This window comes from Plecotus auritus (genome assembly GCF_963455305.1).
Source record: "Plecotus auritus genome assembly, chromosome: 3".
NCBI lineage: Eukaryota > Metazoa > Chordata > Mammalia > Chiroptera > Vespertilionidae > Plecotus > Plecotus auritus.
The window spans coordinates 220,423,505-220,491,822 of record NC_137772.1 but is presented as its reverse complement, the minus strand read 5'-3'; the positions used below and the strand labels follow the sequence as shown (position 1 = coordinate 220,491,822).

At 57.7% G+C, this 68,318-nt stretch overlaps 4 protein-coding genes across 7 annotated transcripts; 2 read left to right on the top strand and 2 right to left on the bottom strand.

Annotated features, from left to right (window-relative positions):
• Window positions 1-7,899: 7,899 nt before the first annotated feature.
• SOX10 (SRY-box transcription factor 10) lies at window positions 7,900-19,413 on the top strand. Its single transcript, XM_080661101.1, has 4 exons — window positions 7,900-8,068; window positions 8,543-9,048; window positions 13,728-13,996; window positions 16,161-19,413. The coding sequence occupies exons 2-4, from the start codon at window positions 8,621-8,623 to the stop codon at window positions 16,862-16,864; spliced, it is 1,401 nt and encodes a 466-aa protein (XP_080517227.1). The 5' UTR covers window positions 7,900-8,068; window positions 8,543-8,620; the 3' UTR covers window positions 16,865-19,413.
• A 2,099-nt stretch (window positions 19,414-21,512) lies between these two features.
• On the bottom strand, window positions 21,513-32,644 carry POLR2F (RNA polymerase II, I and III subunit F). Of its 2 annotated transcripts, none has more exons than XM_080661089.1 (5): window positions 32,506-32,644; window positions 30,417-30,486; window positions 26,462-26,592; window positions 22,198-22,269; window positions 21,513-21,697 (listed from the first exon to the last, which is right to left on the bottom strand). In XM_080661089.1, exons 1-5 carry the CDS (start codon window positions 32,523-32,525, stop codon window positions 21,607-21,609), a joined length of 384 nt encoding a protein of 127 aa, XP_080517215.1. In that variant the 5' UTR covers window positions 32,526-32,644; the 3' UTR covers window positions 21,513-21,606. The 2 variants fall into 2 exon arrangements, with proteins under 2 accessions (XP_080517215.1, XP_080517214.1); XM_080661088.1 differs by having other exon boundaries at window positions 21,516-21,697; window positions 22,198-22,299; window positions 32,506-32,627.
• Window positions 32,645-32,695: 51 nt separating this feature from the next.
• On the top strand, window positions 32,696-40,818 carry LOC308245356 (UPF0193 protein EVG1; the record flags this gene model as incomplete). 2 transcript variants are annotated; one of them, XM_080662489.1, is made up of 7 exons in its annotated part: window positions 32,696-32,912; window positions 33,230-33,341; window positions 34,166-34,228; window positions 38,474-38,656; window positions 39,339-39,470; window positions 39,687-39,787; window positions 39,963-40,818. In XM_080662489.1, the coding sequence occupies exons 2-7, from the start codon at window positions 33,239-33,241 to the stop codon at window positions 40,032-40,034; spliced, it is 654 nt and encodes a 217-aa protein (XP_080518615.1). In that variant the 5' UTR covers window positions 32,696-32,912; window positions 33,230-33,238. The 2 variants fall into 2 exon arrangements, with proteins under 2 accessions (XP_080518615.1, XP_080518614.1); XM_080662488.1 differs by having other exon boundaries at window positions 32,740-32,912; window positions 39,687-40,057.
• Window positions 37,814-66,940, bottom strand: MICALL1 (MICAL like 1). 2 transcript variants are annotated; one of them, XM_080662487.1, is made up of 16 exons: window positions 66,492-66,940; window positions 62,081-62,129; window positions 61,585-61,726; window positions 57,244-57,323; window positions 56,118-56,260; window positions 54,207-54,679; window positions 52,981-53,038; window positions 51,770-52,152; window positions 49,985-50,400; window positions 47,738-47,872; window positions 47,025-47,151; window positions 46,824-46,914; window positions 46,614-46,687; window positions 44,320-44,434; window positions 44,085-44,131; window positions 37,814-43,115 (listed from the first exon to the last, which is right to left on the bottom strand). In XM_080662487.1, the coding sequence occupies exons 1-16, from the start codon at window positions 66,635-66,637 to the stop codon at window positions 42,991-42,993; spliced, it is 2,604 nt and encodes an 867-aa protein (XP_080518613.1). In that variant the 5' UTR covers window positions 66,638-66,940; the 3' UTR covers window positions 37,814-42,990. The 2 variants fall into 2 exon arrangements, 1 of the variants encoding a protein (XP_080518613.1); XR_013960274.1 differs by having other exon boundaries at window positions 43,090-43,115; window positions 44,307-44,434.
• Between the last annotated feature and the right edge of the window lie 1,378 nt (window positions 66,941-68,318).

Below are 68,318 nucleotides of genomic sequence, written 5' to 3'. Positions count from 1 at the left end.
CTTACTATTCCTTGGGGTTGGGAGGAATGGGCAGGGGTTTCCATCTTTGTGACATTCCTACGAGATAGTATTGTTATCCCCGTTTTAAAAACGAGGAAATTGAAGCACAGGAAAATTACACGCTGGCCCAATCCCAGCCCTGGCGACTGGGGTGGAGGCTGGGTTTGAACCCTAGTCTCTCTGGCTCCAGATTTCAGGCTGGTCATGACGCCTCTCCCTTTTTCATTATATAGTGATGTCCATCAAAGGATAACCTTATTATGGGGAGGCCCCTCCGAGCTTGGAGAACACTAAAATCCCACAGGGTCACCCACTTTCACTTGGAGGGGCAGAGGTAGCCTTGAGACAGCAGGGATGCACCCACAACGCCAACTTCAAACGGGCATCTGGCCATGTCCAGCCAGGCAGGCCCCTGCCCAGCCCCAGGCTGCTCAGCTTCCTTCTCGTGACGGAAGGACACAGGCCTCTCATTAGCTACACACAGCCCACCCTGCGCCCACAGGAGCAGCCCACGCGGGTCCCCCCTGATAAAGGCCACTTCAGCCCTTCCCATCCTTCCTTTCCTCCCCCTGCCCCCCTCTCTTCATCCTCACACATGTCTGTACCATGTTGCCTATGAAGTGTGTGGGAATGTATGAGTGAATGAATGAATGAATGAATGAACGAACGAACGAACCAGCTCCCAGCTGGTGGACAAGCTTCCTGAAGACACGGTGAGTCTTCACCCCTCTTCTTTAACCCTCAGACAGCAGCACCTTGCCTACGGCGGGTCCTCAAAACACCTAGGTGCAAGCAGCTATGGCAGAGAGCTCCGGTCCTGCCCCAGCTCTGCCGGCCCCAGGGACCCTGAGGGCCACTGGGAGAGCATCCATGACAGCACTTGGGCAGGATCAGACCAATGACTCCTATCAACCCCACGGTCAGCCGACAGCCACCCTCTGCAGGCAGGTCCCCGAGATGCTAACAACAATAGCTGCCACTACGGAGCCCCGTTCTGTGCGGAGCGCTGCCGTGTTTACACACATCGTCTGTCTGGGCCTCACCACAACCTGGGAGGAAACTGAGACTCGGCGACATTGAGTCACTTGCCAGGAACACGCAGCTAGTAAGTGGGGTGCCAGGATTCAGACCTGAAGCTGCCTCACTTGCGAGCACCACCCTCGCGGCCTGTGTACGTGGATTCATTCATTCGCGTCACTGTGCACCCGTGTGTTAGACAACATGGTGGAAGTGGCACAGACCCAGTTCACAGGTACGAACCCCAGTGGGAGGATGTCCGGCTGGGAAGGTGAGCAAGGCCGGGGGCAGGGAGGGCTCCCGGCCTTGGCCAACAGGCAAGGTGTCCTGTGGACGGGGCTGGGCCTGCAGGGCTTGGCCACACCTCAGCCGTGGGGACAGCCACGCGGCTGCAGCTTAGGTCAAGGGTGGGTGTGGGGGGTGGAGCTCCGTGCTGGGATTGTGGGGACGAGGAATTGAGGACAGTGTCCTAAGCGACTCCCAGGCCCTCCTGGGGTCAGAGCTCCTCAAGGGAACACCCCATCTTCTTGACTCTTGGAAGAGAGGAAGGGGGAGACAAAGGGACCAGAATGGGGGGAGGAAGAAGAGGGAGAGGAGGAGGAAGAGAAGGGGAGGAAGAGAAGCAGGAGGAGGAGGGCGAGGGGGAGGAGGGGATAAGGATTTTAAACACAGATCCATTTCGTAACTGCAGCCCTAGAGCCTTTAACACCGTAGCAGGCCCTGCATCTCTAAAAAGAGGAAGGGAAAGCAGTTTCCTACACGTATTTGCCCATAACTGTCTTCTCAAGAGAAGCGATCCAGGCCTGGGGAGCCCAGCCGGGCATTGGCCTCCTGCTGGGAAATGCCCATGGGCTACCATGGACCCGCCTCTGGAGATAACCTAGTCCAGCCGTGGGCAAACTACGGCCCGCGGGCCGAATCCGGCCCGTTCGGCTGTTCTATCCGGCCCGCGGAGCCGAAAGAGCGGAGGGTTCTCTTGCTCTCCCCTCCGCTCCTTTACTTTGAATTTATATTAGTTCACACAAACACTCCATCCATGCTTTTGTTCCGGCCCTCCGGTCCAGTTTAAGAACCCATTGTGGCCCTCGAGTCAAAAAGTTTGCCCACCCCTGGTCTAGGCTGTTCCTCATTTTCAGATGGAAACTGAGGCCTCGAGAGGGAAGAAGGTAGCCCGGGCAACACAGGCCCTCCGGAGTCCAGCTGGACTTGGCCCCAGCCCGTGGGCTCCAGTCACCCTTCAGCCGGGAGGGCCTCGGCTGCGCCCGGGTTCTGGGCTTTCACGCAGGCGTCTCCCCTGGTACAGCTCCAGGCCAGGCTCTGGCCTCCGTCAGCCCCACCCCAGCTCCTGGCCCAGAGCTCTGCACAGACGGTGCGTTCACAAAAGTTCGTCACCGCTTGAGCGATCCAGGGGAGATGCCAGGAAGGACTTTCCGGCAGCGGGTCCGGGTGACAGGAACCAGCAGTGCCCTTCTCTGAGGGCTTCTAAGAAGAGGGCAGAGGCCGGCCGCCCCAGGCAGCTCTGGGCACCAGCCCCAGCTCCCTGTTCCTGGAAAGGGCGGGGCGGGAGGGGAAGGAAGACTCAGGCCCCAGGAGCTGCCTTCGTGGCCCAGGTCCAGGACCCTCAGCTTGGACCAGAAACAGGGACAGGCGAGAGTCCCTGTCGGGACAGGCCCTAGAATGCCGTCCTCCCTGAGCGCTGGGCCCTCCACCTCCAGGAAGCCACGCCCGCCTGCTGCAGCCTCTCAGATCTTTTCATCCTGGGAACTCTGACAATAACTCAGCTCAGGGAAGACTCCCTGAGGGCATGCTGGGCCGGAGAGGCTGACCCAGAGGAAGGCATGGCCCTGCCCTCAGGGGGCGCCCAGCAAGTGGAGACCCAGCCTGGACGCCAGGCCGTGCGGCCGGCCGGCCAGCGTGAGGCTCCTACCTCACCCCCGTGGGAAGGCTGGGAAGGCGATACAGGGAAAGAATTCCAGCCCTAGCCGGTGTGGCTCAATGGATAGAGCGTCAGCCTGTGGACTGAAGGGTCCTGGTTTCAATTCTGGTCAAGGGCACATTCCAGGGTTGCAGGCTTGATCCCCAGTGGGGGGGGTGCAGGAGGCAGCCAATCCATGATTGTCTCATCATTGATGTTTCTCCCTCTCTCCCTCTCCCTTCCTCTCTGAAATCAATAAAAAAATATATTTTTTTAAAGAATTCCAACCACCGTGTCCAGGAGTGCATCCCTGAAGGGAGGGCCTCCAAGCTGGGCGGTAAGCAGTGACCGGGGAGGAAGTGGTGGGCAGAGCAGGTGGGAAGGCCTGGGGACAGGGAGGAGGAGAGGACGCGCCCTCAGTCTAGTGGCTGTGGAGCTCAGTGGTCAGAGCCGGGGAGGTACCGCGGGTGCAGGTCCACACTCTCCCATCACGAGCTGGGTGAGCTCAGGCCTGTCCTGAACCTCTCTGTGCCTCAGTTTCCCTCCTAGAAGGAATCTGATAGCAGCACCTACTCACAGGGCTGTTGAGAAGACCAAATGAGTCAGTGACAGGAGTGCTCAGAGCGGGGCCCGTTCACGGGGAGGCCCTAGAAGGAAGGGTGCAGGCCGGGAGGCCCACCCACGAGGAACGTGTCACACACCACCAGGTCTGACGTTGGAGCAACAGGCAGATGAGAAACGCCTGAAGGCAGGCCCACGTGGCCGCTCAGACAACACGTGTGCACTCGAAGGGCCTCGGCCCCTCTCAGAACTAAACTGCGACCACGTGTTGAGTACTTAATGCACCAAGCACTAAGCTAGGAGCATATGTGTGCCTTCTTATTTAGGGCTCCCACGTGTATAATGTATCACATACAAAATGCCAGCAATCCACACGCAAAAGCCCAGTCCTGCGGGTTAACAGCATAACCTGCCCGGGGCCCTGTGCACGCTAACAGCCACGTTTCCTCCTCCAGCTGCAGCTTCCCTGCACCCAAACCAAGAAGAACACGGCCTGCGAAGAGGGGTGGAGGTGGCCTAGCCCAGTGGTCGGCAAACTCATTAGTCAACAGAGCCAAATATCAATAGCACAATGATTGAAATTTCTTTTGAGAGCCAAATTTTTTAAACTTAAACTTCTTCTAACGCCACTTCTTCAAAATAGCCTCGCCCAGGCCGTGGTATTTTGTGGAAGAGCCACACTCAAGGGGCCAAAGAGCCGCATGTGGCTCGCGAGCCGCAGTTTGCCGACCACGGGCCTAGGCAACATCCAGAGCCCCCCATGCTCCCGTACTCTCACCCGGACTGTTTCTGTCCTAGTTACTGCTGTACCCTGACCTGGGTCCTCAGCCCTCCCTCCCCAGTGCACAGCCTCCCTGCCACACCCAGGGTAACTGCACGTGGCGCCTCCAGCCCTGGGGTCCAGAGCCCCAGCCCCTCCCCTGTCCGTGGTGACTTGATTTGGGGTCCTCAGGGCTCAGAGAGCCAAGTGAGGGTGAGCAAGGCCCCACGGGAGCTTCGCGAAGTAACCAGGCCTGGACCCCGTCTCCAGTCCGTCAGAATTCGCCAGTTAACCATGGGACCCAGGTTTCAGGATTTTTTAAAAACTCCACCCGATTCTAAAGTGCGACTAGTGTTAGGACCAGTGCTCTAGGCAGCTGCACAGAAGTTGGTCACAAACGCGAAACCTCAGGCCCCACCTGGACCCAAAGAATGGGAGCCGGCGACACCGTGACAGGGAGAGGCGCTGCCACAGCCAGCGTGGGGTGAGTGTCCCTCGGGGGCCAGAGGGGCTGGGTGCGTTTGAGGTGCTGGGAGGGCCACAGGCCTGCGGGAACCAGGGAGAGGACAGCCTGGGCCCCTGGCCTGGAGATGGAGAGCGCTCTCCCCGTGTCCCCCATCTGGCCCTCAGCCCTGCCCTCTGAGGGGCTGGGGAGGGTGTCAGCCCACCTGGGAAACAGGCAGGAGCAGAGACACCCCCAGGCCTGCACAGCCCTGGCTCTGCAAACAGATTTCCGTTTCCTCTGTGTCCTGGGAGGCAGCAGGCAGGAGGGTGAGCACTGCCCCAGGTGACAGAGGAGGGGCCGGGCCCAGGCAGGGAAGGAGGACGAGGGCGGAGCCTTCCCCAGGCATGACCAGGGCCCTGGGAAGAGGGCTCAGGGAGCGAAGGGGTTAAGGGTCACTGCTGACCGAAGCAGCTCTGCCAGGTGGGGCCATCAGCGGGTTGACCTTTGATTGACAGAACTTCATTCCTCCCCTCCTCTCAGGGCTGACTGAGGGAATCTGGGACCAGGATCAGTAGCACCCAGGCCGGACTCCCGGCGAACACTGCCGCCCCCGAAAGGCCTCTCCACCAGGGAGGGATGCCTGAGTCCCCACCTCTCTGCTGGGGAGAGAGGGCAGGCCAGAGCCACCTCTCCCCACAGCTCACCCAGGATGGGCAGAGTGGACGTGGTGCTGAGGGAAGGGTCCTGGCAAGCATCCTGGGGGAAGGGTCAGGAATGAGGGAGAAGGGACCCCTCCCATCGGTGCAGGGAAGGGAGCAGGAGGTGGAGCTGGCCCACCTGGTGGTTCTGCCAAGGGCAGAGGCCCGGGGTCTTAATCCAGGACCCTGGCGCCCTCTCCAAACCCCCTGCTCTCCACGGGCCTTTACCCTCCCCCTGCTGGAGAAAGCTGGGTCCCGGGGCCTGGGGTGGGAAGGAGGGGATCACAGTTGCCAGCATGGTGGGTGGATGGAGAAAAGTGTTCACAGCAGGGGGTCCCCGCCCCCACAGCCCTGGGCATCTGACAGTCCTTCCCCCACACCCCCTTCAGGCCCACGGCCTCAGCCAGCACCTCTCAGCAGAAAGCTCAGCACGGAGGACCAGGAGGAGAGAGGGAGAGACAGAGGGAAGGGAAAAGAGAGGCCCCCTCTGTCCACCATGGCTTCTCTGCAGAACCAGAGCGTGCACTGCCACCCCCACCCCCATCCTGGCACAGCTGGGAGGAGGAGGGGGGAGGCGCAGAGGGAGCCGTGGGACCCCACACCCAGCTTCCGACCCTGGGCCCTCGCCCTCCACAGCCACCCCTCCCTGCCCTGGGGGGGTCTCAGGACCGGATCACAGACACCGCAGGGGCAGGGAGGCCCTTCCCTCGAAGAGGAGGAACCAAGGGTGGAAGGGTGAATGGGGACCCACCGGGAGGATCAAGAGATGCCAGGCGGGCGGGCAGCGGACAGGCAGCCGCAGCTTCGGAGACTGCTGGGCAGCGGGACGGCCAGCTGGATGCTCGGCCCTCGGCCCTCTGTCCATCCAGGGCGGCTCCTCTCTGGGCGGTTCTGAGGCCGGGCGGGCGCTGTTAAAAAGCTTTTTATGTGTGTGTGTGTTAATCACATGATTGCCGTTCACCTGTATTTCGAACAAAGACAGCTCACTGTTTCAAGGCCCCGAACAAGAGTCTGGGCACAGGGAAGAGAAGGGAGGCGGGGGGAGGAGGGTTGGCAGCGCCGGGGGTGGCGTCGAGGAAAACTGGGGGGAGATTGTCCAAGGCCGGCAAGCGAGAGAAAGAGAAAACCCTTATCAAACTCCTAATTCACTGGGCTCCGAGGCCCCAGACACACTGGCCCGATTGTCTGGCTGGTTGTGTGTGCGAGCATGTGTGTGTGTGTGTGTGTGTTCCAATGTCCGCTCCCCCCACCCCCAACATGCCTTCGCCTCGTGTGACTGCCTCATTGTGTCCCACTGCCCACCCCCTCCACCCCCTTGGCCTTTCCCAAGCAGGAGGCCTTGCCTAGACCCCCTTTCCAGACCCACTCCAGACAGGACTCCCTTGGGGTGGCCTGGGCCCCTGCCCAGCTGCTGAGGAGCTCCGAACCATACCTGGTCGCCAGTGCGGCCCGCTCCATCGGCCCCTCCACGCACACCCAGACCTCGGCCTCCACACCCACCCATGGACAAGAGACAGGGATGTGCTTCGGAAGGGAGGCCTAGGAAAGAGGAGAGAAAAAGAGGTGGTGGGCAAGACAGGAAAATGGAGGGTCACCCAGCTGGGCTGAGGGGAGCAGTGGGCAAAGAGGAGAAGAGGGGCTGGGAGTGGGAGGGGGGACTCATGATAACCAGGGACTCCCGCACTGCGAGAGGGTGAGCCCAGGGTGAAGGGATTGGGGCCCAGGACGTGGGGCCCAGAAGCCTTTCAGACCTGCTTGGAGAGGCCCCACAGCCGGAGCCCAGCCCACTGGGAACTTTAGTCCTCCTGTCCACCTTGACCCCACGGTTACATGCCTGGGTGTCCGATGAGAAGGGCCCAGGGGTCAAGCCGGGCCATCTGCCCTGGCAGGTGTGGAGCTGCCCACGGCCTACTAAGTACAGACCTGGATCTCTAGAAGTTGAGGCAGGGAGGGTGGCCAGGTGGGGCTGAGGCAGAGAGACAGCTGGGAAGCAGGCCTGCCCACAGGTGCTCCAGCAGAGTCCTCACGGAAGCAGCACCCGCCAGCCACCCTCACATAGCAGCAGATCCTCCCCTGCCTTCTCATCCCTCCCCAATTTTTTGCTACTTGCCCATCCTACCACCTGAGGCCCAGAGACTGGGGGGGGGGGGGGGGGTCATAGTCTGGGCCCACTTTTCCTCCAAGCAACAGGTTCCGACGCCGCCCATGAGCATCCCTTGACTTTCCTGGCCTGACTACCCCCACACCTACACCTCCCCACCCCAGCTCAGACCCCACGGTGGGCCTGGGGTAGCAGCGCAGGGAGCTGGGGTGGGGGGGCCTGGCGGAGGAGCCCTGAGTGTTGGGGATGAAGGAAAGCGCTGGAGGCTCCACCTTCTGCCCTTCCCTCCCTCCCCTCCCCCTCCCCCCTCCCCCTCTCCCCCCTCCTTCCTTCCCCAGCCCTCGGCAGCAGCTCAGTGCTCAGTCAGTCTCAGGCTGTCCGGCCAGGGTGGTTGGTGGTGAGGATTCAGGCTCCGTCCCGACGAGGCCGTGGCCTGAGGCTCAGGGCCCCCCAGCCCCTCCCTCCCAGCCCACCAGCGTCAACCCCCAGCTCCGAGCTGGACCGCACACCTTGGGACACGGTTTTCCACTTCCTAAGGACGAGCCCCAGGCTGGAGGACAGGTCCGAGGAGGTGAGTGAGTGCGCAGCCCGCTCCTCCCTCCCGCGGCCCAGGCCTGGGACCCTGCAGTGAGGTCTGGGGGAGAGAGGCTGCCACCCACCTGCCCCCCACCCTGCTCCTCTGGACTCCATCGGGGCGGGCGGAAGGGAAGAAGGAAAGGTGAGAGAAAAGGTGGGAAATTCCAGGAGCCAGGATTAGAGCCGAATAAAGAGTCCGTTTTTCTTCCTTTCCATCAACAAACCTCCACCCAAAAGGAGGTTTTAAAAAATCCCAAACCCACCCACACCAAGAGACGGTTGGGACCAGGTGGCGGGGAGACGTGGAGGCAGGAGCGAGGAGGCCGAGCGGGTCTGGCATGTGCGCGCGTGCGGGGGTGCAGTTGGTTTAGGGGAGCAGGGCGGGCGCCACCTCGGGCTGTGCGCGTCGCGTCCCGGCCGCCGTCGGGGCTGCGCGCGGCCGCTCCATCGCGCACTCCCTCCCGTCCAGGTGAGCGTGGGACTCTTCGCGAGGACGCCGGCGGCGGGCCCCGGGGAGGCGGCCGAGGCGGCGGCGGCCGGGGGCGACATGGCGGAGGAGCAGGACCTCTCCGAGGTGGAGCTGAGCCCCGTGGGCTCCGAGGAGACCCGCTGCCTGTCCCCGGGCAGCGCGCCCTCGCTGGGGCCCGACGGCGGCGGCGGGGGATCGGGCCTGCGAGCCAGCCCGGGGCCGGGAGAGCTGGGCAAGGTCAAGAAGGAGCAGCAGGACGGCGAGGCGGACGACGACAAGTTCCCCGTGTGCATCCGCGAGGCCGTCAGCCAGGTGCTGAGCGGCTACGACTGGACGCTGGTGCCCATGCCCGTGCGCGTCAACGGCGCCAGCAAGAGCAAGCCGCACGTCAAGCGGCCCATGAACGCCTTCATGGTGTGGGCGCAGGCGGCGCGCAGGAAGCTGGCCGACCAGTACCCGCACCTGCACAACGCGGAGCTCAGCAAGACGCTGGGCAAGCTCTGGAGGTGAGCGCCCGCTGCCCGTCGGGACTGCCCGCGGGCCCTCCAAGCTGCGGGTGGGTTCAGGCCCCACGGAGCTCCTCGGACCCCGCTCCGGAGGTAGCCATCTCCTGGTGGGGCTGGGCGGCCCCCCACAACTGCCCCCTTGGGGTGGTGCTGGCTCCCCAGCCGGGGCAGCGGGCAGAAAGGCGCCCCCTCGTGGTTGGAATTCTGTCGGTGGCAGGCGGTAGGGCCTAGGCTTCTTCCTGGGGGTGGGGGCCAGGGAAGGCTGGAGGGAGGGAGAATGGCGGAGGGCTCCCACCGAGGCCGAAGGCCGTCACTAACCGCTTCCCCATGGGCAACACTCTCAGGGGGGCCACTGCTACCGGTTTGGTGGCGGGGATGCTGGGGAAACGTTTGGCAAAGGATTGAGGGCCTGGCTGGAGAGGTAGGGAAACTGAGGCAGCCATGCAGAAGAGGTGAAAGTTCGGGGAAGCAAGGGGTCGGACAGGAGCCTTTGGAAGAGGGAGGAATGGAGAAACCTATGGCCCAGGATCCTGGCCCATCCCAGCTGCCCTCACTGTGCCTTCCTGACCCCCCCACTCCCGCTTCAGTCCGGGGGCTTCTTCCCCGGGGAAGGGGACACGCAGGACGAAGCGCCTCCCACCCGTCCCAAAGCTGCCAGGCTTGTCTCCCTCCCTCTCCCAGTTCGGCGCCATCTTCCTTTCCAGGGCCCCACCCAGCGTTGAGTAACCTCCTACCCCTCCACCCCAAGCTGGAGCTGAGAGCCTGGCCGGGAGGAAACCTTGGCCCCTTCCTACCCAAGCCCCTCAGACTCCCAGGCTCCCAGGGATCAACCAAACCTCTGCGGAGACAGCATCCCCCCAAGGAGGAAGTCCCCAACCCCCTACTCAGCCTGGCCTCCTTGGGGACATGTTGAGAAAGGCAACCGACACCCCAGTCCTGGGCAGCTCACAGGGAAAACAGGGGCTCCCCGAGGTGCGAGCCTGCGGAGGTCACCTGATCCCCCACTAGACTGCCCACGAGACAGCCCCGAAAGGCAAAGGACCGCAAAGGCCACCTCACGGCCAGGGGCAGAGCCCGGGAGCCAGCGCCGGAACCCGGGCTCCTGACGCTTCGCCCAGTGGTTCCCCACACCGACCCTGGTGACAGTGGGGGTCACCCTGACACTCGAAGGTGTGCTCGGGAGGGTGTGGGGAGGGGGCAGAGGAGAGCTGTGGTTTGGGCTTGGTCGGAGGAGCTGCTGCCCTCCTGCTGCTGTGCCCCCTTGCCTGCCCCAGCCCAGTGGGGACTAGGTCCCAAAGCCAAAGGCTTAGGTGGGGGAAGAAGCAGGAGGGCCTCCGAGAGGGATTGACATCTGGCCCCGGCCTTGTCCTTGGCTGTGTGTTTGCTGATGGCCTGGTGCTCCCTTACCCCTCTCAGCCCTCAGGTCAGACCCTCTGCCCAAGGTCCACCCACACCCATGTAGGGCTCAGCCCAGGCCAGTACCGTCGGTGCCAGGGGACAGAAAAGAGCCAGTGAGAGACAGACAAGCAGGAGGGAGACAGACTGGCAGACGGAGCAGGTTGCGGGGACGGTGAACAGACCACAGGGAGAGCATTGGAGCCAGAATGGCCCCCACTTCTCCAAGCACTCCATCACCAAGGATTTAAGACTGGGCCTCCATTGCCCCGTTCCTGTTCCCCAGCCCACAACCCTGGGCTTAGGCTCCCCTCAAGAGGACTCATTCCCGGCCACCACTCACAGTGTGAGCACAGGGGCCCAGGGTGCCCCCCCCCCCCCGAGAGCCAACCAGGGGTGGGGCAATCAGGAAAACAGGCGCTGCTTGCTCAGGACCCAGGCCCAGGGGTAGGAGGGTGGCAGGACAGCGGCAAAGATAAAGACTCTGCCAACATGTGCGCGGGCTACCTGGATCCTGGGTGGGATCTTGGGGGACGTCCTGGAATCCTGGGACTTGGACTAGGCTGGCTCTTGCCACGGGCTCCTCCTGAGGTCCCTGCCCCAGGTTCATGATTCCCAGGCCAGCAGGCAGCAAGAAGGGGAGTGGTTAGGGAGGCAAAACTGGGAAACAGGGGCCCCAACCCTGAAGAAAGACAGACAGACAGGCGACTATATAGGGTGCTGGAAGGGAGTGGGGTAGACACACCAGCACCCAGGTCCTGGCTCCTAAGTGGCTCCGGCAGTCATGCTGACCCGTGCCCACCTGGGAAAGGACGTGAGATGCGGTCACGTGGTGCTGGCTGTATGTAGCTGATCTGCCCAGAGAGAATAACTAGAGCCAAGAGACTAAAGGGGGGGGGGTCACAGGCTTGCCCCCCAGGCCCTTCCCCTGCCCGGAGGAGCAAATGGAGCAGCAGCCAATGTCCCACCTTGGGAGCCCCCCAGGTTGGGGGTTCCGGTTTGGGTTGGGAAGCAGCCTCCCCATTCCCTGCCTTATCCTGACCTTGGAGACCCAGAGGACAGAGGTGAAGTGAAGGTGCAGAGGAGACTGGGTTCACGGTTAAGAGCTGTGGGCGATGGGGGAGGGCAGGGAGGGTTTTCTGTGGGGGGCAGGAGGGGTTTGGGGTCAGGAGAGAGCCTATAAACAGAGTGAGGTCTGAGTGAGGCTGGGGTTGGGGCTGGAGGTGGTGACAGAATGGGCTGGTGTCTGGGTGGGCTCAAGGTTAGGTTTCCATGAAGGTTAGGGTGCTGGGAGGAACTAGGGAGGGAGGCTGGATGCAGTGCTGGAATCTTCCCTCTCTTCTGGCCCGTGCCCTCCCTCCGCACCCCTGCCATTTTCTCACTGATTCACACCCCATTGAGGGCTGGGCAGAGGGCACAGGGAAGGTTTGAGCTCAGTGTCCCCAACCATCCAGGGAGCCTCCGTGCTAGCTAAGCCTGCTCTTCTCCTCAAAAGCAGTTCTATCCCCACCCCAACCCACACACACCTTCAGGGCCCGCCCGCCCACTCCCCTGGCCCAGCCTTCCAGAGACCTGGCTGCGGGGAAGAAGGCACCCACTCCCTGAACCCCGAGGCCCTGATCTAGAGTCCCTGTCCCATCACTCAGCCAGAGGGACCCTTGGAGCAAGCTGGGCTAGGGCTGGGCTAGGGCTGGGCTCAGGGCCTCGCGAGTGGAGGGGGGTGCGGGGGGACAGCGGGCTAAGCTGCAGAGGAATGCTGCTGCCGGCTGGAGGCGCCTGGTATGACCACCCCCTCCCATCCCTGGTGGGAGGGCCCAGCCTTCTGCTGACTAGGGGAAGAGGGTGCCCACTGGGGGTGGGGTGGGGGCTGAGAGAGCGCCTTTGGGCAGAGAACAGAGCTGCTCCCGCAGAGTCCCTTATGTCTAGGACTCCCCTCAGCATCCTCTGCAAGTACCCCATCCTGCCCTCCTCACTCTGGGGCAGCCGAGCCCTGAGCACCTCCCCACCCCACCCGAGCTCCGGCCTGAGGCTGAAGTCGGTGGGCAGGGGCAGTGCCTTCGGGGCCTGCACTGGTTGGTCTGGGACTACAGGGAGGGTCTGTCTGCCCCTGTCCCAGGTCTGGGAAGAGCACTAGCTCCCTCTACCCTCTGTCAGCCCTGGCTGAGGAGATATGCACCCCCCCACACACCCCCCCACAGGAGGCACACATCCTGCCCTCGCCCAGCCACTGAAATGAGCAGAATCAGAGTTCCAGAGCTGAGCCAGCCCAACCCCAGGGCCTGTCTGGCCTTCCCCCAAGCAGCATCAGAGCACCTATTTCTCAGGCGCCAGCCCCCACCCCAGGCCTGCTGCCAAGCACTTCACATCCCTCATCTTGGCCAGCTCCACACCTGGTGAAGTGGGCACTGTCACCTGGTTTTGTTGGTGAAGAAACTAAGGCTCAGAGGAGTGACTTGCCCACGGTCACATAGCTAGTAAGTAGCAGAGACTGGGCTCTTCCCCCTCACCACGCTGCTTCTCGGTTTGTGCACCTCTAGTCCCAGGGAACTCACCCCTGACGAAGTAGCAAACCCCACTTAGACAGCTTTGTAAATACATATATATTTCTTTTTTATGTTAGAGAGGAAGGGAGAGGGAGAGATAGAAACATCAATGATGAGAGAGAATCATTGATCGGCTGCCTCCTGCACGCTCCCCACTGGGGATTGAGCCTGCAATCTGGGCATGTGCCCTGACCGGGAATCGAACCATGACTCCCTGGTTCATAGGTCGACGCTCAACCACTGAGCCACACACACTGGCCTGGCCAGTTAGAAACATCGATGAGAGAGAAACATCGATCAGCTGCCTCCTGCACACCCCCTACTGGGGATGTGCCCGCAACCAAGGTATATGCCCTTGACCGAATCGAACCTGGGACCCTTCAGTCTGCAGGCCGACGCTCTATCCACTGAGCCAAACCAGTTAGGGCCAGACAGCTTTTATGGGAGAAAGTCTCCTCTCCTTGAACTGATGTCTGCCCCTCCTAAGCTCTATTCCTACTTCTGACTCCATCCCAAGGGCTGCCAGGAGCAGCAGGCTGACCGCTCTTATACCCCAGACCCCTTGAGAGATTTGGGGGTGAGATCACAGCCCTCTGAGCCTGGGGTCCCTTGGGCCTCACATCTTCCAGTCTGTAAATCAAAGGGCAAGCTCCCACGCTGGGCGCCCATCCTCGGGCCTCAGTTCTTCCAGGGAAGACACTCATAGTGGCCCCTCTGCTGTCTCCCCACTGCCCACCCCAGGCTGCTGAACGAGAGTGACAAGCGCCCCTTCATCGAGGAGGCCGAGCGGCTCCGGATGCAGCACAAGAAGGACCACCCGGACTACAAGTACCAGCCGAGGCGACGGAAGAACGGGAAGGCGGCCCAGGGCGAGTCAGAATGCCCCGGCGGGGAGGCCGAGCAGGGCGGGGCCGCCGCCATCCAGGCCCACTACAAGAGCGCCCACTTGGACCACCGGCACCCGGGAGAGGGCTCTCCGATGTCAGACGGGAACCCTGAGCACCCCTCAGGTGAACACTGGGCTGGGGGCTAGGGTGGGGTGATGATGAGCTGTGGGTGGGGAGCTGGGTGTGGGGAGAGGTGAAGGCTGCACGGATGGCGTGAGCCCCTGACACTCCACGATAGCCCTGTGCCCTGGGATGGGCTTGCCACGCTGTGTGGTCACTCCAGCAGGGACCCAGGTGCCAGGGGAGGCAGTGGGTAAGATGGCTCTGGCTGATGGAGGGGGCACTGCTGCTGAGGAAGGGCCAGTTAAGGGGCCCTGGGGTGAGCTACAGTAAGGAAGGGCGGGACCAGGTGGTTTGAGAAATGGGAGAGCAGATGGAAAAGAGCGTTGCCTCTCCCACCTCCCGGTCTGATTGTGACGTTGAGCGCATGCCATGCGAGGGCCAGTCAGGCCATCTTGTTTCACTCTCGTTAATGATGATAACAGCTAACATTAACTGAGCACCTACGTTGCCAGGCACTGTGCCAACTGCCTTGTGTGTCCGCTCATTCAATCATTCTAAACTGGGAGGAGGCAGCTGCCCTGCCTGGGCTCAGACCTCAGCTGAGGCTCCTTATGCTCACTGCAAGGTGACAAAACCGAGGTGATGTGCCACACGGCTGAGGTCTGAGCCCAGGCTCTCTGGCTCCGGGGCCTCTGCCGGCACCACGGCTGCCTCGCTTGGGCTCGCAATGTATAGAGCGCCGTGCGTGGGCCGGGTGCACGGGAAGTCAGAGCTCGGCCTTTAGAAGATATGTCCCGAGTCCCCATTTGATCCAGGCCCGGGAGCAGACACTCAGGAACCAGGGTGTGGGAGGAGCAGGAACACACGTGCCTTAGGTATAGGAAGAAGCAAGTGCACGCAAAGCCGCCCAAGACCCAGCGGGGCATGATCTCTAGGGAGGGGTCGCCCACCATCCATCCAGTCAGGTCTCCAAAAGCATCCAGCCCCGCCCGACTCGGGGCCAGGAAGGCTTCAGGATGGAGGCCGGGCCTTGCTCTTGGTACTGTCTCTGCTTTACTGATAAGGAAACTGGTTAGGAGAAGACAGGGGTCTGCCAGGGTCACACGGTAAGTGACAGTCCAGAACGCTTGGCCAGGGCAGGACCCGGCCCTTCCTCTGGTCTGATGGAGGGGCACAGGCCTGCCTGCAGGAGCTCTGATCTCTCTCTGATGGGCTCTCCCGTCCAGTCATGCACACACACACACACACACACACCCAGAAGACCTGGGCCGTGAGAATATAACTGAGGGCTTGGGCTTTTTCTCAGCCTTCAGGGCCCAGCTCAGCTCCTTCCCCTCAGCGAGACCTTCACCAGATCCCCAGGGCAGGGTGAGTGGCTTCCTCTGGCCTGAGCCCCTGCGTGCCCGTCATCACGGCACTTCTGAAGCTGCCACGTGTGGGTCTTGGGATCTCCCCAAGCCCCTGAGCTTGTGAAGACAGCAACCCGTTTTATTGATGCTTGTGTCCCCTCTACGTGGCACAGTGCCCCCTACGTGTTTGCCGAAAGAACATGTGAATGTGAAATGGACAAAGGAGCAGGGTGGAGAAGTCAGGTATCTCAGTGCCTCCTGAACAAGCGGGAAAAGCCGCTGGAGGAACACTGGGCAGCGTGGTGTGCGTGTGTGTGTGGGCGGGGGGCGCGGTGGGGGGGGCAGCAAGGCATTGCCAGGGGGACTGGCTCAGCGGGAAGGTTTCCTGGAGGAAGGGGTTGGAGGGATACTGCTGTCTGGGGAGGAGGTACAGGCAAGCCAGCAAACCTGAAAGGGAGTCAGGAGTGAGGCAGGCGGAGGTCAGTGAGGACAGCAGCCAGCAGGCGGCTGAATGGAGGGCAGGGCCCCACTGGGCTCAGCAGCTAAGGAGCCAAGGGCGCAGGAAGGCAGCGACCTCAGCTGATGGGAGGAACACTTTCCAACGAGAAAGGCTTTTCAAAAGGAGGCAGTCTTTCCAGGAGGGTGACAGGGAGGCAGGACCCATCCGTAAGGCTGGGGAATGTCAAAAACCACTAGAGATCAATCCAAGACGGTTACATAAATCAATGCCAACCCAGACTGCCCAGGCATGTAAAACATACAAGGCACGCAGGGGTCAGCCCTCAGCTCCTGGAGACCCCTTCTCTGAAGGTGAACCATCAGCATCTAGAAGCCTCTGACCTGCTTTCCTGCTTCTCTGTCTTCCTCCCACCCAGGCCAGAGCCATGGCCCCCCCACCCCTCCAACCACCCCAAAGACAGAGCTGCAGTCGGGCAAGGCAGACCCCAAGCGGGACGGGCGCTCCATGGGGGAGGGCGGAAAGCCTCACATCGACTTCGGCAACGTAGACATCGGGGAGATCAGCCACGAGGTAATGTCCAACATGGAAACCTTCGATGTGGCTGAGTTGGACCAGTATCTGCCACCCAACGGGCACCCGGGCCACGTGGGCAGCTACTCAGCAGCTGGCTATGGGCTGGGCAGCGCCCTGGCTGTGGCCAGTGGACACTCCGCCTGGATCTCCAAGCCGCCAGGCGTGGCTCTGCCCACGGTCTCACCACCTGGTGTGGATACCAAAGCCCAGGTGAAGACGGAGACCGCAGGGCCCCAGGGGCCCCCGCACTACAGCGACCAGCCGTCCACCTCGCAGATCGCCTACACCTCCCTCAGTCTGCCCCACTACGGCTCCGCCTTCCCCTCCATCTCCCGCCCCCAGTTTGACTACTCTGACCACCAGCCCTCAGGACCCTACTACGGCCATTCAGGCCAGGCCTCTGGCCTCTACTCGGCCTTCTCCTACATGGGGCCCTCACAGCGGCCCCTCTACACGGCCATCTCTGATCCCAGCCCCTCAGGGCCCCAATCCCACAGCCCCACACACTGGGAGCAGCCAGTATATACGACGCTGTCCCGACCTTAAAGGGGGCCCTGTCACATCCCCTCCCAGCCGCTGGGTAGTATGCCCTTCCCCAAGCCCTCGCACCCAGTTCCTCGCCCATCTCCGTCCTGGTGGTGGCTGGGGAGGAGGCGGCAGAGGCTGACAGCTGAGGGGAGGCTTTCTGTCTGGCTCACTGCCTTTGATGACCCCACCCCATCCTATCCAGGCTCCAGCCCAGGCAAAGCCCTAGACTTCTAGGCTGGGCGGAGGAGGAGGAGGTTGATTTTTGCCCCTAGACTGGACCATGAGGGGCTGCACCTTCCCCCAGGATGACCCTCCATCCCAGGACCTGAGAAGGACCTGCTCACCCTCCTCTGGGAGGGGGAAGCATCCAGGGTCGGATGGGAATCGGAGGCCTTGCCATTCCTGTGACTGTGTTTCCTCTTTCGTGGAGAACGAGGGGTCGGACATAACCCATGCCACCTGTGCCACGTGCCTAAGTTCAAGGCCAACCCCGCATCAGTGCCTGGAGTGGGCTATGTCTGCCCCTTGGGGGCTGAGGACAGCTTTGAGCAGCCTCCGAGAGCGTGGAGGTGGGTGGGGGCTCAGAGGGAGGTATCCTCATCCCCCCAGTGCCCCCTTCCCTCCTGAACACAGAAAGGCATCAACTTAGAGACCCCAATTCAATGCCAACAGCCTGGTTCTTCGTCTAATTGGAAAGAGGCCCCAGGTCCTCCTCCACTATAGCCTCCCAGACCTCGAGGAGGTGAGGAAAGGATTCGGAGACAATTCACAGAGCCTTCCTCCTGGCTCTCCGCCAGCTCCCTCTCCCCTCACCAGGCTCTGTGGCCCATGCTCTCAGCCCCACTCCTGGGCTCCCTGAGAGCTACGCTGCTCATGCCCAAACCCTTGGCTCCAGGAGGAGAAGGGGCCCAGCACCAGGTTGCTAGCAGCAGCTGAAGACACTAAACTCCTGGCATGTACATTCTGCCCTGGCCTTCTGCCCTTTGCTTCCCAGTGGTATCTGAATAAAGTATGTAGCTCTGTCTGCCCCTATTTTCCTGTTCTGCAGCCCCCACAATCCACATGTAACTCATTACTACCCCCTCTTATTTATCTCAGTAGCTCCCTCCCCCCTCCCCCTGCTCCTAGGCTCTCCAGCTCCTATTAACTCTGCATTAAGCATTCCCCGTAATAAAATGAAAGGTTCCAGCTACCTGCTTGGTGGGCCTGACCTGGCCTGTCTCTTGGTCTCTTCTCCCTGTACCTGTGCTTCCTCAGACACTTCCTGGAAGTAGCTAGGGGTGGAATGCAAAGGATAGCTAACCCAAAGGTCTCCTCTCTGCCTAGGAAGGTGGGGGCCTCGCAGTGGGTCAGTGTGCTCAGGGGCTGGGGCCTCAGATGGAGCTCTTCCCCTAGCCCAGCTGTACCCACACTATAGATGGGCCCCGCCCTGGCTCAAGCTGGAACTCAGCCTGAGCGGCTTCCCAGCAGCCCCTTTGCTTGCCCAGCAGAGGAGAGGGAGTTTGCAAAGAATTCAAGAGACAGGTACTTGAGAGAGGTGGGTCAGGCCTGACTTCTTGGTGTCTGGCCAGCCGGCTCAGTCCTTCAGGATGTGATGCTGGGCCTTCTCTCTCTGCCCCCTCCACCCCCCCCCCCCCACACACACACATAAACACACACTGGTCCAATCTAGGATCTAGCCGATCTTCTCAGCAGCTGCCTGTGTCTGAGTGTAAACCCAAGATGGCAGACGTGCAATCTAACCCTTCAGTGCTTACTCCCTCGGAGCTCTTTCCTCAGCTGAATTCCAAGCTGTGCTGGGGGGCAGAGCCACTCCACCTCAGGAAAAGGGGAAATCTTTTTACCACATGCTCCACTGATGGATGGCACTGATGGTTGGAAGTCTTCCTTATCCCCAGCTAATAGTAACGGTAATAGCTGCCACTTATGGAGTGCCTCCTAGCCAAGTGCTTTATGTCATTCAAGCCTATGAGGGAGTAGATCCAGTCTTTGTCCCCATTTTCCAGATGGACAAACTGAAGCTTCGAGGTTCATGCTAAGAAGTGCTGATGCTCTGACTCCATTGAGCTCTTAACCATCATCTCTTTCATCTGCCCATCATCTGCAGGCCCTACTTCCGCTTTTAATCTGAAATGTTTTTTCCACTGCTCCAGACCAGCAACCTCAGCTCCCTTATCCACCTCTCACCTCCTAGTCAGGACCCGGGGTGGGGTGGGGTTGGGAAGGGTGGGGTAGAGCGTCCCAAGACCTAGCCCAGTCCTCCAGGGTGGCCAGACTCCCATCTGGAAACTGCATCATGTGAGCTCTTAGGCAACCTCACCAAAACTGCTGGCTCCGTGAAGCTTAGTGGTAGCTGCGAACCCGTTCTCATGAACAGTATCTGCTGCCAAGTCAAATGGCCCCAAACTGTATGTAAGATGTCTTCCGGTGTTTCATTTTGTTGTAGATAAATGCAGGATTTTATACTGATCTTTAACAGCGTTCATCGTGTTGGAATTGACCATTTCCTATCTACATTAAACCTTTTGGAATCCTGAATACAACTTACTAGCTCTCCTTCTGTATCTGCAAACCTGAATATCCTATTCAAGTCACTAATAAAAAAGGTTGAAATGAAGAGAAGCAGGCCCTGTGAATCCCCTCAATCCTCCATCATTAGTTCTGTTACTACACTCTTAAGGAAAGACTGGCAATCCATTCTGAATCACAGCACCACGAAGTCCACACTTCATCACAGTACAGACTGCCTGATGCCTTGCCAAGATTTGCTGTAGCCTCCGACCTTCCAGACCAGTCACCACTGAAAAAAACATTTGGTAATATTCTGAGAAACCCTACGCTAGCCCCTGGATCTCCTCATGATCTAAGTGTTTTCCAATATGCAATAACTGATTCTAGGTATGTGTCAGGGATCAATCGGTGCTAACCTTACGTGCTCGTAATTTTTACAACCTGCCCTTTCACCTCTACTGGAAAACAGGGTATTAGTCCGTTTCCAGTCTGTTCACTGCTCCTGCTCTCGGCGGGACTCTGCATCTCATGAGATTTACTAGGACGTCAATGGGGACTCGGGAAGAGGGAAAATGGGCCTGGCTTGTGTTCATCCCTTAGACTCAAGGTTCCGGATGTGCTGGGGCCTCCGTCAGGGAGTGACCACATGTAAAGAGAGAAGGAGCCAGGTGAGGAGACTATGCCCAGGCCTGGCCAGCTGAGTAGCCAGGGACTGACTCCCTGAAAGAGGAACAGAGTGGAAAAGGGGAGGTGGGAGGAAAAACACCCCCTTCTCCCTCTCTCCTACACCCTATTCCCTAAGGGTTAACCCCCCACTCCCTCTGCCAGCCCCTTCTCTCCTCCCCCACCCAAACCCCATCTCCCTTTAATCACATCTGATACTGAGTGGCCCAGCAGGAACAAAGAGACCATTTAGAGAAACGGGGCCGAGAAAGTGACCCCCGCACTCTGGGGCTGCCGCCTGGATGCCAGCACAAAGGCGGCATTTCAGAGCTGAAATTTCAGCACCCAGCTTGATTAAAGGATTCCACAGGCTTGGAGGAGGGTGGGAGGGGGTGCGAAGTCCACTGCTCCCTGAATTAACCCTCTTCCAAGGCAGCAAACACCCCTCCTGGGACTGACCGCTCATCACTCCCACCCTGTCCAGCCAGGGTGCACCCACCCTGGGGCCATGCCTCTTGTGGAAGTCAGGCTGGCCCACTCCTCCTCTTCCTGGAAGGGGAGCTGACAGTAGAATGGAGGTTAAGGCTGGTATATTCAGGAAGCCAATTTTCCTTTCTATCTCTGTTGGTGTCAATAGAAACCCTCTCCTTGGCCCCCGCCCCCCAGGGAGGGAGGCTCCAACGTGATTGGTCTTACCGCACGTCGGGTAAGCAGGGTGAAGAGAACAGGACCCATTAGAACCTAGGACAGAGGGTGTGCTCCAGTCCTGATTTAAAGCCACGCCTTGAACCCAGGAGTCCTGCTTCCTTGCCTACTATGACCCCAGCACCCATCCCAGTCAAGGCCTCAGAGGGTCATGGGCCCACACAGAACAGGAAGGACATCTTCCAGAGGCTGGGGAGGAGAGGGTATGGGTGTGGCAGACCAGGGAGGTGGGCCATAGAGGACAGACACTGTGTGGGCAGTGGCCTGAGGAGTGGGAACAAGGGGGCAGGTGGGCAGGTGCTGGGTCCTTGCTCCAGCTGACTTGCCCAGCAGGGCTCTGCCTGGGGAGGGCGGAGATCACTGCGTCCCCAAGCTTCCTGCTGGGCCACTGCTCCTGAAAGGGGATCCGAGCCCATGATAAGAGGCTCGAGGCAGGTCCTTAGGAAACAATGGGTGGTTTGATGAGACCTGCTCTGTGATACTCCTGAGAAGGGAGAAGCCCCTGCAGCCAGTCCCCACTGGAAAGGAAATTGGGAGTTTCCATGGCAACCAGCTCCCTGGGCACAAAGGCTGGTCTGTCTGCTGGGAAGGCAGCTGAGGTGTCTCCCTGCAGCAGCCTTTGCTCTGGTGAAGGGGAGATGGAGGGAAGGATGCGGGGTATCTACAGGGGTAAAGGCCCCCGGTGCTTCTTACTAGTAAAGAGCTGACAGTCACAGGGCCACCGGAATGGGTGCAGCTCTAGACAGCGGGGCAGAAGCTGGTGGGCATCGCAGACAGCTGGAGGCAGAGGGGTGGAAAGGTTGAATAGTTTATTATTTACACGTGTAAAGAGTGTGGGAACAGGAGGTGGGGTGAGGCGAAGTTGGGAAGATGACTCCAGCTCAGTCTGTGATGATGAGCTCGTCTACCCCCCAGTCTTCATAGCTCCCGTCAGGCAGGTAGCGCCGAATGATGATGGGGATCTTTCGGGCCCTGTGGCGGGGAGAAGGCACACACATGTACATGAGGGCTGGAGACCCCAGCTCTACAGCAGGAGGCGCAGACTGCAGAATGCGAGGAAAGAGAAGTCTTATGGAGCATCTTCCTGGGGCTGAGTGTACTTTGTAGGAAAAGAACTGCAATAAAAAGAAGGTTCCTGCATCCGCGAGTGTGGGACAGGGGTCTGGAAGGGCTCTGCCAGCCATGTCTGAAGGGAGGAGGAAGAGGAGTGGGGGGCTGGGAAGGCAGACTGCAGCAGGAACAGGGAACTCTGACAGCCAGGAGAGGTGCTGTCTCCTCAGTGGCCTCCCCTTTGCCTGCCCCCCCTCCCTCTCCCTCCTTCTTCCGGGTGCGCGGACTCCTAAACACGCTAAGATCCACAGGAACCATCACCACTTCCCCAGGCAGGGAAGTGGGGTCAGGGTGTGCAGCGGAGAATCCAGGGGATGCCTGCCAGGGCTCTGGAGCAGCAAACCGTGATCTGGGCAACTTACTTGAGCTCTTTCATGGCGATAAGCAAGGGATCTGTCTCCCCCTCCAGCTCCACCATCACGGGGGCACACATCCTGTAGGTATAGGGACAGGTGTTGGGGAGACTGTAAAAGCAGGGAGAAAGGTGCAACAGGAAATTGGGAATGGGGGTGGGGCTTACTTCCCAAACAGGATTGGATGGGCACCCCAGTCCTCACCTAAAAGGTCACCATCTAGGCAGATAGGCATGGCAGGTGGGGAGCAGTGGTTCAGGGGCACTGACAGTGAGGGTATGCGAGTGGAGCCAGTAGACCGGGCTTAATTTCTCTCTAATGAAGACAAAAAGCCTGCCTCGCCTACAATGACGCTAGGACACTACTGGCTAACAGGCAGCGACTCACTGAGCTCCACACCCTGCTCTCAGTTCTTGGCATAGACCATTTTATTTGAGGTGAGTATTCTGTTTTACTGATGAGGAAACTGAGGCACAGAGAGGTCCGTAACTTACCCAAGGTCACACGGCCAGTAAGTGGCAGAACCAAGATGTGAACCCCACATGCTCCTATCCACTGTGCTATAACACCCCCCATTTATAAGCTGAAGATCCACAAACTAAAAAAAGGGTATTGTTGCGCCAAAACCGGTTTGGCTCAGTGGATAGAGCGTCAGCCTGCGGACTGAAGGGTCCCAGGTTCGATTCCGGTCAAGGGCACGTACCTTGGTTGCGGGCACATCCCCAGTAGGAGGTGTGCAGGAGGCAGCTGATCGATGTTTCTCTCTCATCGATGTTTCTAACTCTCTATCCCTCTCCCTTCCTCTCTGTAAAATACCAATAAAATATATTTTTTTAAAAAAAGGTATTGTGCATGGGACAAGAGTAAGCTTTAATCACAAGGCCATTCCGTGTCAGCTCCCCTCTCAGGATCTTCCCCAGGGCCTAGGGCAGAGTTTCCCAGCACAGAGAACTGGCATGAGCAAAGGTTCCCCTCCTGATGGCTCTAACCCACCGCCCCCCACAGGCCCTGCCTCGGGGCCCAGCTCCCATTTTCCTTCTCTCTCTTGGCAACACCCCTCAGAAGTTCCGCGCTTCCAGCCTCCACACAGGGCCCAAGTCGCCTGCTTACTGGCCCCTGCTCACCTTTCCGCACGTCTCCTGCTACTTGCCTATATTCACGCCATGTTCCCACCACACCACACTCCGGAGGCTCCCTGACAGACACTGTTGTTACCTTTCTGTGTCCTCTTACAGCTCTTCCTCTCCCTCTAGGCCTGGGAGAGACTCACATGCCTCCACTCTGGGGATCACGTGCTGGATCCTCAGTGCCCGGCTCGTTTACATAGGCTTCTCTTGGCACCAACCTCCCTGGACTCTAACTACTTGTCTGAAGTTTCCCACATTAGACCACGATGAGCACCTGTGGCCCAGGACATGCCCTGGCACAATGCCTGACGCACAGCAGAGGCTGGCAACACAAATGGGAGGGGTGCCAGATCTCAGCCCGCCTCCTCCAGGAAGCCACCTAATGATTCCAGCTCAGGTTTGCACTGATAGATCCCAAACCTGGTCATCAGAGTTACTGGGAGAGTACACTAAAGTCAGGGTCCCAGGACCCTTTTCCAGACCCTCGGAATAGACTCTCTAGTGAAGGGGCCTGAGAACCTGCATTTACAAAGCTCCCTGCTTATCCTGTGAATCAGCCAATGGGAGAGCCCCCAGTTTATGCCGGATAATTTACTAACTTTATTACTAAATACTTTGATTTATTACTCCCAAAAGCCTGAACATTTCCCAAGGGGAGAGACCGTGTTTAACTTGCCCTACATCCTCTCGCAGTAAGGGTTAAAGCTTTAAAGAATATGGCAAAAATGTCTTTCATGATCTGCATATGCCTTCTTTATTTTCATGATATGAATAATTAAAGAGCATTCAGCCCTAACCAGTTTAGCTCAGTGGATAGACCGCCGGCCTGTGGACTGAAAGGTCCCAGGTTCGATTCTGGTCAAGGGCATGTACCTTGGTTGCGGGCACATCCGCAGTAGTAGGTGTGCAGGAGGCAGCTGATCAATGTTTCTCTCTCATCAATGTTTCTAACTCTCTATCCCTCTCCCTTCCTCTCTGTAAAAAAGCAATAAAATATATATATATATATATATATATATATATATATATATATATATATATATATTTTGAAAAGAGCATTCATTCATCCAGCCCTACTGGGTGCATGCAATGTGCTAAGCGTGAGAGTGTGTCCTTAGGTAATTTGTCTGCACCAGAGCCACCATAAAAGAACACGGCAATGATTCTTAGGAAGTGGCTGTAGTACACGTCACCACTAGGTGGTGCTAAGGAAAGGAGTGAGACTTCATCCGAAACTATCCAAGAAATGTCTGTTCAGCACCTAACTGCAGCGTTGCATGCCTGGTGAGAGGGATAAGCTACAGCCCTGGTGTCCACACTCACAGCAGGCAGGGAACCGCCAGACAGCGGCCTACCGCTTCGTCGGAAGGAGCACTGCAGACCCAGCTGAGTAGGACCATGCCTTGTTCCCAGAGGAAAGCAGGTCCTGGGACTCAGCAGTGCTCTGAATGTCTGTCCCCACACTTTTTAGTCTGCACACTGCCCACCAAATGCCACCAATCTTCTGAACTTGTCCCTCGGGCACCGTGACATCTTTTCCAGTCCTGTGCCCCAAGCCACTTGCCATTCCCCACCACAAGCCAAACCTGCCCGCCTCCACTTGGCCTTGCCTCGTGCTGTTTCTGTTCCCAGGTTACCCTCAAAACCTCCGCCCTTTCCTGTCCCCGCCTGAACTCTAACCTCCTCAAGCAATTACTCTCTTCTCCCCTTTTTTGTGCCTCTTACAAAGCACCACACCTGCCTGCCTTGGGTTCTGGGTATTTGTGAAGGGGTCCACCTCCCCACCAGGCTATAAACACCTGGAAGACAGGAGGATTGTGTCTAACTATCTTCACATCCCCAACAGGTACAAGCGCAGTATCTTATTCAATGTTTGAAAGACTTAACTTACTTGAAACATAATTTATGATTTATTCTTCCTGCCGGTCATTTTTAGCGGAGATGAGCACTAGTCCACCAATAAATTGCTTTGCAACAATGGAAATGTCTTCTATCTGCACTATCCTTATGGAAACCACAGCCACAGGTGACTACGGAATATATAAAATGTGGCTGATGAAACCAAACGACTGAACTTTTCATTTTACTTAATTTAAAATTAAATGGCTACATGTAGATAGCAGTTACCATAACGGATGGTGGCCTAGAGGATCCGGACCCAAAGATACCAAAATGCTCACATGGCCTGCGGCTCCAATTTCTCCCAGACCAGCAGAGTGCGCCCAGGCCGGCAAGAGGTCTACTCCTGCGGAACGGATGAGGAGCAATGTTGACCGACCATAAAGCCCTTAATCGAGGTGGGCACGGTGGCCATCTTCACCACTGGAGGAAGCCAAGTCCCAGCTGATTGAAAACTAAGAAGGGGGCCACGTGCTCCTCCAGCACGCCCAACTCCACAACAGCTGGCCCCAGCTTCCTTTCTACCCTAGTCTCCAATACTCCCTACTTGAAGCAACCCAACTGCCAGAAATACTTCCACACCAGCTCGTAAGAAGTCTGGGTAGGGGTCCTATAGGTGACCTTCAATGAGAGCAACAGTTCCAACCTGCTCTCTGTCCCTCAACGTACTCCTCCCCAGGAAGGAGGAGGGACTTATCTGACAGGGGGAAAACAGGCATCTGTGGCCTAGCTTTGGGGGGAGTCCCTGCTCTCTGAAAGCCACCTGCCTGCAGAGAGGGGGCCTTGCAACCTTCGAAGGCAGACTTGCCCGTGCAGACACAGCCTCGATGCCTGCACGGTCTGAGCATGCACTCATCAGACATTTGCATCTCCGCCTATCCAGTGGCTATCTCCTGAATCTTGCTATTCTTCAACTGGTTTCAGACTTGGAAGATAAAGGAAAGGTTGCTAATTTCAAATCCCCAGAACCCCATCATTGTTCTGTTTTCACATCTCGAGCATGGCCTCTACATGGAGGGCTCTCCTACTCCTCTGGGCTGGCCATGGACAAGAACCACCACAAGCCCAATGGGGCTGCCACAGCACATCCAACTAACTGGCCCACAGTGGTCTAGGGTTCTCTAAATCCACACTTTGAGCATGTGAAAGCAGGGAGTCTGTTTTTAGGTGCCAGGCTGCCACATCAACAGCTCAGAGGCTCACTGCGGCCTGACGGATGGAAAAGCAGTAACGGGGCACACACTCACGCGATCTGGAGGGCTCGGGTGCCCAGCACGCGGGCTCGCTCATACTTGGTCATATATGGTGTGGTGATCCGCTTCTGGTTGGCCTGCGGTCGCTCTCCAGAGGGGAGGATCTCAACATTCTCCTGGCCCTCCTGGAAACCAAGGAAGAAAGAGGGAAACTCTCAGGGCACCTTACTGAGTGAGGGGGTGATGACGATGCCAATGATGATAACCACCACCACCACTACTGCTTATCACTCCCCAGCAACCTTGCAGGTGCCTTACTGACACCTTATTTAATCCTCACAATAACCTCATGAGGTAGGGATTACAGTTCCATTTTAGAGGCTTGGAGAGTTAGCGAACTGGCCAAAGTCTCAGACCTAGTAAGAGAGAAGAATCATGATCAGGATCCAAGCCAGCTGCCTCATCCAGAAGAGAGAAGCGGAGGGTCCAGAGATGGGGCTGTCCCCGATCAGTGGCCCCATACAAAGAAGCCCTGAGTACAGACAACAAATCACGCTAAGCAGGAAGCGAGGAGCAAACATCCCATCTTCAGACAAGATAACTGAGTCAATGGGTCAAGTAGCTAAAAAGTCAGTGAAGGCAGAAACTAGCAAACATTTTTCGATTGTTAAGTATATTCTCTATATATCTAACAATTACTTATTAAGCATTTGTCACATGCCAGACATCGCAATAGGTGCTGAGACAGAAAGCTAAAAGTTTCTGCTCTCAAAGAATTCCGAGTCTGGGAAGGAGAAAGAGTAAACAGAACAGCAGTGCTTTGAAGGTATGCAAGTGTGCAACCAAGTTCACAAGAAGGTGAGGGTCACCTGACTCATGCAGGGGGTTAGGAAGACAGGCCAGAGATGAGACGTGAACTAGTGTAGAAGAATTAGTTGGCATTCCCAAGCTAATGGGAAGGGAAGGACATGGAGACAGGCTGAACTGCATGTCCAAAGGACAGAGGAGGAAGAGAATGTACTAGGTTTAGACAACTAATTGTGGAGTATGATTTAGAGCCAAGGTGCACATTGGGTCATAGGCAGGAGAATAAATCCTATAATAAAGAATTAAGTCAACAAATATTTATTGAGTGTTAACTACATACATATCAGGTAGTGTTCTAAGTTTTGGGACAGAGCAGGAAGACATAAAATTCTTCCCCTCCATACGGTAGAGATTAAAAATGGCAGCAGTTGCCCTGGCCGGTTTGGCTCAGTGGATAGAGCGTCGGCCTGCGGACTGAGGGGTCCCAGGTTCGATGCTGGTCAAGGGCACATGCCTGGGTTGCAGACTCGATCCCCAGTGGGGGGCATGCAGGATCGATGCTTCTCTCTCATTATTGATGTTTCTGTCTCTCTCCCGCTCTCTCCCTCTCTGAAATCAATAAAAATATTTTTTTTAAAAATGGCAGCAGAGTGAGTGGATGCTGCACTGACATGCTCCCAGGAACAAACCGGAAATACAACTAAAATACAGAAAAACTTCCTGAGTAATCAACAGAAGACTCACTGGAGAGAACTCTGATACCCTGGGACTAAAAGTGGAGAACACTTGGAGCTGTGTAGACATTTTTTTTTTTTAATATTTTATTGATTTCTTACAGAGAGGAAAGGGAGAGGATAGATAGTTAGAAACATCGATGAGAGAGAAACATCGATCAGCTGCCTCCTGCACACCCCCCACTGGGGATGTGCCCGCAACCCAGGTACATGCCCTTAACCGGAATCGAACCCGGGACCCCCCAGTCCGCAGGCCGACGCTCTATCCACTGAGCCAAACCGGTCAGGGCTGTGTAGACATTTTAACAGTCAAAAGATCTTGGACATCCTTTAGCTCAAACGGCCCATTTTCCAGACATAACAGAGACAGAAAGCTATCTGCTCAAAGATATGAAGCTGTCGGCGACAGAGCAAACATAAACACCAGCTCTTGATGTGGCACGAAATGGAAGAGAGAATCATTTCACCTCGCATGATTTATATGTCTGGTTAAATCCATACTGAAATTTCTCAAATAAAATGTCATAAATGAAAACATTGATGAAAGTATTTGACCAGAAATTTACTGACAGGTGTTTCTACAAAATAAAATGTGTTATGATTTTTAAAAAAATTCTTCCCCTATAGAGCTTATATTATAATGAGAAGATATAAACAATAAAAGTAGTAAGTAAAGTGTACAGTATGACAACAGAGAAAAAAGACAGAAAGTGCCAGGGCAGTGATGTGGGAGAAAGGGGAGAATGCGGCCGTTTCCATAGGATGGTCACAGAAGGCCTCAGTGACGTGACCTGGACAGACCTGAAGGAGGTGAGAAGCAGGTCATGTGGGTATCTTAGGGAAAAGTGTTCCTGGAAGAGGGAACAGCATGATCAAAGGTCCTACGCAGGAATCTGCCTGGCATGACAGGGACAGCAAGAAGAGATAAGGTCACAGAGGGAGCCAGCGGCCCAGCCATGGAGAATCTTATACATCTTTTTGGCATTTACTGAGAATAGGATGGGAAACCACTGGATGAGGGTTCTGAGCAGAAGAGAGACACAATCTGACTTAACGTTTAGAATGATCACTCTGGGTATTCTGTTGAGAATATTCTGTAGGGGCAAGGGCAGAAGCAACGAGACCATTTTAAGGAAGACCAATAGTAACCAATCACGTGGGCAGGTAAGAAAGGTGACTGGCAGCAGAAAGGCAATCAGGGCAGAACGAAGGCAGGAAAACCAGGAACACAATTTCTGTAGTAATGTTAGTGAAAAGCAATACAGATCTAAACCAGGCTGAGCACTAGGTATGCAGAAAGGGACCAGAGCTGAACCACATGTCGGAGTCAAAGCTGACAGGACAGGAATGGAAGGGGACCAGAAGGGTGGGGAGGAGGTTTCTGACACAGCGAATAGGTACCTGAGAGAGAAATTCAAAAAGAGGGGCTGCAGCTTCCAAGCCTAAAAACGTCAAGAGATCACTCTGTCCAGGCGACAAAAAGCACTTCTTCCTCCATCAGTCACACAAGAGGGAGAGCCCTCTCTTATTCATGAAGCTAGTAACCCATCCACCTAGCCCAGGGGTGGGCAAACTTTTTGACTCGAGGGTCACAATGGGTTCTTAAACTGGACCGGAGGGCCGGAACAAAAGCATGGATGGAGTGTTTGTGTGAACTAATATAAATTCAAAGTAAAGGAGCGGAGGGGAGAGCAAGAGAACCCTCCGCTCTTGTGGCTCCGCGGGCCTGATAGAACAGCCGAATGGGCCGGATCCGGCCCGCGGGCCGTAGTTTGCCCACGGCTGACCGCTCAAGCCAGAAACCTAGAAGTCCTCCTTGTCATCTCCCACTCTCTCAGCCCCATAGCCAACCCACCAAAATATCTTTCATCCGTTTCTCATCACTGACACTAGCAGTGCCCAAGTCCAAGCTACTGGCCTCTCACCTGGAGGTCTATGAGAGTTCCCTAGTCAGTCTCTCTCTTTATTCTTGTTCCTCCAATTCGCTCCTTATTCACAGGCCAGAATGCTCTTTTTAAAGTGCAAACTGGATCATGCCACTCCCTTGCTCAAAACTCCTCAGTGGCTTCCCGCTACCTTTAGGCTATGAAATCTGCCTTATCTGGGCCCTTATCTTTCCAGCTTTATCCCAGGTCACTCTCCCCCTTGCTCCTATGTACCCCCACCCCGCAGAGCACCTGGCACATAATAAACACTCAACACAATTGTTGAATGGATGAAGGTAACATTTCACCTATCAGTGAATTAACTGTCCCAGAAGCCATGGGCTGTGATCCAAATGGACAAAAGCCTTCGGACCCACCCTGTACAGCTTCTCCACCACCTAGGACCGGAACTCTGCTCACTCTAACTGGGGGTGCTTGTGGCAGGGGCACAAACAGGAGGCAGATGCATTCGAGGAATTATCACTGGCCAGGCTATTTGGCAGCCTCGGCTGCAGAAGAGAGAGCCCAGGGTTAAATACTGACCTCCTCAGCATTCTCCAAGTCATCTAGTCCTTCATCCTCCTCCACATCATCAAAGTCGTCACCATCAAAACTGTACAAGAAGAGACCGGTTAGTTAGAGCATCACTTAATAGCATCAAAGAGGGCAAAGGAGCCGAAACCGGTTTGGCTCAGTGGATAGAGCGTTGGCCTGCGGACTGAGGGGACCCGGGTTCGATTCCGGTCAAGGGCATGTGCCTTGGTTGCGGGCACATCCTCAGTGGGAGGTGTGCAGGAGGCAGCTGATCGATGTTTCTCTCTCATCGATGTTTCTAGCTCTCTATCCCTCTCCCTTCCTCTCTGTGAAATATCAATAAAATATATTTAAAAAAAAAAAAAAAAAAAAAGAGGGCAAAGGGTGTCTCAGCCAATATTGAGGGGGTGCTCGATAAATATCTACTTAATGAGTGAATCAAACTTGTGTCCAAACTTACTCCCATCAGCCCCCCAAATTGTGCTAGGACTCATGCATCCTCACTGTTTCTTTTCTCTCTCTACTGGATCATTCCCATCCTATATAATAAAAGGCTAATATGCAAATTGTCCCCTTGACTGGGAGTTCAACCAGGGAGTGGGGCTGGCCAACCACCCACGGCCCCTCCACCCAGCGGCCTGGCCCAATCGGCCCTGATCAGGGCGGGCTGGCCGGACCTCACTGTGCACAAATTCGTGCACCAGGCCTCTAGTCAGCATATAAACATGTAGCTACTGCTCCACCTTAAAAAACAAACAAAACTTCCCTATTCTCTCCCCATGGAGACCTATTTCCATGCTCCCCTTGGGAGCAAAATTCATGGAAGAGTTTTCCAACGTCATGGATTCCCAGTCTTCTCTTCTTATTCTGTCATAATTTCACTCCAAGAAGATACCCACCTCCATAACTCCCTCAAAACCACTCCTTCTTTAGAGAGTGTTAATGATTTCCGTGTTGCTAAATCCAATGGGGTACTCATGTTCTCATTGAGCTTGGCCTACCAGTTGGCACTCTAGGCCACGCCCTCTCCCTCAGTACACTCTCCTCATGGGACTGCAAGGACACCTCACTCTCGTGGTGTTTCCCCACCTCACTGGCTGCTCCTTCTCAGTGTCCTCAGCAGGTTTCTCCTCTCTCCCCACCCCACCCCCCACCCCAAGCACTCCTGTTGGGATGCTCTAACTGCTGATGGAGCCCAGCGAGCAGGAAGGGCAGGGAGCCAAAAGCATCGCCCGAGGTTGGGCACAGAAAGGCTCAGGTCCCAGGGTGCAGCAGTCACCTCCTCTTCTCCACTGACACCCCCCTGATGATCTCACCTGCTTCTTCCTTTGGAATAATGTACTTATGCTGACCAAGCCCCTATTTTTATCTTCAGAACAGACCTCTCCTTGGACCCCACACACACATCAGAACATCATTGTGGCCCTAGCTTCAAAATAACTCCAGAACTCAAAACCACTTCTCACCACCTCTACTACTATCACCCTAATGCAAGCCACTTCCTTCTTTCACCCAGGTTACCGCAACCCTTCCAGGCCCTCCTCACTTCTGGAGTGCTTCTGTAGCGTAAGCCCTCACTTAACATCGCAGATAGCTTCTGCGACTTTAAGCAAAACAACGCAGGACGAAACCAATTTTACCATCGGCTGATACAAACAGGAGTTACGTTCCTACAGCATCTCATCAACGTTGAAACAAAACGACTTTATTCGAGGACCGGCCTAATCTCACAGGATGCTGTATTATCTGTTCATGGGCCTGTCCTCTCTTCTAGAAAGGGAGCACGTGGAGATCGGGGACTATGCCTAATACACCTCAATGGTCCCAAAACAAGCCACAGAGCCCGGCTCAGTGGAACTTTGCTGGAAGGCACTTTTGCACTGATCCTCTCTGGACCCTCGAGCCTGAGCCTTTCTGTGCCCAACCTCGGGCTATGCTCTTGGCGCCTGCCGGCTCCAGCACCGCGGGCCCCCTCAGCAGCCCAGTTCCCTCCGATTCTGTTCCTCGACTCCTGGCTCCTCAGCCTCCTTCGACCCAGGTTCCCGCTTCACCCGCCCCTTCCGAGGATCCCCAAAGGCCACTTCGCTCCCGCACTCACTTGTCCTCGTTGTCTGACATGACGCCCGCGCCGCAGCGACCCGGCTCCGCGCCCCACACCCGTGCGCCGAGACCCACAAATTGCGCGCCTCCACCTCGCACAGCACCACCGTCCTCTGCGCCTGCGCGGTAACCCGGAAGCAATCACTTCCGGAAGGCAGGCCAGTGCTGTAGGTATGCGCGCATGCGCTGAATAGCTCGCGCGCTTGTTACCATGGTAGCCAGAGCGTCTACAGCTGCTCTGTACACCAAGATCTCAGAGTATTGCTGCTGGGCCTCCGCGCGGTGCCGCGGTAGAACCGTGATTACGGTCTTCGGAGCCCAGCCACCGCTCTCCGCTGGGGGCGGGGTGGGGTCCCAGCCGCCGCTGTCTGCGTGGGGCCCACCCAACCGGTGTCTTAATTTAGGGTGAGGTTTCAATGTGGACGTAACACCCAAGGCACTGTCGTGACCACGGCTAAGGCCCCCTCCCTGGGGCTTTTCCTGCCACAGACACCGGGTCAAGATGAGGTCTCTGTTCACGTGTGTGCATCTGCCTGCGTATCTGCTCGGGGTGGAAGGATAGGGCACTGTCGCAATAGTGAAGGGCGGCGTCACAATTCTAATGGGACTGGACTGCTCCCAGACTTTCCTGGGGTTGGGCTGGGGGCGGGGGTGGGGGGAGAGGCTGGAGTAGAGATTGGACCTGGGAGACGGGTGTGTCATTGCGTTTTTATCCTCCGCAGAGCCCTCCCATGGCTTCCCAGGATAGGGTAAAGGCAGTGACCAAAGGAACGGGGTTCTGTCGCAGCCCCAAGCAGACCACTTACACCCCTGGAACCTGCGAGCTCCTCAGAGGTTAGTACGCTTAAAGGACAGGGTAAGAGCGGTGGTAGCAGTTATCCTCTGAAACTCAGGTCTCCCCGATGTGACCTGTGGCTTAGTAATTGCTATTTTCATTTTACAGAGGAGAAGCCTTGGGTTCAGGAAGGTTCAGGTCCTACAACTTACTTGCAAGTGGCTGAAAGTCAAAGAACAAAGGATTTCAGAGTAGATCATTCTTGTGCATCCCTTAGGTCGCACTTTCCCTTTCCTCCCAGGGAAGCCTTATCTCCGCCCCACCCACCACCACATGGAACCAACTGTTAAGTGCCCTCACCTTACCAAATACCTTTTCTTCATTGGACTCAGCATAACCTGTGGTCAGATATTTAGTGTGTCCAATGGATCAAGCATCCTTCTACACCTCTAGCCGGTGAACTCCATCAGGGTACGATTGTTCCTGTTTTGGCTCCCTATTGTAGCTCCAGTGTCTGACACATGCTTAATGAATACTTGCTCATTCATTCATTTATGCATTCCTTCACTCAATGAAAAACATGTAAAAGCCCACTATGTGCTTTGTTCTAGGTGGTAAAGGATACAGCATAAAAAAGGAAGAAGCAAAAACGGCAAAAATGTTTGCTCTCATGGAGCAAATATTTTAGTGGGAGGGTAACAATTAAAATTATGGAGCTTAGATGGTGATGAGTGCTATAGGAAGAAATAAAGCAGGAGAGTAAGAGCGGGAGAACTTGGGTGCAGAATGGTGGGAGGAGGTGGCAATTTTGCATTTCAGCGGTGTGAGATGAAGGCTCCTGCCCGCAGCCCAGGTGGCCTTACTGAAGGGCTTTCTCTTGCAGTGATGATGAAGGAATCCAAACTGACTAAGTTCCAACAGCGACACATCATGGACACCATGAAAAGTAAGAGTCATTCCACAGAGGCTTGCTGGGCAGAGGGGTTCTGGGCCACATTCTTAATGCTCCTCTGTCTTAAGGAGCAGTGGGCATCATTTTCAAAGACCAGAATGGTACAGTATCGTATTTTTAATCTTGCCCCTGGGGAATTGACCTTGAGGGGCCTTTGTTACTCCCTCCTGACATGCGTCCGGGGACAACAAGCTTCCTGCAGTCCCCCTCTAGCCGACCTTCCCAAGAGGTCACAGAGCCATTGGAACTTCTCGCCCAGCCAAAATCGTCTCAAAACTGTCATGTCTGCAATCTGTTCCTCCCTGTTACACACATACTATATGAGCTCTCCAGAGGAGAGAACTGTGCACATACACTGAGTGGCCAGATTATTATGATCTCTGAACGCATAATAATCTGGCCACTCAGTGTGTGTGTGTGTGTGTGTGTGTGTGTGTGTGTGTGTATACACACTAGAGGCCCAATGCACAAAGATTCGTGCAAGAATGGGACTTCCGCCCTAACCGATTTGGCTCAGTGGATAGAGCATTGGCCTGCAGACTGAAAGGTCCCAGGTTCGATTCCGGTCAAGGGCATGTACCTTGGTTGTGGGCACATCCCCAGTAGGTGGTGTGCAAGAGGCAGCTAATCGATGTTTCTCTCTCATCGATGTTTCTAACTCTCCCTTCCTCTCTGTAAAAAATCAATAAAATATTAAAAAAAAAAAAAAAAAGAATGGGCCTTCCTTCCCCTGGTGGCCGGCACCGCCTTTGCTCTGGCTGGAGCCACCTTTCTGCTTTCCCACCTGCCCAGAGGCCCAGAGCACCTGGGGTGGTGCAGAATGCCTGTGCCGTCACCATGGCGACGACTCAAGCATCCCACCCTGCCCCCAGCCGCTTGGCGCCTGCATATGCAAATTAACCCACCATCTTTGTTGGGTTAATTTGCATACTCACTCCTGATTGGCTGGTGGGCGTCGCGAAGGTATGGTCAATTAGCATGTTACTCTTTTCTTAGGTAGATTAGAGGCCCGGTGCGCGAATTCGTGCATGGGTGGGGTTGGCCAGCCTGGCCAGGGGGAGGGGACATGGGCGGTTGGCCAGCCTACCTGCTGGTCGAACTCCTGGTCGAGGGGACAATTTGCATATTAGCCTTTTATTCTATAGGATATACACTGAGTGGCCAGATTATTATGCGTTCAGAGATCATAGTAATCTGGCCACTCAGTGTATGTGCCTTGTTGTTTTATCCATTCATGGCTTAGCTAGCAGAAACAAGAAAATTGGCAGAATTCCAACTTAGGAAGACTATGCAAAGCCTTTGCATGGCTCACCTCTGACCACAAATTGTAGTATTTATTTTTGGGCACTAAGATCTTGTAAGCAACCTTACTTTCTGAGATTCAACTGAATCAACATTTAATGGATCAGAACAGAGACCTGGAAAGTTGCCTTTAAGAGACAGAATGCCGCCCTAACCGGTTTGGCTCAGTGGATAGAGCGTCAGCCTGCAAACTGAAGGGTCCCGGGTTCAATTCCAGTAGTGCATGTACCGTGGTTGTGGGCACATCCCCAGTAGGGGGTGTGCAGGAGGCAGCTGATCGATGTTTCTGGCTCTCTATCCCTCTCCCTTCCTCTCTGTAAAAAATCAATAAAATATATATATATTTTTAAAGAGACAGAATGCCAGTCCCAGCTGGTGTGGCTCACTTGGTTGGAATGTCATTTAGTACACCAAAAGGTGGCAGGTTCGATCCCCAGTTGGGAGGCATCCATTGATGGTTCTCTCTCCCTTTCTCTCAAATCAGTACGATTGAGAGAGAGAGAGAGAGAGAGAGAGAGAGAGAGAGAGAGAGGATGCAGTGTTGATAAAACAACAAGACACATACACTGAGTGGCCAGATTATGATGATCTCTGAACGCATAATAATCTGGCCACTCAGTGTATATCCTATAGAATAAAAGGCTAATATGCAAATTGTCCCCTCGACCAGGAGTTCGACCAGCAGGCAGGCTGGCCAACCGCCCGTGTCCCCTCCCCCTAGCCAGGCTGGCCGACCCCACCACCCATGCACGAATTCATGCACCGGGCCTCTAATCTACCTAAGAAAAGAGTAACATGCTAATTGACCATACCTTCGCAACACCCACCAGCCAATCAGGAGTGTGTATGCAAATTAACCCAACAAAGATGGTGGGTTAATTTGCATACACAGGTGCCGAGCAGCCAGGGGCAGGGCGGGATGCTTGAGTCATCATCATGGCAATGGCGCAGGCATTCTGCACCACCCCAGGCGCTCTGGGCCTCTGGGCAGCGTGGGAAGGCAGAAAGGCTGCTCAGGCCAGAGCAAAGGCAGTGCCGGCCGCCAGGGGAAGGAAGGCTTAGAGGTTTGGGGTTTTTAATTGCCTCCAAGCATTGCTATTGAATCTGCTTTCTTCTAGACTCTCTTTACTTCTCTCCTCTTATCCAGGTCCTACTGTTGTTTTGAGCCTTGGTTCAAATTCTGTTGCAAGCCACAAATTTCTCTCCTTTACCTGAATTCCCAGAATTACTTGGGCCATAACTATTTGCTGAGAATGGACCAAAGGAAGAGGTAGCATCTGGCACTGGACAGGCAGAAATAGGGAGCGGAGGGAGTAGGGGGACATTCTAGGAAGCACAGCATCACTTTAGAGGAGAGAGGCATAGTGCTGTGTGAAGAGACAGTCGATGGGAAACACTGGCAGCTCCATCCTTTCAGGTCCTCAGGTGGACACCTCAGCCATCCTTCCTCCTCATCCCCCAGACCCCACATCTGACCATCAGCCAGCCCATTGCTTGACCTTCAAACCATACCCTGACCGCCTCTGCCCTTGGCCCCCAACACTGTATTATATTTTCAACAACAAGCAAGAGGATCATGTCATTCCTCTGCTCAGAACCCTCTGATGGCTTCCAACCTCACACAAACTAAGAGCCAGTCTTTCCAGAGGCTTACAAAGCCCTGTCCTTCTCGTCTTCCATGACCTCTGACCCCTACTCCCACTACACCCCCCTTGCTCACTGCTTTCCTGGCACCCTAGCCTCCTGGCTGTCCCTCAGACATTCCAGGCACATTCCCACCTCAGGGCCTCTGCTCTAGCTGCTCCCTCTGCCTCCACTGCTCTTCCCTGAAATATCTGCAGAGCTGGCCCCTCACCACTGTTGGGTCTTTTCACGAGGGCATCCCTGGCCACCCTATTTAAATTTTGAATCCTGCTGTCACACATTCGATGTTCCACCACCTAACATACTCTATGTTTTATTTTATCTTATTCCACACCCCAAATGCTGGCGCCATGAAGGCAGGACTTGGTCTTTCTTACCACTTTACCCCCAGTGGTCTGGGCCTGGCACAGAGTAGATGCTCATTACGTATTTGCTGGGTGGATGATAGAAGAAGGTGGGATAGACAGACAGGGCCAGATCCGAACAGGCGTGGCCTAACGGAGGAGCCCCAGGTCTGGGCCGGGGCCATGAGGCAGATTTGTGTCTTTTACCATCCAAACCATCCCTCCTTCCCTGTGGACCAAGCAGGTTTTAGGAATCCATCTATAGAAATAAAAGCACCAATACGAAGGCTTGATGTGCGAGAATGTTTATTGCAGCATTGTGTGAAGTGGTAAAAATAAAATAAAAACAGCCTGAATTTCTGAAATGCAGAGACTAGTTGCATATATGATGTAGCCATCATAAGGACTAGTATGCAGCTGTAAAAAATAAGTTACATGTAAATGGAGTGATCTGGAAAGAGATCCGCGATACACTGTTAACTGAAGAGTCTATTATGGAATGTAGCACAGTGTGGTCCATTGTATGAGCTTGTTTGTATAGTATCATAAAGAATGGACCAAGCCCAGCTGGGTGTGGCTCAGCGGTTGAGTTTCGACCCAGGAACCAAGAACCAAGAGGTCACCAGTCCGATTCCTGGTCAGGGCATATGCCCAGGTTGTGAGCTCGATCCCCAGTGGGGGGCATGCAGGAGGCAGCCAATCAATGATTCTCTCTCATCATTGATGTTTCTATCTCTCTCCCTCTCTCCCTTCCTCTCTGAAATCAATAAAAATATACATTTTAAAAAAAAGAATGGACCGAGACCACCAAATTGCTACCATTGCAGAGGGGGATGGGGAGGAGAGGAGGGAAGACTCTTCTGCACTGTTAGCCTCATTATAAAAGGTGCCACTTTTATAAATTGCTAAGAATCCAGTGGATCCCCCACCTCAACCTTTTCCTCCCCAGGAGGAGACAGTCTGCCCCTGTACTGCAGCCCAACATCCAGCCAGAGGGTCTTGCCTTCCAAGCAGCCGGCCTCAGCCGTCTACCTGCCTCCCATCCTGGCGGCCCGGTCCCAGCTCCGACCTGCCAGCATGTGCCAGGCCAATGGGGCCTACAGCCGGGAGCAGTTCAAACCTCGAGCCACCAGTAAGTTAGAGGACCTGGACCAGAGCCCCTCTTTACCCCCGTCCACGAGGGGCAGGGGGTGCGGGGAGATGAGCAGGGCAGGTGAGCACGAATCTAATCAAATTCTCCCGCTGTTTATGCCAGTGCTCTTGAGCCTTGGCACGTTAGCTGGGGAGCGTTCAGGGTGCAGCAGAAAACAGCTTGTCCTTTTTCAAAATTTTTCCAGAATGCTCTTTAACCATTAACTGGATTCTATCAGTCTCTGATGAGTGGCTGACCGGCAGACCTCATGGCCACGGCTCTCAAGCTTACACGGTGCCTCAAATCCAGAGCTCTCTGCACCCCAGCCTACTTCAGGGAGCCCTTCATCCCTTCCTCCATGGCACTTCACATAACTCTTGGCCCAGTCCCTCCTACACTGCACACAGGCTGCCACGTGGCGACCACTGAGTTTTCTTAGCCTTGCTCTGCACCAGAGCAGTGTGTGGGTTTTGACAAAGCTCTCTTCTTGGTTCTTTCAATCCCTTTTCCTGCCTATCTTGACAAGACAGGCTCAGGAGCGCGTGGCTAGAAGGTGCTGGGATTGCAGAAGCCCCCTCCATGTTACCCAGGCACCTTGGAGCAAGCATGCCCAGTTGGGAACACCGGCCATGAACCGGGTGCCCTTCGCGCCTTAACTAGGCCTTTTCTGGGCCTTTTACAGGAGATCTGGAGAAGGAGAAGCGAAGACTCCAAAACATCTTTGCCACGGGGAAGGGGAAGGAGGAACGGAAAAAGAAACCCCGTGCTGTGCAACGGAAGGACCCAGCCCCCGAGCTGGACCGGTTTGAAGAACGTAAGCCGTAAGCCGGGATGGGCCAGTTAGCACTGGGGAGAGGAGTGTGAGGGGCCCAGAATCGGGGAAGGGTTGATCCCTGAGGGTGAACTAGCGAGACAATGCCTGACCACAGAACTGCTTCCTCCCCAAGAGACAGTCCCTCCCCGCGCCCCCTCCCCACCAGGAGCCTGAGGGCCCCATTGCCCTGTGCGATGACGACCCTTCTCTGTCCAGTGGTCAAGGAAATCCAGGAGAGGAAAGAATTCCTGGCTGAGATGGAGGCCCTGGGACGGGCCAGACAGTACCGAGGGATCATCCTCACGGAAATCTCCCAGGTAGGGGCAGCAGCAGGCCGGGGGAGGGGGCGTGGCCACCATGAGAAGGATGAGATCCGAGTAGAAATGAAGGGCCAGCTGTGGCTGAGGCTTGCGGAGTCCAGCTCTGGCCTCATCTGTGTTGGCTCCTGGAGTTCCTGCCCTGATCCCCAGCTTTCCCTGGTGCCCTTTGCAGAAACTACGGGAAATGGAAGACATCGACCACCAGAGGAGCAAGGAACTGAGGAAGGCTCTGGCCACCGCCTAATCGGTCTGCAGGGGGCGGAGTAGCCCAACCTTGACCGCGGGAGCCCACCCCATTGCCAAGCAGGGTCATCCCAGGTCAGCCCACCCACTCAGGCCTCCAGCCATGTCAAATGGTCATACAGCACTGCCCTGGCCTAGGGTACAGGGTACCCAGGCATACACAGCACCCTATAAAATGGACATCAGAGAATGAGTTGATTCTTCCCGAGACTGCACCCAGGGGCCCTGGGTCAGCTGTGCCTCTTGAGACCCAGTCTCTCTCTCTCTCTCTCTCTCTCTCTCTCTCTCTCTCTCTCTCTCTCTCTCTCTCTCTCTCTCAGACACACACACACACACACACACACACACACACACACACACACGGCTTTGAATCTTTCCTTGGGGAAAGAGCCCCATTCAGAGTGAAGGCAAGGCCGGTCTCCCCATTGTGGGCGGATGTCTCAGGGCCGCCAACAGGCCCGCGTCCCACCACGGCAGCGCTGGGGTCCCCACAGTTAGTGTTCTGAACTCAGGAATGAGCATGGCTCCTTCCGTCCCACCTGCCTTAGAGCCTACTGCTTTGACTTCTTACAGCCTGAGGCAGATGTTTAACCACTGCGCCTAATTGGCCAATAAAACACATTTAACGCAGGTCATTACACATTACACACACCGTTTTGTTTCCAGAGGGATAAGGCTTATTTGTTCAAGGAGTTAGCCTTTTTCAAGCATGTTTCTAGCTGTTTGCATATTTCAAGTGGAAATGGGAATGAACCTCTTGAGCGCCCCATAGCGGGCACTGTGGCAGGTACTGAATTCCTCTCACAGTCATTCTCTCCATAACCCCCGCGCCCCCCCCAACACCCCCCCTTCCCTGCCCCCGTGGTTCGTCATCCTGCGTGAAAACGGAGGCTCACCACGCTGTGATAACCAAGGTCACATCGCTAGCAAGCAGCCGACTTGGGGTTAAGTCAGCTTTGCGTCTTTCCACTGAACCCACGGCCATAGGAAGAAACGAAGGGCTGGGAAGGATCCAGAACCGGCCCTGGCTTTGCTTCCCACCCCAGCCTCTGCTGTGTGAACCTGGGCACCCCAGCCTCAGCTCCGACTCTCATCTGCGAGGCCCAGCCTTAACGGAGGCCCAGCCTTAACGGAGGCGTCTGCCCACGAGAGCAGCCCCACACACTGCAGGCCCCCATGGCTTTGGCAATCACGAGCCCTCTGTTCCCCGTATCCTGTTATTTTCCCGTCTCCATAAATCACAATATTTTGGAAATTTCAAGCAGCCCACCCACCTGGGAGTCATTAAATCCTGTAGGCCACATGACCCAAGTTTTAGTTTGTTGGGTAAACTCTACCTGCAGCCTCAAACAGATAAGGGAGTGGGGCCAGATCAAGGGCTGGTTCAGGAACAGTCCATGGGAGGCCTGTGTCCACACGCCCTCCGGAACCTGAGGCCAGGGGGCGCAACACGACGAGGCCAGCCGTCCTCCCCTGTCCTCCACCGCAGCGGCCCCCCCGCACGGCCCCGAGGCAGCCAACTGGAGAACCCAGGATACGTTCAGCCTACCCTCGATTTAATTTCAGATTAGTCGCCAACATTTACAAATTACACACACACACACACAATCTGGATTTCTAGCTTCTTTTGAAAAATGGAAAGATCTGACGACTCGGCACATTCCCACAGTAGTCCCCACCACCCGAGTCTCCTGACACCAAGGCAGCCCAACGGAGCCACCCCTCTGGTACCCCAGCCCGGCTCGTGCATCCTGGCCCCTGAAAGGCCCTGGAGTCGGTGACCCGGCCCCAGGGCAACAGGCACATGAGGAAGGGGACTGCCAGGGGCTACACAGGCAGGAGCCACCTCTCCCTCCAGAGCAAGGGAGTCCCGCCCGAGGGCAGGGAGTGAGGGCCAAAGCCCCTACACGCCTCCTGGGCCACCAGCGAGGCCAGGCACCTGGAGGCGGGAAAGAAGGCAGACCTGGCCAAGGCACAGCACCCGGGGCTGCAGGGCACTGCGATGAGGTGGTCTCCGTTTATTGTTGGCGTAATACAGTGCGACCTGTCCCCAGAGGTGTGCTGAGGGAAGGGGCCTGGAGGTCCCAGACTAGCTTATAGCAACAGTGCTTCGACCAAGAGCTGCTGGCACAGTCCCTGGGAAAAGGCCGGGTCCCCCATCGCTCCTCCCAGTGGGGAGAGTGGCCATCAGTCCTTTGGTGGGAATAAGTCGGGGAAGAACAAGCAACAGGAGTGTGAGGAGACAGACTGGGGATGACCACACGCAGGAATGAGTCCCCCACCCCCCTGGGGGGCGGGGTGAGCCTCAATGGGGACTCAGACTACAGTATGTTAGAGAACCGGGATTAGCACCTACACGAAGCAGACCCCTCCGTCGATCAGGGAGCTGCCACCGAGCCTGCCTCCAGAGACCCTTGTGGGGAGACTCAGCTTAGGGCCCCCAGCTCCCCAGTGCGGCCAGCACAGCCCCTGTCCTGTGAGGTCCCTACAGAGCAAGGAACGAGGGAAGCACCTCCTAGAACTTAAGAGACAGAGGGAGGGTTTCGTCCATCAGCCCCCACTCATGGCTGAGGACACAGTCACTGAGCAACACGGAGACTTCATAAATAGAGGTCCCTAGGGAGGAGAAGCAGACTCGGGCCACCTGCCCCGGCGAGGAAGACGGGAACTGAGCCGGGCCCGGCCGGCAGGAAGCAGCCAGCGCCGCCAAGCCCTGCTCTCTGCCTGCCGAGCAGGACCCTAGAGGCAGGAGGCCGTGCGCACACCTCAGGGGAAGGACCAAGGAGCGGCCGTCACAGCAGGGCTGGGTGGGACGAGGGGCAAGTGTGCGCAGCAGCTGCCGCTCCCCGGACCCAGGAGCCTGGACCCTGCTTGCTCCTTGGGTCTGTCACAGCATCTGAGTCATCAGAACCAGACCGGACAGGGCTGAGCCAGCAGGGGGGGAAGTCCCCTCGCTGTTAACTCTTGTCCCCGGGGGACTTGCTCTTGGTGTCCCGCTTATTTGGTGTCAGCAGCTTCAGCACCTTCACCTTCTTGAACTTCCCCTTCTTGCTGCCCTCGGATTCAGCCTCCTTCTGGAACTCTGCAGGAGAGAAAGGGGAGCCTGAACAACATGGGGGAGGGGAGGGTTGTGACAGAGGCCGGCACCTCCTCCCGGGAGCCCTGGGCCCAGTCACTTCGCCCTCAGCCTCTGGTTCTTTGCCTACAGGATGGGAACCATATGCTCTCCCAAGGTTTGGCAAGGATCCGAGATACAGGAATGTGAGAACACTCAAGTCCGGCATACGTCTATCTTTGAAAGGCTGGTTCCCTGGGCCGGTGCTCACAGCTCTGTGGGCTGCCAAACAAACACTGACTCAGAGCTGGAAGAAACCTCAGAAATCATCGCTCCTGGCCCCCGACTTTATAGACGAGAAAATGTGGGTTTGCAAAGGACTAGCGCCGACTGAGCTCTTTGTAGGTGCCAGGCCCTGGCGAAGTGCTTCCCACACGTGTCCCAGTATCCTCAGCACACGCCTGGGAGGCGGGGCCTCCGCCACCCCTTCTGCAGGCCAGGAGAGTCAGGTCAAGTCCCCCACTAATACGCACCAGAGCGGGAATGGAAGCCCACCAGCCTGACTGGAGTCTAGACGCAGCCGCAAGGCCACAACATGAGTCACGGTGGAACTAAGATTAAACCCAGGTCTCCCTCCTCCCCGCTCAGTGCTCCCTTCATCGCGGCAGGCCCTGCCTTATTGCTGGAAGTGCTGCCATTGGAGCCCACAGACTTCTAAGACCAGCCGCAGCTCCCCGGGAGGAATGCAGAGTTCAGGCAAACCACGCTGGAAAAATGCTCACTGCACACTGGTGCTCCCTGTGGGCACCGGGCAGCCCACACCCACCCTCCAAGCCCAGGCCACGGCCTTCCTGGCCACAGGCCGCCTGCCTCGCCACTCACGGCCTTCTCAACAAGACCAAACTGGGCGTTGGCACACGCCATCCCTGTAGCGCCCACTCCACCCCTCTGTTCAACCTGGAGTTCAAAGGGGCCAGCGCCGAGGAGGGGCCTCACCTTTCTTCTTAATCATGGCTTCCAACATCTTATCTTCCTCTTCCTCCCTGAAACGAGAAAGGGAAGCTGAATGTCCCACAGGAGGAAGGGCCAGAAAGTCTCAGTCCCTTCCAGCCTCTGGCTCCACCAGGTGAACAAGGGTGCAATGGGGTCGCTGCAGTGAGGGCAGGGCTGGCCCGCCTGCTCGGAGCCCTTCCCCAGGAGCTCCAGGGGAGCCCTGACCCAGCCTGGTCACCTCTGCCGGTCCTCATCCAGGCAGTTGACAATGGCATTGCGCTGCTCAATGAGGGTCACCATCTCCTGCATCAGCACCTTCTCCCGGCCCCGGTCCTCCTCTGTCCAGTCCTTTTCTGCCCAAGGAGAAAGTTGGGGGTGTGAGTGGTAGGAAACCCTCCCGCCTTCCCAGGAAGCCAGGCAGCAACCCCTAAGTGCTGAGTTCGGGCCAGCCCTGTGCTAGCGGCCAGGACAGAGGAGCGGATGGGTGGGAATTCACGTGTTGGGAAAGATGAAGGTTATTACAGACGAGACCAAGGTTACTGGGCTGCCTTCCAAAAACACCACCCATGGGGGCTCAGGAGGGCCAGCACAGCACCTGCTCTAAGAACAGAGACCAGCACAGGCCAGGTGGCTTCCTGCTTCTGTGCATTCATTCATTCATAAATGCTCACGGTGGTTTCTTGGAGGGGGCAGGATTGGGCTGGGCCTCCTGAGAACCTCCCGAGGCGGCTGGCCAGAGGGAGCAGGGTGGAGAAAGAACAGGGAATCCCAGGGGTCCTCGTGCAGGAAAAGCCAGGTGACCCACGTGGCTTATTGGAACATTAATGCCATGAAGGAGGGCAGACTAGAGGGGACCCTGGGGCAGGGAGCCCAGCCATGCACCTGCTGTTCCTCCAGCCTCCTCTCAAGAATCCTCAAGGACCACCTCAGGGCCCACCCGCCCCTTAGGATTCCTCCCACCCAGCCCACAGGCCCCGGGGGTGGGTGCCCACCCTTGGCCTGCCCCCCACATCTGCCACCACAGGACTCCCTGTTTGAAATAAGCATCTAGGCCCCCCAGCCATGCCCCAGCATCCCTCCACTTCACCTCGCACAAGGCAGGAGCAGAGGCCGCATCACACAGCAAGGATGGAGCCCGTATTTGAACCTGGGCAACCGGACACTCACCATCTGCAGCCCTTATGGTATCTATGGGTCTCCAACCCTCTTGGGGCCTTATAAACCAGTCGCATCCCGCCAATGCAACCTCTGGGACAGGGTGACAAAGCCAGGATGTGCTGTCACCATGCAGAGGGCTGGACAAGCAACACAGTAAGGCCAGAGCCAGGCTGGCGGGCATACAGGTGCTGTGCCCACTCTGGCCACAGGGTGTCACTGTGGCTCCCTCCAGAGTGGACACTCAGCCTTCCCTGAGATTTGGGAGGGACTACTCTCCCAGGCCTTCCCAGGGACACTCCGGCCTCCTCCGGGTCTCATCCCACCTCCCAACTTCCCCAGTCAATGGAGAGGCAGGGCCACCGACCCCGCTGGCAGGAAGGGCTGTGTCTACAGGGTCGGGCCCAGGTCAGAGACACAGGTAGAAGCCCAGGTCCACCGTCCATGGGCAAGACTCCACCTCTCTGGCTCTGCATCACCTCACCTGTTTGTGGAAATGACGGTGCCACACCTGGGCCCCAGGAAGTGATCAGAGCACTGGCTCCCACTCTAAACACTCCCCAGTCCCTGGGCCTCTGGGCCTGCAGCTGCGGCTCGCATGTCACAGCCACAGACCCCAGCTCAGCCACTTAATAACTATCACTGTCCGCCCCTCAGGGGCCACAGAATATTTCCACATCCACTGTCACCTGGTCCCAAGAACACCCTATGAGGTAGGTACCCTCATCCTGTCTGACACTTGAAGCCACTGAGGCTCAGGGAGGCCCCGTCCCCAGCACATTAGCAGCAAAACACAGGATGGTCTGCCTCTACACCCAACCTTCCAGCTGCCCCTCCACCATCCTGAGCCGGTCCTGCCCCTCCCTCCCAGTCATTCTGAGTCACGCTGTGCAAGGGATCCCTCCACCTTCCCTCCCAGTGCGGGTCAGGTCCTGCTGAGCTCTAGCCCAAGCAAGCGGCCGAGAGTTTGACATGCTTGCTCTAGCCTGACCAGAGTTGCCTCTGGACAGGAATCTGCTGTCATCTGCTCATCAGAGCAGTCCTGGGCTCTGGAGCCTGAGCCCCACCCCTAGGGGAATCCACCCACCCACACGTTCCAGGAGGCGGGCAGCCTCAGGTGTCTGTTCCTGAGCTTGGTGCTCTGCGGGCCAGTCACCTCCGACACCGTGTGTCCACACGCCCCTGCTGGCTCCAGCCTGTTTATCACTGATGCAACCCAGCCGGCGCCTCCCGGCCCTCTCCCTGGCCCTGTTCCCAGAGTCGGTGTGTCCCCATCAGGGCGCTGTCCGTCCACTCCCGGCCTGCAGGGCAAGGACTGGGCCCGCTGCCGTGTCCCCAGGCCCTGGCTGGTGCCCGAGTGCAGGAGGCTCGACTCACCTGGCTTGTTGAGAAGGCACCTGAGCTCATACTCCACGTCGGCCTGGCGCTGCTCCAGGTTCTGCTGCTTGAAGCTGGAGGGTGGGAATAAGACGACTATTACTTCGGCCCCACGCAAGGCTGCCCCGGCCTGCGCTGTCAGAGATGCGGGGAGGAAGTGGGGCGTCTCTCCCTTCCCAGCTGAACAGGTCCCGGGGCGGGAGGACTCACACGTAGATGAGCTCGGACTCCCGCCGCACCAGCAGGTGCTTCTCGTGGATGAGCTTGAACCAGTCCACCAGCATGTCGTCCTCATGGCCCTCTGCAACCAGATGCCCACTGAGGCCAGGGCTGGCAGCAGGTCCCGCCCTCAGCGAGAGCGGCGCCCGCCACCCCCGCGGCCGCCCGCCGGCCCTCCCGCAGCTCTCGCACCATTCACCCCGCCTCGCAGCTTCTTCTCCAGCAGCACCCCACGGAGTTCCAGGGCGTCCAGCTGGCGCTCGATGGTGTCCACCTCTCGGTGGATGTCCTCCTCGGGGATGTACTGGTCAGCCTGGACCTGCCCGACAGCACCCCGGTCACCTGAGGAACAGCCCACCCGCCCCCTGCCTGCTGCCGCTTTCTCGGGTCAGCACTGGCCGCCACAGGCCCAGGGCCCGGGCGCCCTCCCACGCCCTAGGCAGCACCCAGGGTGGGGAAGGGTTGCTGCGGGCACAGACACGGCCGCTCCATGCCCCTGGCCCCGACACCAATGGGCACACACAGAGGGAGGCTCACTTCCCGCCTCTCGTGGCAGCCCTGCCCCTTCTCTGCCACTCCCTAAGCGACATCCCAGGGCGAGTGGCCTTGTCATAGAGGGACACTGGAGAACACTAGTCTCTTACTAGAAGAGTCATCTGAGTGCTTGGATCCTTGAGCTACTATTAGTAACGAGCTAGAGGCCCCACCCATTGCTCCTGCTTGCAAACAGCTGATCTGCTCGAAACCCCCCTGGTCAAGTTAACCTTCCAGCTGGACCACCCAAGCGCCCCTCTCCAACATCTGGGCACAGCTGCCCAGGCAGCCCATCCTCCCCAAGTGCCCCACGGGGAGCCTGCGGCTGCCAGGAGGGCTGGGCGCGGCAGTCTGGAGCTCCCAGCTGGTACCTTGCGCTTGATGAGCGGGAAGCCGTGTCCCGGGGCAGGTGGCCTCGCTGGCTTGGGTCCTTTGGTGGCTTTCTTTGTGGCTGGGGACGCTGTGGGCGATGCCTTCCGGTTAAAAGGATTCTCCTTGCAGGAAGACTAAAGGCAGGTGACATGACAGAGGATAAGTCTGGGAAGGGAGCAGTGGGACTTTGGAAAGCAGGCTGCCCGGGGCAGGGGAGGAGCCCCCACCCCCAGAGAGGAATCTCCCAGCATTCAGCCTCAGGCGCTCAGTCATCCCACACACACCCCCATCCCCAGCACGGCGCAGTGCAGCTGCTGCCCTGGGAACTTGTGCACATGCGGGTACCGCAATGCCCACTTTACAGCTGACACTCAAGTTCAGAGAAGTCATCGGCTCAAGGTCATGCACTTCCCAAGGACCCAAGCCAGGCTGAGAATCTGTCTCAGGGCAGGGCAGCCATCCAGCCCTGGGGGCAGTGGTCAGGTCTTGGGAGTTTAGGGCCAACAGAGCTGTAGCAGCTCATTCAGCCTCATAACCGCCCCTTCCCCAGCGAGGACTCCCAGGCTCAGAGAGGCACTGCTCCCTGCCCAGAGTGGCCCAGTGGGAAGTACGAAAGCAGGAACACTAACCCCCCCCCTCCACCCCGCCCCTCATCTGGCCAGCAGGTGGCGGAGAGCAGCGCCCCCCTGCCCAGGAAAGAACCCTCTCCTCCACTGGCCCCTTCCTGCACCCAGAGCCCGCCTCTCTCTGTCCCTCTGGGGACAGCCCTGCCCTCTTGGGGCCAGCACAGCCGGCAGCCCTAGCACCTCCAACCACTTCCCCAGCCCACTGGAAACACAGGGGTCATCAGGGCCCCACGGAGAGGCCTCACAGGCTGTGGAGTGTTCCCCGAGTGTTTACCCAGCTTTCTCCAGCAGCTGGGGAGGCGGGAGGGCCCTGCTCACCCGCTGTGCAGCCCGGGGAGAGGTTCCCTCAGGGGTAGCTGCTCAGAGTCCAGGCATGGCCGGGAGGCAGCTATGGTTCCCGCAGGACAGCACCCACCCAAGACCCCCTCTTCTGCCCACAGTGCCTCTGCCATCCTCGCCTAACCTTGGGGTTAGGGTGTGGGAATGCCTCAAAAGGAAGCCCACCTGGGACTCTACCTCCTCTCTCCACAGTCGCACCCTGAAGGGCTCAGCAGGGCCAAACAGCCTGAAACCCCAGCCCCTCGGGGGTGCTCAGCCTTTTCTCAGACACACAATTCCTTCACCCAAAAGGGTGTTTAAAGGGAGCGGCCTAAAGAGGGGCAGTCCAAAGTCACCCCTCCCCCACCTCCCACCAAGGAACCCTGGGCCTTCTCAGAGCCGCTGAGGCCTAGAGAAGGGACAGGGCCAGAGAAGGGGCGGGGCCAGAGAAGGGGCGGGGCGGCCTTCTCCAGGTCTAGCCGGTGGGTGGCAGAGCTGGACAGGCAGCCTTGGTGGAGGCCAGGGAAGGTTAAATGCCTGAGGCACATGGGCAGAGGGGAGACCAATAGCTCAGCTGCCTCCCCAGCCTTGTCCTCTGTCAGGTCAGACCATGACCACAGCTGCCCATAGGAGCCGTCCTGCCACTTCCCCCGGGGCTGGACCAGCCTTGGACCTGCAGACAGCTGCAGAGTGGGGGGCGAAAGTGGACGATCAGAACATGGTGGCCCAGAGGGGCTGTGGCTGCAAGAGAGGCCCCTCAGGAACCAGGTGCCCAGAGGACTATCCTGACCCCTGGTGACCCCCCGTTCTTGGCGTGGGACTGAAACAAGTGTGCAGACAGCCCACAAAGGTCATGAGCTCCCTGGGATGGTCGCCTCATGCCCACTCCACCCCCGAGAGGAGACACAGAGTGCAGGACGGGCCTGGGAGGGCCTCTGGCATAAATAGGGCCTCGGGGAGCAGAGGGTTGGACAGAGGACGTGCGGATGGATGTGGCTGGGTGAGTGGATCCCGAATGGAGCAGTGCATGGACAGGCAGGTGAGCAGGTGCCTGAATGCATCAATGCCTAGAGGCCAGGCGGGTGGACAGGTGAAGAAAGGGACGGGAGGTCTGGCCGATGGACGAACGACAGACAGATGGATCTGTCCTCAGTGAATGGAGTGGTGAATGGGTAGGTGGACATGGCCAGGTCAGTCAAGAAGTAAGAGGCCAGCAAAGATGGATGGCCACGGACATTCCTGCCCTGAGACCAGACCCCATTCACTGACAGGCCAGCTTCTGGGCGAGGGTGAGGCACTCACCTTTACCTGGAGCTGCGGGGATGAGGTGCCAGACAAAGGCACGGGGACCTTGTCTCCCACCAACAAGAGCGGGGTGGGGGCAGCGCCACTGCAGGGCTTGGCTGGCTGGGCACCCGAGCTGCCCCTAGTATTTGGGGCGAGGCCAGGGCTGGCTTGAGGTGTCCGGTCCAGAGTGGGCTGCGCCAGCTCCCCAGAGGAGGACAGGGAGGAGTCGGCAGAGAGGCTGGCAGAGGTCCCGGGGGTGCCAGGAGCATGGACAGCAGGCTCTGAGGAGCTCTTGGGCACAACCGGCAACTCCAGGAGGTCCCCACCGGTGGGCCGGCTGGAGCCCTCAGAAGACAGGCTCTCCACACTGAGGGCCGGCGACGGGGTGGCCGAGGGCGGCTCCGAGTGTGAGAGGCGGGAGGCGTGGAGAGCTGTACAAACAGATGAGCAAGTGGGCGCCACGCCTAACATGGTCCCCTCAACAGATCTGCGGGTGGCCTCGGACACCATGTCCTTCCACGTCCAGATGGAGCCCGGGCCCGGAGAACCCGCCTCTCACTTTCTCGCCCAGCATGGCTACCATCTCCACTTCCCCTCCCATATCTGGCTGACCCAAGCCAAGTTTAAAAGGCAAATCTGAAAATAAATAAATACAGAAAAAATAAAAATAAATGAAAATTTTAGCCTCAAAAAAATAAAAATAAAAAAGGCAACTCTGCCAGGGGAGGGGAGGCACAGATGAAACAGAAAGGAAAGCGAGGCGGCCGGCCTGTGCCCCCCCAGGAGCAGAGGAGGGAGGGAGGCAGCTGGAGCACGAGGAGCCGCAGCCTCGCAGCGGCCAGCTCTGGGCCAGCTCTGCCTGCACCACTGAAATCCTCGTGCGGTGACGACACCACGCGACACCACGTCATCTGCGTTTCCAGACAAGGCCGCAGGCCCGGCAACAGCTGGGGGTGAACCCAGTGAGTCTGACTCAGAGCTCATCTCGTTGTCTGCATCTCACACCGCCCACCACCTCCACTTGGCTCAGTTAGAGGGTCTCAGGGCTCCAAGCAGGGCCAGAGTGGGACCCCAGACCACCTGCCTCTGATCATCTCCAACCCGCTCGAGGCCCCACAATCTGAGGGGCTCCCCTGAGGTCTCGGAGGCAGCCGGCCCCCACCCATGGTGGAAGGTGACTGGGCCCAGGGCTAAGACTGCCAGCTGGTGAGAGCCGACAATACAACGTGCCTGGAGTGGGGGGAGCACCGGCAGAGGGACGCATGCCCTGGAGCTGGCCCACCACTACCAGCTTCCAGATGAGCAGGGGAGGACAGACACAAGGACAGACACGGGGAAGGAACTGCTCAAAGTCACAAGGGCCGAGTCACACAGCCAGGTCAGAGCCCAAAGCTGTCAGCGGCCACCGGGAGGGGGTGACTAGCTAGGCTGGGGGCCAGCTAAGCCCTGCCATGCGCTTTCCTGGAAGCAAACGCTATGCTTCACCCGAGAACTCTCACAGCGGACCTGTGAGGGGCATCACAGAGTTAAACGAAGAGTCTAGGACCTGGATTCAAATCTTGCCTCCACTGCTTAAATGCTGTGAGGACCTGGGCAAATCACTTATCCTCTCTGTACCTCGGTTTCCCCACCTGGGAATGGGGGTAGGGCACCTATCTCACAGGTTAGCTCCAGGATAAATGAGGGGCACAGGTGAGCCAGTCGGCACCGGGCAAGAGGGATCCTGCAGAACCACACCCCGCTCCCGGCCCTGACCCCAGAGTTCCGACGGTCAGGAGAGCTTCCAGGGACCACACTCACCAAGCGGGGATGCGCTGGGCGCCCGGGGGGCTGGGCGCTTCTTGGTCTTGGGGCTGCTGGTGGGGGTGATGCCGTACCAGGGGTGCAGGGACTTGGGTGTGGACTCCGGGTGGGCCTGGGCAGGGCTGGTGGCCAGACTGGGTGCAGCAGGGGCCTCCTCCACCTCCTCTCCGTCCTCCTCCTCAAAGGGGTTGTAGGGCTTGGGCTCCAGGCCAGCGGCCACTGGGCTCCTCGGGGCCACCTCCTCGCCTCCATTCTCCACCCGCCTGCTGTCCCGGCCGGGCGGCCGGGGGCTGCTGCTCGGGGGCAGAGGGGCTGGCTTCTTCTTTGGCTCTGCCTGGACCAGTGTGATCCAGGGAGGGTCCTTCCTGGGGGCGGGCGTCCTGGAGGGCAGCAGGAAGAGGCAGGAGCTCTTAGGAGGGAAGGGGCAGCGTCCTTCTCTCTCTGGACAGCGCTGCATCCGTTGCCAAGGGGATGGATGAGAAACGGCGCCTTCCTCCTCTCCCGCCCCCAGCACGGGGAGGCCGGTCTGGGCCGCAGGCTGAAATGGACTGACAGTCACGTCCCCATGGGACCCCTAGAGGCCCAGAGGGGGTGAACCTTCAGGCCACACAGCCCAGCCCAGGAAAGACCCACAGGGCTCCCTCTGTGACACTGAGAAAGTCGCCTGGCCTCTGCATCCACCTCCCACCCAGGAAATGGGGACAATAGTGACCCTCACCCCACAAGGTCACGGGAAGGTCCAGCGGGCACAGCACCTGGCACGCAGCGAGTGCTCAGAGTCTTAACTACTCTTGTGCTGTCACACACCCACAGGGGACATCCCGGGATGGCCTCGCCTGGGGCGCTGGGTCCCCGGTGGAAGAGCTGAGCCAGGTACCCAGCTGCGCTGTGCTGGCCTTTTCTACACCTGCCTGCCAATCCTCCCAGCTCAGTGAGCCGGCCCAGGCCGCCCACGTCATGAAGGCAGCACAGGCGAGGGGAGGCGAGGGGACTGCAGAGGTGGGTGTCTCCACCTGGCACCGCTGCCCATAGGACAGGGGCCCCGGGGAGCCTCATGGGAAGGGATGTGGGCTCAGCACTCCTTCCCCACCCAGAGGTGAACCCTGCCCATTCTGGGGAGGGTACAGAGTGGGTCCTGTGCCTCCCCAGCAGGTCCCAGGAGCCCCCCATTCCCACCACCAGGCCCGAAAGCCTCTTGGGGCCCGTACCTCTCTGACAGCTTGGGTGTCCCTCTCGGCTTGGGGACGGGGGGCTCGTGCAGCCTTCCTAGAGGGGAAAGGAGGGTGAGACAGGCCTTCATGGCCGCTGTGGGCTGGGCAGCGCAGTGGGGCACCCGGGTCGCCAGCCAGAGTGACCGCCTCACCAAGGAGTGCCCTTCCTTCCTACCTGGCCGGTCACGGACTCCAGGTGGCTATGGCAACCTCACCTGCACACTTGCTCCTCCCACCCCCGGTGCAGGGAGATTAGATAAGCACCAGAGGGGACAGGCAGAGGAGGTCGAAGGGAAAGGACAGGGCCTCTGAGACCCCATTTGCATTTCCGTTGAGAAGGGAAACCCAAGTGCCCTCAGACCTGCCCCTGTGGATGGGAAACGTCTCCACGCACCCAGCACCACTCCTCCTGGCGGCCTCCTGACCCCAATGCCTCCATGAACCCACAGCAGTCCCGCTGCCCCTCCTAACACTTCAGGCTCTACTGAAACCCGCCTGCGCCCGGCTCCCCACAGAGACTGGCTACACCACAAAGGCACACACAGGTGAGCACCATCTCTGCCCAGTGCCCAGCTCAGAACAGAACCGAACAGCCAGAGGGAGCCTCTGCCCCAGACCCACGGGCCCTCCTAGCCTAAGCGCCTTCCCTGACCAGGTGAGAAGGGTTGCCAGCACATCGGAGATGCCCAGGAGCCCTGCCTGCATGAGCTCACGGAGCCCAGGCAGGTCACCTGGGATAAGGGCCGGGGCAGGGGTCTCCGCACAGCCTTGAACAGAGCCCCCGAGGCCCCCTGACCAGGGACACACCCGGGCCTATCCCCGCCCCTGAGCACTCCCCGGTCAGACAGCAGACAAGGACATGGGCTGGATGTGAGAAGGAGGTCACCCGGATGGAGTATGCAAAATGGCTGGGCACACGGAGTCCCGGTACAGTCGGGACACAGGCACACACCATGTGCACTCGCTCCACATCCCAAACTGAAGCACCCAAGGCACACAGAAGAACACAAACACCCCAACACACACAGCACGGGCAGCCTGGGGCACCATCTGTATGCATGTGCTTTGTTCGTGCTGTGCCCGCAGCGTCAGTCACTGTTTGTGGCATGAATGACCTCGGAAACAGTCACCCCCCCACAGACACACACAGACCCCATCAACACGCCCAGGGCACGTGTCCACTGAAACACCAGCGAGTGCCGTCCCAGCGGGACCCTGCTCACCGTTCACCAGGCTGCTGCCTCCCTGCTCCACCGAGTTCTCAGGCTGCAGACTGGACCGGGGCCGGGGCGTCGGGGGCATGGAGGCCGTCGGGGGCATGGAGGCCGTCAGGGGCACGGAGGGCGTCGGGGCTGTGCTCTCCAAGGTCTTCCTGGGGGCGGGCATGGGGCGGCCGGCCTGGGGGCTGGCCGGATCCTGTGGTTTGTCCGGAACGCAGGGCTTTTTGGGGATCTGGGGCCGGTCCTCAGCCCCTGCAGCCGCCCTAGGGCTGGGGCCGCCTCCCTCCACGTCCGTGGCTTCTTCTGCTGCTTCCCTTCCTTCTTCTTGCTGTCGCTTTGGCTGTGGTGAGGACCGGGGCTTGGCCCCCCGCCCACCCGGGCCCAGCCTGGCACAGTGCTCCGCACACACGAAGGTGCCCTCTTCAGGCCCAGCCCTGTAGGCCCCGGGGATCAGGGTGCTGGAGCACTGCCGACACCTGCCAGGGAGAACGGGATGGGCATTGAACTGACCAGGCAGCCGGCCCAGCATGCGGCCGCCCCTCCTCCAGCACCCAAGGCTCTTCCCTCCCCTCCTCCCAAATGCCAGCCGGATCCTGTCTCAATACCCTGGACTTCCCAGAGGAAAAGGAAAATGGTAACTGTCAGGATCGCAGTAGAACAATAAAACCACGGGAAACCAGCAGCAGAAATTGTGAAACGCGCTCAGTTTGCGCTGCAAGAGGAAGCAGTTTCCCCCAGAGGGACCGTCCAGTGAGCGCGGCCGCCATTCGGGCTCAGGGACTGACACGGCGGTTCTCAGCCGGAGGCTGTTTGTTTGGCTGTTTTACGGATAGAAGAAACCCGCACAGAGCGAATCAATGTCAGAGGGGTCACGCCTGCTTTTCGAAACTCTTATTCCAGTTGTGCCTCTACTTTTACAAGTTTTACTTCAGGTTTGTGTTCACACCCGGTCACAATGTCAAGGGGATTTCTTACTGGAGAGGGCGGTCACTGTGAAAGGTTTTACAAACACTGCCCCGACCTGGGTGTCATGGCTCCCTCACGATTTCCCCCCAAGACCCTCAGTCCTGCAGTCAGGTCCCGGGTTCCAGGTGCAGCCGCCACATATACCACACACACACACACACACACACACACACACACACACACCACACAAACACACATACCACACACACACACAGACAACAGACACACACCACACACACACACACACACACAGACAACAGACACACACCACACACACACCACACACACAGACAACAGACACATACCACACACACACACCACACACACACGAACACACACACCACACACATAGACAACAGACACACACCACACACACACACACACACAGACAACAGACACACACCACACACACACACACACACACACACACACACACACACACACACACACTAAGCCACAAGAGTGCATGAAGAGTGCTTGCTGCAACTGTCAGGCACTGGATCCCCTGACTCTTCAGTTTCCTTTCCTGATTTCTTTCTTGTATCACATCGCTTCTAAATTGCTTGTATTTTCCTTGTCTCTTACTCCGTTCTCTTTAACCCTGGCTTCCCCTGGGAGCCGTACACAGAAAGCAGGTTGTTACTGTGACTTTAAAATCCTTTCCCTGCAGTGGCTTTTACAGCAGATTGTGCTCCTAAGACACCACGGGTGGCTCACCTCCAAGAGCGCGCGGGGGCAGACCCTGGGCTCCAGCGCCCCGGCTCTAATGACGATGAGCCATCTCCCCGCGCCAGGCCTTAGCTGCTCCCCGGTAAATGGAGGTAAGCAGGGTGCTCCGTGAGGAGAGCGCGCCAAGGTGCGCCCCACAGTGGTGCTGAACCACGGAAGTCCCCTCCCTGCTACTGGGGTGCTGGGGTGGAGGCCCTGCCAGGTCCCCCGGCCACTCACCGGAAGCAGTGCCGGTGGTACAGCCTGCCCTCGGCCAGGTACCGCTGCACCAGGTGCACGTGCTGCCCGCAGGCTGCGCACGCGCTGCTGGGGGTTCGGTGGGTGCCCGGCTCCAACAGGTGACCGGAGGCGAGCTCCTCGCCCTGCGGGGAACAGGGAGGGCAGATTGGGGGTGGGGCACGGTCACCAGCCATCCTAGTCCCTCTAATGGCCGCTGTCCCCCACGTGCACTGCGGACACCTGCCAAGTGCTAATGTGCTTCGTCTGAGCCCTGGAGGGGGACAGGGTGCGAGCATCACGTCACCGTTTCAAGATGAAGAAACAAAGCCCAGGATGGAAACACGCAAGTCCTGACTTCAGTTTCTGGGCCTTCCCCACCAGAAAGGCGGCTCCGGCTGTTTGACCCCTTTCCGGGCTGCTCTTACCCCTAAGTCTGCCGGCCCTGCAGGCTGGCCCCGGGGGTGACTGTCCTCGCCCGCCTTCTCTGCCTCCCTCCTAGAGCCCCAGCAGACTTAATTCCCAGTTTCTCTACTTCTTTTTTTTTTTTTTTTAATATATTTCTTTATTGATTTCAGAGAGGAAGGGAGAAGGAGAGAGAGATAGAAACATCAATGATGAGAGAAAATCATTGATCGGCTGCCTCCTGCACGCCCCCTACTGGGGATCGAGCCCGCAACCCCGGCATGTGCCCTTGGCCAGAATAGAACCTGGGATCCTTCAGTCCACAGGCTGATGCTCTATCCACTGAGCCAAGCTGGCTAGGGCCAGTTTCTCTACTTCTAAGCCATGTGACCTTGAGCAAGCCTGTCTGAGCCTCCGTTTTCTCATCTGTGTATCAGGACACATCACAGCCACCTCCAGGGTTGTTAGAGGTTACACAGAACCATCAGGGCACTGAAAAGCTGTCTCGCCAGGCGAGTGTATTAAATCCCGTCGGGCCCAGGTGGCAGAGTCCATGCTGTGGGCTGCCCCATGCCCCCTTCCCAGGCCTGGCAACTCCTGACCTGAGCCCTGGCCTGGCCTGTGAGACGCCACTTCCAAAGCCAGTGGGAAGAGGTCCAAGTGTCCTCTGAACACTCCATTGCCAGCTGCCCCTGCCCACCCGCCCACCCAGGCATCTGCCTACCTGAGCCTTGTCTTCCGGTTCCACTGGAGTGGGTGGCAGGGAGGAGGGTGACAGGCCCTTTCTGGGTGCTGAGACACCGGCTGCCAAGAGACAGAAAACAGACCTGAGGCAGGTGGAGACCCGGACTTCCAGGAGGCCCCAAACTGGCCTGCGATTTGAGCTCCGCAGACATCATCTTCGGTCCCAATGCAGCGGGACCAGAGCAGGCTCCCCCTTGACACCGAACAGCAGACACCTCCACGTCCAAGCTAAGTCCCGAATGCAAGCTGATCACCCTCGCCAGCCCTCTGCAGAGTGGGGCGGTGACCCCTACCACACAGGGGCCGTGTGCAGAGGCAACAGCACAATCCCAGAACGTTTAACAGTGCCCAGCCTATGGCAGGATGGCTAGCTTCCTCCCCACCGGGGTGCGGAGGCTGGAGGGAAGGAAAAGGAAGGAACCACGGGGTGCTGGCCCGAAGGATCAGGAACATGGCTGGCTCCCTGGGGCCACCAAGGAGCTGGCCTACCTACGCCCCAGTGGGCAGCTGCGGCCCAGAACCTGCCTGCCGTCCCTCACACCAGAGAAACCCACCCACCCACCCAGCCTCCTCCAACATCCCACTCCTTCATGCCTTCAGCAATATTCACTAAGCACCTACTTGGTACCCAGGGACTAAATTAACACCCCAATTCAGAAGTCTGTATTAAAAAGTCCATTTTACTGTATGACAATTTAAAAAATTAGACCCAAGTTCCTTACTGTGGTCTAAAATTACCAAACTTCAGGTCACAGTCCATTAATGGACCCTGAAATCCATTTTGTGGACTGCAACTAGCACATTTAAAAGATGAAATAGCCTGGCTGGTGTGGCTCAATGAGCGTCGACCTATGAACCAGAAGGTCAGGGCTCGATTCCCTGGATTTCGGGCTTGATCCCCAGTGTGGGGCATGTGGGAGGCAGCTGATCAACGATTCTCTCTCATTATTGATGTTCCTGTATCTCTCTCCCTCTCTCAAATCAATAAAAGTGGTTTTTTTAAAAAAAAACTAGCCAGGTGGCTCAGTGGATAGAGCGTTAGCCTGTGGACCGAAGGGTCCCGGGTTCGATTCCAGTTAAGGGCATGTACCTCGGTTGCAGGCTCCTCCCTGGCCCTGGTCGGGGCTGGTGCAAGAGGCAACCAATGGATGTGTGTTCCTCTCTCATCGATATTTCTGTCTTTCCCTCTCCCTTCCACTCTCCCTAAAAATCAAGGGAAAATATCCTCTGGTGAAGATTAACAACAACAAAAGATGAAACAGAATAGAAAGTATCTGTGTGCATCACATGTGTAAGGGGAAGAATCATTTCCTGAAACTTGTTTCAGTTACATATGTGTGCATGAACTTAGACTGTGATGGGAACTGGATTTCTTACCGTGAATGATGGTAAAAAATTGTGGAAGCCTAGCTGCCTAATCAAGTCCCAGCCCCTCGGACCCCATCTGTCCTCGTCTCCTCTCCCCCCTCACTCCCTGAAGCACACAGGCCCCCTGCTCCCTCCTGCCTGGAACATTCCTCCCCAGATCTTCACATGGCCTCCTTCCCCTCCTTTTCAAGGCTTAGCTCAAATGTCACCTCGTCGGAGAGGGCCTCCCCGACCACTTCCTATTCCCATCGCTTTCATCCCATTACCTTTGTTTCCTTATTGGATTCTCCTAACATTATGTCACTTATTACAATTCTCCTCTCTCTCTCTCTCTCTCTCTCTCTCCCTCTCCCTCTCTCTCTCTCTTCCCCCTCTCTCACCGCCCGCCCCCCCCCCCCAATCCATTAGACTGCAAGTTCAGTGAGTGTTTCATTCTCAGCTCTCTCCCTAGCACAGTGTCTGGCACACAGCAGGCGCTCCACAGGATTTGTTACATGAATAAGTGCTGGAGCCACGCAGCTGTGACTGGAGACAGTCTGCAGGGGAGGAGAGAGGAGTAATCGCGATATTGTGGCCACAGTCTCGTGTTGAACATGGGGCAGGGGCGACACGAGCGCCTGGAGTAAGGAAAGCAGGGCTGGCTGCTTAGAGGCAAAATGTGAAGATTAGAGGGTCAGTCGGAAAGAATGTGCTGGGGGTGGGAGAAATGGAACAGACAGTGGAGTTTGGGGCCGGAGGATCCCCAAGAAGAGACTTAGCAGTACAAAACGTGATGTGTGCAGGCTGGTGTGGCTCAGGGCTGGGCGTTGACCCATGAACCAGGAGGTCACGGGTTCCATTCCCGGTCGGCGCACATGCCCCAGCTTCAGGCTCGGTGTGGAGGAGGCAGCCGATCGATGATGTTTCTCTCTCGTTGATGTTTCTCGGTCTCTATCCCTCTCCCTTTCTCTCTCTAATAAATCAATAAAAACATTTAAAAACAAAAAGAATGTGAGGTGTTCAAGAAGCACAAGAGATTGGGGCAGTGAGTGGCTCAAGCTAAGTGTGGGGAGGACCTCAGGGGCCCCACAAAGAAGCTGGACTTTATCCTGATGACACTGCCTTTGCCACCCTGTGGGGCTGGAACCCCTCCTCCCATTTCCCAGACGCTGGGCATCCTGGAGGTCAGGGGTCAGCTGATGTGCTCAGGGTCACCGGCACCCACAGAGCGTGGCCCAAGCTGAGCATTCGGCACGGCACTTCAGTGTCTCAGCCAGGGCCAGGTTCAAGGTTACCCGGCCCGGTGAGAGTCAAGTCCAGTCAAGAGCACCCTTGAAATCCCTCCATTCGCCCAGAAAGTACAGAACGGGCCCATCTGGGGGCGTCTAACAGCCAGCTTTGCCTCCAGGGTTGGAACACATCGCTGGGTTTCCTCTGGCTGAGCAGCCGGTGGGATAAAAATGGTTTGCATTTAGGGGCCAGGTTATATGAAAAGTACAAGCTGTGCTTTTAGCAACAAGAATCCCCGCAGGCCCAGGCACAGCTCAGGGAGCTGGGCCACCAGGGCGCCCTCCCCGCGGGGTGCCTGGTGAGGACCCAGGACCACCAACAGTAGGACCGACGGCCCCCCACCCACCCCACCCACCCCATAGCTCCCCAGAAGAAGAGCTTAGTAGAGAGAGCCTGGGGGTTTCAACAGGGAACCTTCCAGAAGGTAGGACCAAATTGTGATTCTAGGTAAGTAAGCTAAATTCTAACCAACGGAAGAAAGACGTCGTAATAACACTAACCTTGAGTCCTAAATAAGAGCCACACGCAGGTTGACACTTCCTCGTTTACTCCTCACATCAACCCTGCGAGGTGGGCGCTATTCTTATCACCACTGCCAGGGGAAACTGAGGCAGAGCGGTGACCAAGGTGGCCCAGAGAGTAAATGGCAGATAACAAGTTTTGAGTCCATGCTCGTAACTTCTACCTTATTGCCTCTCACCAAAGACTTAGAGGTTAAGAAATCTTTTTAGTTTGATTTCTACTAAAAGACAGATCATGCCATTTGTTCAAGTATAATATTAATCCCTAGCAATATCTTGGGAAGGGGAGTAACAGGTTATTTTAATTTTGATGTCCTTTTCTGTGTTCTAACTTGTCTACAGTAAGCATGCTTTACTTTTAAAAAGGAAAAAAAGACCTGACTTTACAGAACACTTCTTTAAAGATGGGCTGGGATTGTCCACATGGACAGCAGAGACCGGAGGCCGGGCTGAACGCGGGCAGGGGAGGGGCAAGGCGCCCACCCCCTCAGGACCCAGAAGTGACCCCCGAGCAGGAGTCTGGACACCTGTATTCTCGACCCAGCCTCTGCTTTCCCGTTGTGTGACCTCGGGCTCCTTGCTTCCCCGCTCTGGGCCAGCTGCCCCAGGAGAGTCCTGAATGGGGATTCTCCAGACAGGAGGCTCTGTCGCCGCAGTGACCTGACTCAGAGCAGAGAAGTACCCTTGTACCCCAGGGAATCCCCAACTCCCCAGCCTCTCAGTTCTCAGGCCTTGAAGGTCACTTCTGGGGAAGATGCTGCACACCAGCCCACGGGGTCACTTCCCTGGAGGAAAAACCCAAGGAAGTGTGTGCTAACAGGAAGTGGGGGTGGGTGCAGAGAGGTGACCTCAGACAGCGGTAAGCACCCCCCGTCCCCGCTTTGTCTCCTCTCATATTATTTTGCTCCGTTATGGGTTGCCGTGTTTGTTATCTGTCCCTGCCACCAGACTGGGCGCTCCGGGAGGGCAGCGACCTGGTCACAGCTATACCCCAGCACACTTGCTGTTTCACCCAGGAAAGGGCATTTCAATGAGTGAATGAACGATCCAGTGAATGGATGATGGGCGGCCTCCTCAGCTGCCTGTTTGCAGCGCAGAAATCTACCACCCGTCCCCAGCCCCAGCCCCAGGGCCAGTCTCCCTGAAGGGCTGCCCCCTCTCACCTTGGCCATGGCTGGCGAAGTGGTTGTAATACTGGGACACGTAGGTCATGATGCTGAGGCAGTCGGGGACCCTCATGGAGACCATGTCATTGGGGTCCAGGAGAGCAGGGATGCCCAGCTCCTTCTCGGCCACTTCAAAGGCCTGGGTGGGAACAGTGCAGGGGTGGGGGCAAAAGCAGCCAAAAGCAGGACGGGGGGAGGAGGCAGGGTTAGTGGGCGCCCGTCAGTGGGATGAGGGGTACCAGGGCAGGGGTGGGCATGGGCTCCCCTCAGCTCTGAACCCACATGATGGCCTGGTGCTCCAGGGACAAGCGGGCCAGAGGGAAGCAGGGGTGGGGAAAGGAGCAGCCAGGGCCGCAGTGCAAGGCAGCCCTTCCACAGCTCCTGCCCTGCAAGACCCTCACCCACCCCCACCCCACCCTTCCCCACCCCACCCTCTCTACCCCACCCCTCCCCACCCACAGCCTCCTATGCTTTCCTCTGTCTGAGGACTCACCAAGCGGTTATTCTCGAAGACATTGTCCTTGGAAAGCGAATCAAAATCTCTGCAAGAGGCAAAGGGGAGGGGGAGCGCTGAGGAGGTGACTGGACCAAGGAAGGGGCAGGTGGGTGACCTCATCCCAAGGGGCGGGGTCTGTGGACTGGCCAGGAGGAAACTGAGGCAACAGCACACGCTTGTAGACCTGGGCCTTCCTGGTGGGGCACAGGCTGAGCCCAGGCACCCAAGCAGAGGATGCCAATCACTCGAAGGGGTAGGCTCAAGGTCAAGCTTCCAGGCTGAAGATCCCTTAACTCACTGCGAATCTGGATGCCCTTCCCCAGGAAGCCACATCCTGGTCAGACCAGGACAAATACTTGTAAAAACAGGGACATCCGTGGATTGAGGACCTCACGCCAGTGCTGTGCTGAGCTCCTGTCTTGAATTTACATTGTTTTCAACTCTGCCTGGCTGCTATTTACCCTGTTTCAGATGAGAACACTGAGGCCCTCAGAGGGGAAACCAGCCAGCCCTGGGAATCCACATTCCTGGTCCTTGTACTGCATGTCTCAAACCTGGAGAAGCCACACCAACATGCCGAATCCCAACCCGGCCCCATTAAGAAGATGACTGTTTCTTAATGGGGCCGGGACTAGAGCAAGTCTGAACTGGACTGCACACAGAACAGCCTCCACAGCTGCTGGCAGGCACTGACCGGCTGGCTGCCCTGCTGGGCCACTCCGGGGGGAGCGGCGAAGGCTTCCCCACTTTCTAAGCTGAGACAGGTGAGAGGCAGCCGGGCCGGCCTGGGGGACCCTGGAGGGGACAGCCGGCAAGCCTGCTGGCTTTATTTATCCCCCTCACCCCCTCCCTGCTCCAGGCTGCTAGAGTGGCTGAAACCGGTAGAGGAAGCCCAGCCTTCTTGCTGGCAGCCTCCTGGGTGCACCACCCCAGTCATTGCCCTTCTATGGCTGAAAACTGCAGCCTGACTGCCCAAGGCAGGGGGCCGGAGGCTGGAGCAAGCAGCTCGTCTTCCCAGGCCCCGGTCCGTCCTCCCAAGCCCCGTCCCGGGCCCTGCTCTTCCAGGCTGGTGGGAGGACTGACAGAGTCTGCGCTGGGTGAAGGGCAGGCCTCACAGACAAGGGAGAGGGCAAGCACGCCCCTCCCCCAGCCCTCCGACCCCCGAGCCTCTCCAGGCAGAGTCCAGGTACAGTAAGCTGAGAACCCCGGAAGGAGGTGCCCCAAGGTTGGATGGACTGGACAGAGGGGAGGTGGCTGTGTATGAGCTTTAGCCCCCTTTGCCACCCCCGGCCAGGCTGCTTCCTTCTCCCCTCAGCTGGGTCCCTAACTCCCCTAGCTTTGCCACTGCCTAAGAGCACGACCCTTAGCAAGCAATGTGATCTCCTAACCCTCAGCCTCCTGGTCTGTGATGCTGTGAATGGGGTGAGGGGACACCAGCAGAAGCCCCCAAGACAAAGGCTTGTTACCCAGACCAAATGGGACAAAGCACCTTGTCTCGGCCACTTCTTTCGGTCTCCCCAACAGTGTTCTTAGAAAAGTGGGACTTTGCCCTAACCGGTTTGGCTCCGTGGATAGAGCGGATAGAGCTTCGGCCTGCGGACAGAGGGGTCCCAGGTTTGATTCCGGTCAAGGGCATGTACCTTGGTTGTGAGCACATCCCCAGTAGGGGGCGTGCGGGAGGCAGCTGATCCATGATTCTCTCTCATCATTGATGTTTCTATTTCTCTCTTCCTCTCCCTTCCTCTCTGAAATCAATAAAAATATATAAAAAATAAAAAGAAAAAGAAAAGAAAGGTGGGACTTCATTCACCCTATGTCGCCAACACCCTACACAGTTCCCAGCACTTAGTAGGCACTCAATAAACGTTTATTGAATGAAGACATCCTGGAAGCAGTGTAAAAACTGTAAAGGCCCCCAAGACACTACAATTCTTCCTCCAGCCTCTCACCCTGCCCCCATCTCTGTCTCTAATCACCATCTGGGCTCTGGTAACTGATTTTCTGCGAGTTTCAAAGGCCCAGGAAGTTCTATTTGGCTCTGGGAGAGATGAAGGGCACAAAAATGAAACCCACATGGTGTCTTCCCTCAAGGGAGCTTAAAGGTGCCTGGATTGGAGGAAGAGGGAATGAACATGGCAGCAGAGACCCTCCCCCACCCCCTCACCCCCCCACACACAGAGGCAGGACCCACAGCGCCAGGAGCTTGAACTACTTCAAGATGCTGCTTGCCAGACCCTACTCTCGTGGAGATCCTCCCCTCTGCACCGCTGAGGTCCTCTCTATGCCTTAGGTGGGACCTGGGCCTGTTTCTGTCCTGTGCGATGGGCTGGCAGCCCCAACACTGAATGCCTGGGTGAGATCCTAGATCTCTTCTCAGGAGGGGAGCCACCCTCCATTCCTCACCACCTCCGGCCACATACCTCCCCTGCTTAAAACCATCATGGCCCCCACAGCCCTGTGAACCTCCTTAGGCAGCAAGAGGCCCTAAGCACTCTGGCCCAGCCACTCCTCCTGGCCCTACCACCACGCGCCATGGTCCCCAGCAGCACTGCCTGTGCCTCCCCTGATCAGGGGTCCCCTCTGCCCAGATGCCCTTACCTGGCTCCTGCTATCCCCTTGAGAACTATGTGACATCTGGAAGGCCTTGCGTCCCGTCCCTGACAGAGCACTTCCCACGGGGAATTATCACCCCTGCGCCTGCATCTGTTCCTCCCAGAGGCGTGGGAGACTGTGCGGGTTTGTCTCCTTGTTACGTGGTTGTTATCTCCATTGCCAGGCACAGTGCCCAGCACGGAGCAGTGACTCTGTGACTACTTGTTGAATAAATGAAGGAATAAGCCACTTTCATCCTCATCCCCGGACGGCCTAATAACACCACTTATAATAACTAATGTTAATTGAATGCTCATTTCCTCATTTAATCCTCACAACAACCCTGTGAGGTCAGTCGTATTATCAACCCTACTTTACAGATGAGGGAGCTGATGCCTGGGGGGACCCAGTGATTTACCCAAGGGACACCTGGGACATGGCACTGAACAGAGACCGAGCAACCTGCACCATTTGATACCCAGGTCCCTTCGCACCTGGCCCTGCCCCTGCCTCCTGCCTCCCCACCTGCCCCCCAGCCAAAACAGAAGACCCTTCAAGCCCTCACTCCATGCTGGGTGCCCTTCTCCGTCGTCCTTCAAGCCCCTCTCCTGAGCAACCAACCTCTCTTAGTGCAGTTGTCACACACCCCACAGCAGGCAGGGCCCACCTACGTCTGTCTCCACCTCACCTCGTTCACATCTGCATCCACACCCCCAAAGCCCTCTCCTCCAGGGCCAACCCACCACCCACAGACACTGTACCACGTGGCACAGAGTAAACTAAGTGCATGAGCCAGCGGATCCTTGAGGCTCCCTTTCCTCCCTTCCCTCCTTCCTCAAAGCCCTCTCAGGTGCTGTCCTTGGGGAGACAGGTCTGGGGGTGGAGCAGACACAGAGACTCTGGACCCTGCCAGGCTCAGGCACCCTTGGTGGGGGGCACTGTAAGCACCAGAAATGGCAGGCACCAGATAAACTTTCAGTGTTTTATGAATGAATGAATGAATGAGAGAGGTTCAAGGACCCAAGGAAGAGGGAGCTGAGATAGAAGCCCCAAGTTCACTGCTCGGGGGAGGGGAGGTCTGAATAAATTTCCCATGAGAACCTCACTGGGCAGCTGGGGACAAGAAGGAAGGAGACATTTCATACCCTGGTGGCTGCCAGTCAGACACTATGAGTCTCCACGTGGCCTTCCTGCCCACTGAGGGCAGCAGGACCTTGGGGCACACACTCGGGAGGCAGGTCTGTGTCCTCAGAGGGGTTGTGGGCCTTTACATCCATTCATCCAAGCCCTGTAACCTAGGTCTCCTCCCGCCTGCAGGCACTGGGGACAAGATCGCAGGGGGAATCAGAGAAGTGAGGTTCACTGTACTCAGAGCTAGGGGGTCCCCCCAAGAGGGAAAAGGCCTCCATGCCTCACAGGGAGGGGTGCCAGTGTGCCTGTTTGAGAGGAGTTTAGTGCAGGAAAGGCAGGGTCGCCAAAGAGGGCTCGGTGTCCCCTTTAAAGAGTCAAGACCTGGGGGTGGGGGAGTCCCTTAGGCGGAAATCAGTGCCTGGTGGGCGGGGCCACCCCCCCAACGCCCGCCGCGGAGGCAACCGAGCACCGGTGGGGGTCCCGAGGGGCGGGGTCCGAGGCCCTAGCGGGGGCGCTGTGCCCCGGGCTGGGGTCTCAGGGACCCTACGGGCGTCGGGGCCCGTCGGTGGGTTCGGAGTCTCGGTCTCCGGGGGCGGCGCCTGCCACCCGCCGGCCCGCGTCACCGAGGGGGGCGGGGGTCCCCGCCGCGCCCCGCTCCCGCCCCCGCCCCCCGCCGCGCACTCACAGCAGGTCGGGCCGGTGGCGGTGCAGGATGGCGCAGAAGGCCAGGCCGTCCCGGAAGGAGCCGCTCAGGTCGCGGACGTCCACGCCGCGGTAGCCCTCGCACTGGCGGCGGCACCAGGCCAGCAGCGCGCCCCGCGGACCCGCCATGCGCCGCGCAGGCTCGGCCCGACCCCGGGCGCCGCGATCAGGCTTTCACCGCGGACCGAGGACCGGCGGCGGCGGCGCGGCCCTGCCCGGCGCGGCTCCGAACTCCGGCGCGACCGGCGGGCGCAGGGCGGGGAGGAGGCGGGGCCGGGCCTGCTGTCCTCGCTCGGCTCCGGCGCGGGGTCCCGGATCGGCTCCGGCTCCCCGCCCGGACCTGCCCGGACCAGCCCCGCCGGCCGCCGCCTACTCGCCGCCGCTCCCCGCGCTGTGGGCCGGCCGGGCGCCGCGTCCCGCCGGCCTGGGTCCCCGCCCGCCGCCGGGAGCGGCGAGGGGGCGGTGGCCTGGCGCCCCACCCAGCGCCGGCTCCGCCCCCAAACGCGGACCCCCCCCTCCGCCCAGCCCCTCCCGAAACCCCTCACACTCTGGGGCCGCCCTGAACGCCTCACCCACCGCAGACTAGCCCTTCCCCGCAATGCTTCCCCCACCCCACCACCTCCACCGCGCAGCCCACCGGGAACTCTCCCCTTCCTCCCATCCTGAGTCCCTCCCACTCCTGGGCCTGAGCACCTACAAATCCCCCTCACTGATGTCTCTAAAAAACCCACCTAGCTTCCTGGTCTGAAACTTTGGGGAGGCTTCTCCCACCTCAGGCCAATCAAGCAGTTCCCCTGCAGACTCCAAAGCCCCCCCAGATGGCCACCTCCACCCTGCCTCACCACCCAAAACACCCTGCCTCAGTCTGCCGCGGAGGCTCCATGCTCCCCGCCACACCCGTCCAGGTGTCCTCTCGGGGTTGGATTGAGCCTGACCACCTGCCCTGCAGAATTATGACCCTTGGTGTAGGCTCTGGGGTCGCCCCCTCCCCACTGGGGCCCCTCTCCTGCCCTGATTAGGGCGGTGATGGGCTGGGCTCCAAGGGGAAGGAGCTATGGGAAGCAGGCCCTTGTCTGGCAGGGCATTAGGTGTCTGGCCTGGAACCATTCTCCTTCTGCTCCCCCTTCAAGACCTGGGAAGCGACCCCTCCCCAAGGCCTCTCCACAAGATGAATCAGCCTTCCCCTGGCTGGCTGCCCCGGCCATGGCAGTGATGTCACTCTGACCAGCGCACTGCTGAGCTAGGATAGGTCTGTGGCTACACCACCCCACCCAAGGGAAGGAGCAGGGTCTTAGTCATCTCTGTCACCCCTCAGCCCTGGGGGTGGGGTGGGGCGTGGAAAGAACAGGGATTTAGGAGTCATATTGATCCAGCCTCAAATCCTGGCTTTTCCCACTCACCCAGCCATGTGATCTTGAGCTGCCCTGAACCCCTCAATTTCTATATCTTAAAAATGGGGATAATTTATTTTTTGGGGGGTGATAATTTCTTTACAAGGTGGCTGAGAGGATTAAGATGTGCCTGACCCTTTAGTCATCACCCATAAATGCTAACTCTTGATACCTGGTACCTGGTAAATGTGGTAAAATGGATAGAAAGCATTTCATACCCAGCTTGTCACCTGAGCCTTGAATAAATTATCGAGCAGGGAGTTGGACTTAGGGAATCCCCCCTCCTGAAAGGTCCACTGAAACCCAGCCCTGGATACAATGATGACCCAGGGCAGGGGACCCCAACTTGCCAACCTGGGCCAGCCTCACACCCTGGATCTGTCTGAGGCTGGAAGGCCACCACCGAGGCCCAGAGTGTG

Coding starts and splice junctions, on each gene's coding strand:
- POLR2F (XM_080661088.1), bottom strand. CDS start 32,525: ATGTCAGACAACGAGGACAA. Junction 26,593..30,416: donor ACTTGGAGAATGCTGAGGAG/GTCAGTATTTAA, acceptor CTTGGTTTCCAG/GAGGGCCAGGAGAATGTTGA. Junction 22,300..26,461: donor ACCCGAGCCCTCCAGATCGC/GTGAGTGTGTGC, acceptor CTGCTTTTACAG/TCTCCCCAACACCTGTCCCT.
- MICALL1 (XM_080662487.1), bottom strand. CDS start 66,637: ATGGCGGGTCCGCGGGGCGCGCTGCTGGCCTGGTGCCGCCGCCAGTGC. Junction 62,130..66,491: donor CGCCACCGGCCCGACCTGCT/GTGAGTGCGCGG, acceptor TGCCTCTTGCAG/AGATTTTGATTCGCTTTCCA. Junction 52,153..52,980: donor ACACCCAAGCTGTCAGAGAG/GTACGGGCCCCA, acceptor GCTGCCCTCCAG/GACGCCCGCCCCCAGGAAGG.
- SOX10 (XM_080661101.1), top strand. CDS start 8,621: ATGGCGGAGGAGCAGGACCTCTCCGAGGTGGAGCTGAGCCCCGTGGGC. Junction 9,049..13,727: donor ACGCTGGGCAAGCTCTGGAG/GTGAGCGCCCGC, acceptor TGCCCACCCCAG/GCTGCTGAACGAGAGTGACA. Junction 13,997..16,160: donor GAACCCTGAGCACCCCTCAG/GTGAACACTGGG, acceptor CCTCCCACCCAG/GCCAGAGCCATGGCCCCCCC.